The sequence below is a fragment of the Euprymna scolopes genome, chromosome 2 (assembly GCF_053919585.1).
Source record: "Euprymna scolopes isolate OS-2025 chromosome 2, ASM5391958v1, whole genome shotgun sequence".
NCBI classification, from domain to species: Eukaryota; Metazoa; Mollusca; class Cephalopoda; order Sepiida; family Sepiolidae; genus Euprymna; species Euprymna scolopes.
In genome coordinates, this window is record NC_136483.1 from 35,078,695 (window position 1) to 35,150,783 (window position 72,089).

At 34.2% G+C, this 72,089-nt stretch overlaps 1 protein-coding gene across 1 annotated transcript; it reads right to left on the bottom strand.

Moving 5' to 3' along the window:
• Positions 1–38,055: 38,055 nt before the first annotated feature.
• Positions 38,056–47,103, bottom strand: LOC145303500 (general transcription factor II-I repeat domain-containing protein 2B-like). Its single transcript, XM_080144934.1, has 2 exons — positions 46,320–47,103; positions 38,056–38,111 (listed from the first exon to the last, which is right to left on the bottom strand). Exons 1-2 carry the CDS (start codon positions 47,101–47,103, stop codon positions 38,056–38,058), a joined length of 840 nt encoding a protein of 279 aa, XP_080001060.1.
• Between the last annotated feature and the right edge of the window lie 24,986 nt (positions 47,104–72,089).

Consider the following 72,089-nt stretch of genomic DNA (forward strand, 5'->3'; position numbering starts at 1 on the left):
ATGCTTTGTAGTTGAACTCTTGCTACCACAACATTCTCTTGTCGTATAGCGAGAGTTTTTATTTTTTGTAGAACGGTTGTCTCGTCAGAATGTGCAAGAGATCCAAACGCCCTTGTGAGGTCTTTTCTCAAGGGGTCGTCACAGCACTCGAGGAGTTGAAACACTAGATCCGTTCCCTGTAAGTGGCAGGCGGTTTTGTAGTCGTCCCATCTCTGCTCAAAGTAGGCGAAGTCAGCACTTGAACCTGTAGCCGATACCGTGGGTCACTTGACTTTCTCTGCCTTGGCTGGTGCTGCTGTAGCTGCGGCAGGTGTGGGCGAGGGATGGGCCGTGTTGGCATGGATATCAATCAAACGGATGAGGATTTCCGGTGCCAGGTTAGCGTCAAAGGTGACTTCACAATCCGGGGCTGTGCAGCTGATTTGTGGCATCTTCTGGTTGCTGGTTTCCAGAAACTCTTGGTCATAGATAAGTACAATTTACTTTTTAGAGTGTCGCAATGACCAAGGGTTTATTGGATATCTGAAGGAAATACAAAAGAGTGTTATTTACACGGCACAGACGTGCATATCAAGCAAAATGAATAGTAGTCCTCGAGAGAATATATTGTTTCAAACCAAAATGCTGTGGCAAAAATGCATACTTACCAACGAAGTTTTGTCTGCTTAAAATATGAAAGAAATCAAACGTTTACAGCAATATCATTAGTGTCTTGTAATCAAAATCTGAACCAGTGATGTAATAGTTGAAATCACTCATAACTTTGAATTTCTGTTTATTGTACACAATATAAACTGAAGTAAACCAACTTTGCAAAACAAAACTTAATCGAGGGTTAGTGTTAGTGTAAAAAGCAACAAAAAGGTTCAGTCTGAATCGTGTAGATTGTTCAGTGAACTTACCATATGCCAGAATTGAGATTGAAAATTAAATTTATAATATTAGTACCAGTTCTCGGATAGTACAAAAGTACAATTTCTGGTTTTGAAGTAAACACTTTCCAGTTCCCCTGCACTACCATAACAGGAAACCCCCTAAAACATACCTTACTCTGGACAAATCGAATAAACTTGGTTATTATAGAAACTGAGCCATTTGCTTGGAATGATCAGTGATTTGTTATTTTAAGAAAACATATTACAAAGTAAAAAAAATAATCATGAATATAATAAAAACTAATTAAACATGAAATAAAACACAAGAAAATTTTATAAAAATAGATAACACCATATAAGTGAGGCAAGGAGTCTATCAATTATGACAGAAATAACTAAAGTGTTGACCCATGCAAAAAATATCGAAGATTGCAGTTTTTAATTCATTGTAATTCTGGTTAAATAGGACTTTCTATTAATCAAATAGAAGATGAAAATTTAAAAAAGATTGTTAAAATATCCTATATTAAAAAAAGAATCAAACAGTTATGATAAAAGCACATATCTTATAAACAATGAAAAGTCAAAGACACCATTAATATAAAAAAGAAACATTAAAAATATAATTGTTTTTGTGAAAAAGATAATACTCTGTAGTCCATGTGAGAATGCTGCAAAAATCTGTTCTTGTATAATGAATTAAAGATCTGAAGGATGTCTTACTTCCTGTAATATAATTTTATATTGGATGAAGAAAAAAAAATTGAAATAATTGAGTAAAATATATAACGAAATATTGAGAAATATAAAGAAATCCGATACTCATGTTATAACACATCCCAGATAAGGTATTTTTCTATTCGGCTCAAAACTTCTAATATGGCACTTATGTCTGCAAATCAAACTGTAATTAAAAAAAACAAAAAAACTATGAATTTTCTGTAAAACCAAACTATAAAACAAAGTTAAAGCTCCAATAAAGAAAAGTTAAAATAATTGCTGGCAGAAAATAACTAAGAAATCAAATATTTCCTGGCACAAAAAAAATTAAGAAATCAATGTAATTTCCAAGCATAAATTTTGTAAATAGAAAAAAAAAGGATACTAATATAATAGAAATTAAAATTACCACGAAAATTTCCTATCGTAGCCTTAAAACGTTGAACTGATAGGAATAAAGGTGGAGACTGCTGGTTGACGGTAAGCTGCTAAGAATTAAGGTGGAGACTGTTGGTTTTTGATGCTGTTGCTTGCTTTCTTTTAAAACTGAAAAAGCAAACATTAAAATAATTCCTGGAACAAAATAACTAAGGAATCAATGTAATTTCAAAGCATAAATTTTGTAAATAGAAAAAAAATCATACTAATATAATAGAAATTAAAATTACCACATAAATAATTTTATTAGAAAAATAGTTATGACAAAATTAATCATTTAAAATTAGTTAAAATTTGAAAATATCAAATTTGGAAGGTATTAATTTTGTAATACAAAAAAATGATTTGTAAATACCATAGGATGAGCTTTTGGACTTAATTGAATTGTCCTTGAGCTTTATTTATAGTCATAGCAAAGCTGAGTTTTACAGAAAATTGTAGACGTTCAAAATCAAATGGTAAGTCTGTTGGTCTCATTGGTACTCTTGGGATGAAGCAGTTAACTCCTGCGTATTTTCTGGACATGATTGTTGCTTTCAAGACATGGGGCATCATACTTTTTATGATGAGCCTTGTGCCATTGCAGAGTTTGGGTGGATCAAGATTACGAAGTAGCATGATTGGTGCACCAAGCTTCAGCAACAGGGCATGTGGAGGAGTCCCTGCTGGCTGTAAACTATTCCGAAACTCTGTCGGATAGTTTACAATCTCTTCCTGTGAACAGATGGTATCAACTGAAGTATATAATTTGATTTCTCCAGGTAATCTGTATAAAAGTTTGATATTCATTTCATACACAGATTCATTTTTTAATGCTAAAAGAGCTCGTTCACAGAGCCATTGGATATCCGTATGCCGATTATCAAGGTCTGCAAATACTCTTGCTATCAATTCTTCTTTGGTTTTAAGTGTTTCAAAAGGCAACTGAATTTGGTCAGAAGAATCCTTTTCTAGGAGGGCATCACCTACTTGTAATAGTTTAGTGGCAAATTCACCAACAGCAGAATCAGCATATAAATGTACTCGCATATTAAGGGTTAAGTTCATTGTTTCAACGTGATGCCATAAATAGGACTTTTTAAGACCTGCATTAATCTGATCGGCTCGAGTACCTCTGGGAACAATTGGAAGGGTTTGTCTGAAATCACCAGCCAAACCAAAGTTACTCCTCCCATGATTTTTGTATTACCTTTTAAGTCCTGTAGTGTAGAGTCTAATGCTTCTATTGCTTTTTTGTGGCTCATTGTTGCTTCATCCCAGATTATCAACTTACAACTTTGTAGTAATCTGGCCTTTGAAGATTCTTTTTTTATGTTACAAAACGTTTTTTTCTGTCGTGTAAGATCTAGTGGTAGAGAAAACGTATAGTGTGCTGTTCTACCACCATCTAAAAGTGTTGCTGCAATCCCACTTGATGCGACTACAAGTGCAATATTGTTTGTGAGGCGAACTTTTGCTAGAAGCAAGTTCAATAAGAATGTCTTGCCAGTTCCACCAGGAGCATCAATAAAGAATGTTATACCTTGGTCATTATTAATACTTTCGAAAATGTTCTCGTAAATATTTCTTTGTTCGTCCACAAGTCTCGGTTCATTTCGGTTGATGAAGTGATTACATGCTTCATGATTGAAAGAGGTCTCCTGTTGTATTCAGTAATTTATGTTCATTATTTCATCAGGCTCTGGCATTCCACAAGTAGTTAATGTACGGTTAAGTGCTTGGACTCGACAGGATAGGTCACTGAGAGATAGATTAAAAATTTCAGGTGAAAATGCAATTGCCATATTTTCATTTTGCAGTCGGGTTTGATGAAGATAATCTTTAGACATATCAGTTTTGAATTCCTCCCACAGCAAATATGGTTGCTCAATCTCACAGGCATAATTGCGAATAACTGTCTAATTTGACTGGCTACTTGTGAAACTGATGCTTCTTGTAAGGTTTTTTGCCAATGTTCATCATCTTTCAAAAGTCGACGTAATGCACATTCTTCTTGGTGTGTTGTACACAGTACACCTTGAAATGTTCGGAGATACTCAAAGGATGTTGGTCCACGAACAGTGTGGAGGAGAAGCAGTCGTAAATAAAAACACTCTCTATTATTGGGGTGTACAGTATAAGTACGACCAATAGCATCGCTTTGATGTCATGTCCAGGAATAATACGTCCTTGCTTATGATGGACCTATTTTTTTTTGCTTACTCCACATATAAGTAGGGATTTCTATATATAAAAGTGATCGGGCAAAATCATCTTGGCAAAGGCAAAAAAACGCAGTAAATGTAGTTTGTGGTGATGTCTGAGCTAAAGCATGTATTGTATCCTCATTGAAATAAACTCTCTGTCCATTTTCAAGATATACTGCTAAATTAACCACGGTCGTTAATGATTGGTGTATTTCAAATCCAAAGATCCTCTATATACGAGCTTCGTTACTGGAGATGTATCGGCCTGTCTGACAGGGTTGGATCAAATACTGACTTTTAACAATTGAAATACAAATACAAATACTTTCGTTAAGGTTACCAGAAATACAAATACAAATACTTTTATTCCTAACTCTAAAAATACAAATACAAATACTAACGCTAAAAATACAAATACTTTTATTCCTCAATCTCAAAATACAAATAAAAATACAATAACTGATTTAAACAATCTGAAAATATGCGAAGAAAAGAAGAAAAAAGAAGAAATATTTCCTTCCAAATTTGACATCTACATTACACTCTATATCATGTCCTCATTGCATTTTATCATCATTAGAGCTCTGAAAGTTTCCGGGCCAAGTTTGGCTCGCTCTGGGGTATAAAAATTACCAGCCTTGCTGAAAACTCTTTCAGATGGTGCCGATGTTGCACAGCACCCTAGAATATTTCTGGCGAAAGGCTTCAAAATCTTGAAGCTCTTGTTTTCTCGCCAGTACCTCAGTGGGTTGACGTCAAAAGCCAGAACACATTCTTCTAAGTAGGAATCGAGTTCTGCCTTTACCGCTGTAGTGTCGCTTATTGATGGACTTACATTTAGCTTCCCAGCTGGTGGCATGTAGGCAAAAAGACGAGGGCGTTTTGCATTCATGTCAGCCTCGTCTTGATTTGTGTTCACGGTCATGAAAAACTTCCTCTCTTGAACTGTGTTCTTCAAAGACAACTGAGTTGACTGCGAAATAATTAGGTCCACAATCTTCGAAATATTTTTATTTTTCATTTTTTCACATGACAGCCATGACAGCTTAAACCTGGGGTCCATGACAGCTGCAGTAATGACATCAGTCCTATCAAGAAACGGATGCAATCTCATTTTGATAGAAGACTGTAGTGCATTAGCCAAGTTTAAGCAGTAGGTTGGTTTACTTTCCATGAATAGTTTGAGGCTGTGTTCAAGGCCAAATACAACTGGTGCAACGCAAGAAAGTGTCACCATGTTTTCTCCTTCCACTTGCGACATTGCCTCTTGGAATGGGTCCAAAATTTGCACCACTTCTTTTAGCATTGCTATTTCCACTACGTTCAATTCTCGTATGTTCTTACACGATCCTAGGAGACAAATAGCTGAGTTGACGCCATTGACATCTTTGAGAACTGACTTAAGCATAGTCAGTTGAGAGTTCCATCTAGTAGCATTAGCAGCCTGCAGTGAAGTCCCAATATTTTCCAAGAACGGTGCTGCCACAGTAGATCGCCGTATTGCAGCTACAATACTACAGCACTTGTGTATCACAGTTGCAATTGCGCTGCATCTGACACTGGGATCATTGAAGGCATCTCGTATGCAGATTTGTTGTGTGTGTGCAAAGCAACTGGACCGATCCGGTGGAAGAAGGGCAAGGACTTCATTCAGATCAAGTTCTTCTTCCAAAATATCAAGTTCTTCTTCCAAAATATCAATGTTATCTATATCACATGTATGTGAACAGGGTTGGATCAAATACTGACTTTTAACAATTGAAATGCAAATACTTTCGTTTAGGTTACCAGAAATACAAATACAAATACTTTTACTCCTAAGTCTACAAATACATTTATTCCTAAATCTAAAAATACAAATACAAATACAATTACATTAAAATTGTATTTAAATACAATTGAAATACAAATACAATTGTATTTGATCCAACCCTACTGTGATAAATTTTGATTTCATCTCTTTCAGCTTCATCACCAATTCTAAAAGTAGCCATATCACTACCCTTATTGATATATTTTGTTATGTATTTAATTGCTTTGTAAGTAAGGCAAACTCCTTCTGACAACAGTTGAGCTCGAGCAGTATCAGTAGATGGAATCACAAAGTTCAAAGGGTCCTCGTCTGTTTCTTCCTCTCTTATCAAGAAGAGAGGACGTAGAAACCTGCAGTTGTTAGGAGCGAGGTTCTGCCAAAGAATTTTGGTAGTGTTATCATTGAATCGTCGTTGGAGTTTCAGGGGTGTAATGCCATACTGGAACATGTTTTCTTCAGCATCAAGCATATTTGTAAAGTTCCACACAACCTGCTGACCTGCACCATCGCAACCATCTTTAAAGATCATTTCCAGGATACCATCCTTCTTCTCTATCTCTTCAGGTGGAACCAAACCAAGAATCGATGAAATTGTAATCTTAACCACATCTATGTACTGGACCTGGACTCCTCTGTCGTTGAGAACAGGAGAAATAACTGGACGGAGTTTCTTTCTTCCCTCTAACAACTCATTACTAGTAGGAAAGTAAATTCCTTTGGCAGCCAATAAGTTTCTCATCTTCCTCATCTGGTCCCTGCTAAGTGTCAGCGAGTGCATAATAGCGATAGCCTCGTCCACTTCAAAGGAGCGTGCGTTCGTGATGCTGGAGGTAAAGATCTCATGACCGACTTTGGCAATCTTCTTCTCGGACTGAATGTTAATTCTATGAATCAGATATCCAAGTAGCTGGGTGACACTCAATTCAGGGCATTCTTGTTGGACATAGTCACTGATGTGTTGAAGAAGAGATTCAGTTCTTTCCTTCTGCATCCGGGAGCCCAAATCAACAAATTTTCCTGCGTTTCTTTTGTGGTTCTACTGAAAGTGGACACTTTCTTTCGAAGTCGGTTGTTAATTTTGAAGCCTGCTCGAGGATTTTAGCGGTTCCCACTTTAGCATTTTTTAAACGCCCGAAACGCTTCCAACCTGTCATAAAGAATGTTGTCACTTCTTCACACTCCTTAATACCATGCGTGTCCATGAAATGTTGCAGACATTTTTTTATACTCAGGAGATTTGTTTCTGCTGATCTGAGAAGCCACATCAATGATTGACTGGAAAATGTGGTACTCAGAAACAGCTGTGCGATCATCATCTACAATGGATGCCATCTTTGATCTGTTGATAGAGATATACAGATAATCAATTACAAGATGATATTGATAAAGCATGAAACAACATTATACTAACACTAGATAATGCCACGTTACCTCCCCTTGCTAATGATCTATGATCCTAATTCTAAATGCAGGCAAGTTGATTAAACTAAATTATCACAATCAACACAAAGAACACATCAACACAAAGATTGAATGTTAGCTATTTCCTATGGAATTCACTGGAAAGAGCTCAATGGAGGAAAGATACCATTTTTTACAGAACTCAAAAACCTTGTTTTGTTCTTAAACAATGTGAATTTCAAAATTGTCGAAAAACCTTGTTTCGCCAATTTGGCTCCAAATATAGATAAATTGAATTTCAAGGTAATTTTTCAACAATAAATCGTATTCAAACCGCTAATAGTGACAAGTCAAACTGAACATTTTTTAAACCTCATCCTAAATTTTTCAAAACATATATGGTTTAGTATGTCACTATTAGCGGTTTTCTTGCTAATTGCAGGGTTATTCATAAATTATCGTGCATTTTTTGCAAAAAATATGGCTATTTTCGGTCATTTTTTGCTAATTTTGGATAATTTTTTGGCCAAAATTTGGATTTTTATCATATTAAATATAGTTTGAATGGCCTAAATCACATATCTAAAGGTATATTAGTCAATTGATGATACAATCATAAGTATTTTGCCTCTTCTACCATAGGAAATTCGTAATCTGAACCGATCAGCAATTTTTACCAATTTTTAGCTTTGCCGTAATCATATCGTTCCGCGATGCGACGCGTGACCGAATTTGGCATGATTTCAAATTGCGATAGAATCTCTCCACGATGTGCTAGAGACCTAATTTTTTTTTTTGTTGATTCAGAAATTGGATGGAGATGACGTTTATAGCTTGTAAAAATCTTTGTTGAGACTTTTATTTTGGCTATTTCCACCTCTGGGCCCACTGTGCCACATGGGCCATGGATTAGTTGTGTTTTGATGATATCAAAAATAATTGGATCAGCAGTTTCATCTGGCAGCTCAGCTGAAATAATTTTGTCTATGTCATCTAATGTTCTCTTTACACCAAATCAGGGTGTGAGAGTGAGGAAGTCCTCTCTTTTACCACTCACTTGTTGTCATGCAAGCATTTAATTCACCAAAAATGTTTCCTTCCTTGATTAGCCAGAGAAATTTTTTAGCTTTTCATGAAATACCCGAGCAATTAAGTCATGGCGATCCTTGGTTGTTTGGTATTGAAAAAGTTCATCTTTGATTTCAGTCGACTTGGGATTACAAGTAAATGTAATAAAAAGATCAGCACGACCAAATTTTCTGATATAAGCTATTGCATCCTGAATTCTTTGATGCATATATCGCGGTCCTCCTGTGTAGGTTGAAGGCAAGATAATTGGCTGTCCAATATTTGTATGATCACCATCAGAATTTATAGCATCTCTTAGGTGTATATAATCATCCACTCTTAATTTTTTTTGATTTCTGTATGAAACCTAATCTTTCGGTTTCTATTTTCGCACACATGTCCACCATGAATTGACTGGTCACTTATTTTAAAGATAAAATATGATTACAGTCATCTCTAGCCATGAAAAGAAATGAATAAAAACATTTTGCTGTAACTAATCGATTATTATCAAGACCTGTTACTGGGTTTTTTTTGACAGAGCTGAAAATGATACCCATCTTGACCATTCCAGAAAATAAGTGGGTATTGAAGTGCATCATAGGCTCTGTGAGTCTCAGCAATACGTCGCAATTGTCCACTTCTTAATTGCAAAATAATGTCTACATGTTCATGTTCCTCATCCATCATTAAGATTGCAATTTCATCTGTCACAGGTGCATTGTATCTCCGTTCATGTTCTCCAGATGGACGCTTGTCTGCTCTTATGATGATTTTTTGATTTTCCATATGCTGCATTAGACCTCTTCAAAATTGACCTTTTTCTTCAAACATATGGAAACTGCTTTTATTCCCATTCTCCAAGGTCTAAATTAGCTAAATATACCAGTTATTGTGATCTTGGACCTTGGCTATGCCTGCCTCAAGAGCCATGTAATTTTATTGTTGACGTTTTTCAAAAATGCTGCAAAATATGGGATATTATGTCCTTATTTTCATTGTAGCTTTCCAGAGGTTGATGCTATAGCATTGAAAGTGGTACCAAATGAAAGCTAATAAAATTTTCTTGCATATGGTAGTAAGCACTATAAAACACATGAACACCTGTGTAAATTTTAACTAATTTTAATGCACAAACAGCTGGGACACTACAAAAAATCAGTTTGGTAGTATGATAGCACTGCACTGACACATATATTGCATAAGAAACTGTCAGATAGGATGTTACTAATACATGTATTATCACTTGTTCAATGTGGCTTTTTTGAAACTGTCAAATTTTTTCCTGTGGTACTCCACAACTTGTAGTAAGCAGCTTCTTTGCTCTGGATCACTCGTGATCTGAGTTGCAAAGTCACTCATTAGTTTCACACCTCTCTCAGCCACATCATTGGTCACTTTCACTGACCTCACAAACTTCTGTGCATTCCTGTAGCTGTCATTGTCTTCCCAGGTGTCAGCAGGAGTAGTACGCCAGTCACATTTCACTCGAAGAGCATCAAACAGAAAGTGAGACTCTGGCCCTACCAGGTCTGTGAGAACTGTAGCCGCATTGATGACAGGAAACACTGGCTTGCCTTTCCTGTAACTCTCAGGTTTCTCTGTTTCTGACAGCTTGACTGCGAGCTTCTCTTTTGCAGACTTGGTCATGCTGGCATGTGAACTGAACAAGGTGAATGGCACTAGTTCCTGGGTCAGATACCAGCGGTGGTTGTTCATTTTCTTGAGAACAGAGGTTGCCAGTTCATAGTCATACTGCTTGTATTGCAGCATGTTCTTCATAAGCTGGAGGTCATGGATAGGTGCATCAGCTGCAGATGTGGTGGTCACCCAGTGGCTGGTGTAGAATAAGGCCAGGAACTTGTTCATCCTCTCCAGCTCGAAGATAGTGTCTGTGTTGTATTTTAGTTCCTTGGAAAACATGAGCATCTTCATACAGTAAATGTTCCTGGCCATCCAGCGGGCTTGGTGAATGGCACCTGGCTTGGCCCAGTGGATACCTCGAGGAGGTTCCTCACCAAGCAGGATCAGGCACAGCTCTGCCACCTCTCTGTAATCTGCCCTCGGACTTGCTTCCTCAAGGAAATTGCTTAAGACTGCAATTGTGCTTGTCTTCTTCTGTTTCAAGACTTGTTCAACTAGATCCAGAACTCTTGGGCAGTCCTTAACCAACTTGTCCCACTTCTCTTTCACATTGCTGAACATTGGGTTGTCAGGACTCTTGACCTTGCTGAACACAGCCTCCCATACACTTCCAATTATTACCTCTGATATGTGATGGCGACAAGCGAAGTAGAATACCTTTTTGCCTAGTTTTTCTTCAATAAGCTTCGCTGCACCCTTGTTGATGCCACTGTTGCTTGCTGTGGTATCAAATACCAAGCCTACAATGTTGTCTGTGAGATCCCATGCTTCTATCAGTTCCAATGTAGCATTACACTGTTGGATTCCTGTGGAACTTTCTATGAAGGGCACACCAAGCAGCTTCCCTTCTTCATACTGTGGAGTACCAGAGACGAGCACTGCAAGACTTTCCACTGGGTATCTTTCATCAAGAACATCCTGTAGAAGTTTTCCATCCCAGTGTAGTGTGCAGTAATCTAGCGGACTTTCCTTGAAGTTATTCATGTAACTTTGGCACAAGTTATGACGAGTGTTTATCCTATTTCATCTTGTAGTAGAGAATTTCTGATTACCGAGTGTGAGGTTTGATCAACCATTGTCACATGTTGCTCTCTTTCTGGCGTTAGTGTAACAATATCAGTATGGATATTAATGGAACAATCCTACTGTTCATCTAAACTTTCATTTAATTGTAGATATCCGGATCCTGTTAGCCATTAATCGATTTTGTCTTTCATGTTCATCTTCATTTTCTCTTGATGTAGCCATCGTACTGCTGCAAGCAATCAAACGTGATGTTGTATCAGTTGAAGGTTCAGTCTCTCTTCGTCTAGCAATGCGAATTCTATTAGCAAGCAAATGTTCTTCTCGTGCTTCATCACTTTCTTCTGATCTTTGTTTTTTTTTGTTTTTTGTGTGCTGCTGCTGCATTCCTATATGATGATGACGATGATTTCTTTGGCATTTTTAGTATACAGTGTTATAAAAAAACAGTAAAACTCAATGTTTCAAAATTGTACAACAGAAGAAACTGTAGGAAAATGTAAAATCAAAGGAATACAAAATACAAAGTATTAGTTGATAAAAGATGCTAAAGAACAGCAAATCTTTGAACAAAAAAAAAACGAACCGAGTAAATAAACTGTAAAAACCGTAACACAAAATTAGCAAACAAATGAAAGCTTATATTAACATTAAAAATTCCAAATGTAATCCGAATACGTATGTTTGTGTATGCTTTGTTTTGATTTAACTCGGCAAATATTGTTAATGCTGCAATGATAAAAAAATAATGTAACAGCATAAATTTGTTGAGAGTAATTACTTAAAGGTAATGGCAACTATATACTTTTTTCATAATCTGAGATTATCGATGGTGTCCAAAGGATTGTTTTCTAACAAGGGCAAGTCTATATAAAAATTAGGTGTTTGAAATGGATAGAACTAATAAAAAATAGTTGTAAACTTGTACATTTAATCGATTACAAACTATCTAAAACTAATTGAAATTCACTTATTTCTAATATTTGAAACTATGGTCTCAAGTGCGCATTTTTTTAATAAGCAAGTGAGATTTTCTTTGAATATTTTTCAGGTGAATATTATCGATTACAGACTTGACTTTCAGAGTAATGTTTCAAGTTTTTGTTAATAGAAAAAAGTGAAGAAGTTATTTTTTAGTTTTGTTGTAGAAAATAAGTAGTTATTGAAGTGCATCATAGGCTCTGTGAGTTTCAGCAATACATTGCAATTGTCCATTTCCTAATTGCAAAATAATGTCTCTCTGTTCTTGTTCCTCATTCACAATAAGGATTGAAATTCCATCTGGCACAGGTGCATTGTATCTCTGTTCATGTTCTTGTCTGCTATTGTGATGATGTTCCAATATGCTGCATACATTCTAGGGCATATTTAAACATCTATCACAGTTGTGATTTGATGTGAATCTTGAAAATGCATTCATCAGGAAATTAATACATCTAGAAATTTTTATTACTGAGTGAGAGTTTTGAACAACTATTGTCACATTTTGCCCTGTTTCTGCAATGTCGTGTAATCTTAAAGTACCAGTATGGACATTAATCGATTGATACTGATGTTACATAGACTTTCATTAAATCTTATTTTATGCTTCAGAGACAGCAGAGTGCTTTATAATGACTGGAAATGCTATTGAGACTGGTTAAAAGAAAATGTAATTAATAACATTTGTTGTATTTACACATCCCTAAAAGGATTTTTCCTGGATTTAAAGAAGCACACATAACATATACAGTATAATCACATATGTAAATAAAATGTAATGAGAACATATTTTCTTAAAAGTGGAAATTAGCATGTAGAATATAATATGTAAAGTATAAGATATTTTATGAAAAACATGGCATAAATTGTTTAAAGGAAACAGGTTAATATGCAATCTGTTTTAAATAGAAACATTATATTGAAAAATGTTAGTAATATGTTCAAATACATCAAATTGATTATGCTTTCACAGATTAGGTTTTAAATTAGAAAAGTCAAAAATATCCATGAAATTTATAAAATATGTGGTTACTCACTGCACGCAAAGGGGTGGGGTGGGGGTGGGGTAAAAAATTACATTGAAATGTATATAATCACTAAGAACATAGTATTACAGTATAATCACATTAAACATTCATCCGATATTATTCAGGGAGAAAGATTTAAATATGTAAATAAAATGTAATGAGAACATATTTTCTTAAATTTCATGAGTATTTTAATCAAACATTTTGCATAAATTGATATGCTTTTAAAGATTGGTTGTTTTTTGTTTTACATCATATCGATCATTTTCAGGTCGTTTAATGCCGAGTCTTTTAAATTTGTGTAAAACGTCAGCGAATTGATCTGCAAGAAAAGTACCAGTTGTACCAATATCAGAAAGAACCCTGTGTATCAAATATTCACTCTCCTTTGATGTCTCCTTTGTAATTATCAAATGGCATTCATGTCCTTTGACTTTTTTTTCAGAATTTTATTTCCATTTTCCTTCACTGATTCCTTGGAAAGTAGTGTGTCTTTGTCTGTTCTCCTATCAACTCTTTTACAAAGAAGATTCTTCGCATTTTCATTTTGTTTTTCATAGACATTTCTTTTTATTTTGGCCTTGACTCTATCAATTTTGCATTTATCTATATAGATATATTTTATATCTATATTAAGTATAGGAAGGTCCATAGCACTCAAATCCAAGAGCAAGGCTTGGCTGACTCCAAGATTAGATGATATACCATCCCTGAGTAACTCCAGAGAATACCTTGGAATATTTGTTAAGTTATAAGGCCTTTAAGAAAACTGATTGTTTATAATTATTCTCCCTCCACCTTTCACCCCACTTGAGTTGGCTCTACATCCACAGTTAATAATTTTGGTATTGGCAGTTTGCTGCAGATCAATGCACAGTGTGATTCCTTTAGCCTCCTAACATGCGTGAGAGAACTGACAACTGCTTTGATTATGTTTAGAATAACTTTATTCTTGCACATATGCAGCTGTGAAAACTGCAATACAAATAAATAAAAACAATTAACATAAATGCTATACAAAATGTACAAAATGATGTATTTTACAAAAATAAAATGAAAACAAATAAAATACAAAGAAAAGGATATGAGATGGACATGAAAGCGACATCAGACACATGCGATACAAAGGGTTTCAAGACTTTCACGTGGAATGAGAAATGTAACTGCCGAACATATAATATATAAAAATACTGATTATATTCTTATCAACAACAAGGCTACATACTACCTAATATGTGAATCATGACCAATAAAATAAAGATTTTGGATTCTTACCTCGTTGGCACTTTTAGGGGCTAAAGAAAAAAGAAATAACTGCTACTACATTTAAACTGACCGAACAATGGATGGACGACGAAGCGAAGCAACCTGTTCTCTCAACAGTCCAATTTCAGAAAGGGCTTGGCATCCTTTCTGTGATATCACTGGGGCCGAATCACTACCCGGAAGTACGATCACCTATCTTATTTTGCCTTTTAAGCTATATATAACACAAATGAGTATAAATATATTTTATTTAAATATATTTATACCACTTTTACGATATTCTAACTAGAACGATATTTTTCCTATCTTTTTTGACCTCATCTTAAGGGCCTATTTTACGGTGATGGATTTAGCCAAGGTCTATTAGGCTTTGATATTTGGCATTAAATGGCCAGAATACCAAACCCATCTATCCTAAGAAAAGCTGAATCTGGCGGCAGCCACACTCAGTCATGCATATTTCTGCCGTATTCCTTTATTATCCTCTGTCCTTCTGCAGGTTTTTCTCTGATTAAGGTCTTCCACTTGTTATTTCCTCTTGTCATCACTTACCTCTTCTGCTGCTTTTGTGATCTTCAACCCATCACATTCTTTTTAAACATGGAACACAGATCAATGTACCAAAGCTATCCCAGTCAACCATAGTGTCAATATACTGTACAATAGAGAGATATGTTGGAGGACTTGTTGCATTTTGTTTTTATCTTAACTGAGACAATCGAGTGGTTAGAAAATCCCAGAGGGGACAGAACGGAAGATGAACATAGCTCAGCACAAATTGTGAGAAAAAGGTCTAGGAAACTTGCATACTGACCATCTGTATCGGGCACATGAGTGGGTTCATAGGTCGAAAGCAATAGAGAAATCGTTACAGAACCTCCTCTCATCATGTCTTGTTTGAGTGATGTTAGCCGAAGGATGATCAGACAGGATGTAGTCAATTTTCTCAGATATGCTCTTAAAGATAGTAACTCTGCTGTTATGGGGGCGATGGAAGGCAAATATAAACGCAGTGGTGTGAGCAAGTGCAATCTGATAGCACATATAGAGCAATTTAGGGTCTTCTCCGGAGGTCCCTACCACATGGAAAGCCATCTCTAATGTAGATACTGTCGGTTCAATGCCAGTTTCGCTTAGAAAGACTGTCTGATTTAGTCTCTTGTAATTGGATGTTAGAATATATGATTAAACCCAGAATGCTTTCTGGAGACTTTTCATGAAGTTTTAGGATTTGTGGAATAGGTCGGCAGACATGGTTAGAGTATGGCAAAGAGAGAAAAAGAAGTGAAGAAATATATATATATATACACAGGGTGTAATAAATAAATTTGACGGTTTCGTAAGGAAAAAGATAAAGTACTATGTAACTACAAAATTTAATGAATTGAAAAAAAAAAAATTAACAGACACAGAAATTACTACTGTCAATAAGTTTTATTCAAAATAACCACCATTAGCATCGATCACAGCCTCAATCCTGCTTCGGAACCTGGAACAAGCTGATGCTACAGTCTCCCTTTGAAGAGCTTCAAAAACTAGCTTAATTTTATCCATTAACTAGGCTTTTGTATTACTGGCACAGTGATTGGTGTCTTTCTCAACTGCGCCCCATACAAAATAATCCATGGGGTTAAGATCTGAGGAATTTGGAGGCCAAACATTTGGACTGGTGAAGTCATAAAAATTTTCAGACAACCATTTTTGACTTTTCCCAGAGGTGTGGCAAGGGCCGAATCCTGCTGCCATACATACGGCCGACCATTGGCTATTCTTATTATCCAGGGCTTGACTATAGTGTTTAGCAATTCCATGTAGCCGTCTGAATTCAATCGGAGGCCCTCTCTGAAAAAATGAGGAGGCATCACATCCGAAAACCATCATGGTTTGGGGAAATTTAGTTTGCATTACAGAAGGAATTTTCTTTCTATTGTATGCAAGCTATCTGTTATTCTGTGTGTTGTATTTTTGATTCTGGCAAAAGTTTTTTTCATCGGAAAAGAACCAGATTGTTTGTGGTTCAGCAGGATGTTTCACATTACTCAAAAGTTTATTCGCCTTTGTCAAACGATTTTCACGGGCTTTTTCTGTGAGCAGCTGACCTTTGCGTCGCTTGTATGAGTAGTAGCGAAGGTCTTCATTGAGTGCAAGCTTCATGGTAGAGGTTGAAACATTCATCTCACGGGCCAAAGCCCGAATTCCAATGCCAGGGTTTCTCAACACTTTTTCCTGCAGATCTTTGAGAAATTCTGTTGTGCGAACGCAATCTGATCGCCTGTTATGGATCTTTCTTTTTGCTACAGCCTAGTAGTCTCCATTGCAAGTCTCGAGTTAATGCCTGATTGTTTTTACAGTGTTCAGGGGGCATTGGGCAGCAATCATGATATCCTTATTTTGCTGACTGGCACGAATCATCCTGATGCAAGTTATTCTCTTCCATGATTCAGGTGGGTTCCAGTTATCTATCCTCTCTGACATCTTGTATATGGATGAAGAAGGGTTCAAGTTGTAAAATGATGAGAAATGTGGGTTAATATATGTAAACTGCAGAAAAACGTAACCAAATATAAATGTCAAATTTCTCCCGAACACCTGTATATATATTTTGTAGTCCATAAGGTAAAGCTGTAACAATTACCTACTAATATGGCATTGAGAAGCCCCACTAGAAGGTACTGCATGGTCCAGAATCCATTGACCAAATGACAATACAGCAGCCCCAGTACTTTGCACTTGCCGATAGGTGGGCTCCTTAGTGGTTAGTCCAAGGTATGGTTCCCTATTAGGTGGATAACATCAACTCTGTAAAACGTTTACTTCCAGCACCCTTATTCGTGGCATGGTTACGAGGATAGAAATAACAAAAAATTTCCTACATCTCGGGTGACTGCTCACACAAAAATACTGCCAACCTAGAATACAGCCTTTTCTTCTCCTTTTGTCAGAAAAATCACTCATTCTAAATGAGGACTGAGAGACAAATTAGGAGAAGCGAGAGTTATGGGAGCTGCCGACAACGCATCCACAATGCATTATCTACTCTCCATGCATTGTGTAGTGAAGAATTCTTACAGTATTTTGAGTTTCTTATTTCTAAAATAGCAATCTTGAAATTTGTTATGTGTTCATTGACTTTATAAAAACTAATTTTTCGAGATTGCATTTGATTGTAAATAATTTCAACATGAAGGATAATCTGATGGAATAAGTTCTAACCAAAATATGAAATTATCATTATTCAAGTATTTTAAAATTCCTGTTGCTTCTGCAATGGTTTCACTTAGATTTGATATTTACTGAATTTTGATAAGGCAGTTTTTTAAAAGTTGAACATTTTCATGAACTCTATTTATGGTCCGTATGTTAAAGTTCCACCTTGTAGTGGATGACCGTGGAATGCTTAGATCCATGTTTTCTGAGAATGGACACACGTGGTGATCTGGAGAAGAAAGTTAAAAAAGCCAAAATATTAGAGAAAAAATATTCTTGCATTTTGTGTAATACTTGCTGCATTCCTTATTAAATTAAGTTTATGTGCATAACAGTGAATGAAATGTGCATTACTATAAACTGCTTTTATTTTTGCCTGAACTTCAGCTTTTTTGCCTTTCATGACATTTGCACGATCAAATGTCTGAGCTATCAGTTTTTTGTCCATTTCCTTGAAAGATTATGTCTAATTGTTCTAGAATACATTTTGATATGCCATCAGCAGCTTGATTTTCTGGAATAAAGAATCCCCAAAAGCATTCAAATATTTCCCCATTCAAGATGTACCGTACAACAATGATCATTTGTGTGTATTCAGACATCTGTTTTATCACCAGCCATGACAGCTACAAAGAAAACTGTGCTAATTTCTGCCAATATCTCCTCATGGTATATTTGTAGAATGATCTTAGACACAACTTTGAAGACTGTACTGATTTCTAAGTGATTCCTTAAATCTGAATCTAATTTAGACGCAAAATTTAATAATCCTCTAAATACACCTGGCTTTACTGAATCCTCTTGTTCATCATGTCTTTTTAAAGGAATTTCAAAGTTTCCACAAAAGGAAACAATCTTTTATTTCGAATAAAATTTCACGGTTCTTAATCTTTATGATGATTTATTGAAAGTCTGTAGGCTTCACTAAGTTTCTCCTTAATATTTACAATTCCTAAAATTGACAGTGAAACCACATTGTCAACATGCTTTTTTGATTTCTCGTGCTTTTCAGTTCGTTCATTTTGCTTATTGTTCTAAAACCATCTTTTGTCCGCGTTACATCACTTTCAAACAACAAACACAGGAAACAGAGCAGTACATTTTTTAGTTCACAACTGCAAAGCTAACTTATCTGTTAGTACCATTCAGAATTAAAGCTACGAATACATATTATTTTTGAGAGCTGTAATAAGACGCGCTTCACAGACAGTGTTTGTACTGATATTGTCCACCAAAATTGCTTTAACAATATCTACACCGCTATATTCTATTAAAACTGCAGTAACATCTTCAGTTGAAAGAACACCAATTGCCGCCAGGTTAGGTATCACTCTATGGGTAAGATATTTGCTATCTGTTCTTGTGTCTGGTGAAAGTTAAGTGGCCTTCTTCTGGTTTGTTTTTCACTATTTTTTATCCACCATTTTCATCTGCAACTTTTTTGTAAAGTGTCCTTATCAATTCTACAATCATTTCCCACACAAAGTAGATTCTCATTTTGATGGACATGCTGTACATTGCTGGATAGTTTTATTCTAGCTTTTTCTCTGTCAATTTTGGATTTATCTAAAATTATGTCCTTTAAATTTAATTTTCGGTAAAAAAGCCCCTATGTTTTAAGTCTTGCAGAAAGGCATTAGCTAGACAAGCACTAAGATTGCAAGATACGTAACCTCTGAGTTCCATAGAATATTTTCAGATTTTTAAAAGGCTGTCTTCCTCGATCAAAATTTCATCTGTTATTTCTTCAGTAGAAGATGACTGTTTTGAAATATTTGGGAAACTTGTTCCTCTCTTTCACTCTGCTTCTCAAGTCTACCCACTTTAGCAGACTTTCTTTTGTATTTGCAGAATACTGATCGCACTGAGTGCTCGATACATAAGTAGAACTAGGTAGTAAGTTATGACATATACATATATTCCTTACTACCTAGCTCTGCTTATGTATCGAGCACTGTTGAGTAAATACTGACAATTTTACGCATAAATTCATATTCTATATTAATTTATGCGACTAAATTGTACTATATAATTGACTAAATATATATATATATATATATATACACATTCAATAAATTATAAGTTTCAAATTATTTTAATTATCGAATAATAATTTGTTGTAAACTCTATTTTACAGTTTAGATTAAAAAAAATATCCAAATTTTTAATTAGCTCCCAGAATGCTTGTCAAATTTTACTTTTTTTGCAGCAGTGACAGGATAAATTTATTAATTATGGAAATATGTGCAGATATGAATTTGTCTGTTTTAATTTTTCATTTTGCGACTATTAACGTGTCTGATTTTTGCAAGTAAATATTAATTTTTTACAAATATTAATGTGTTGCCATTTGGACTTAGGGTTAGTGAGATGTTTTTGTAAGAAACAAATCATGCAATCACAATTTTTTTAAAATCACAATATTGCCAAAGAAATTGTTTGCAAAATACAATTCAAATAAATATTTACAAAATAAAATAACCAAGAAAAAAATCAACGATGCGTGTGCATTATACTTGAATATCTAAAACTCAAAAATACATTTTAAATAAAAAGAGTACCTCATTACATGTCATGGAGAAATTAGTAAAAATTCAAAAATGACAAAAAATATGATTAAATAGAAAATCTTGATCTAAAACTTTTTACACAAAACAATTATTGATGCATAATTTTCTATTTTTAAATAGCGAAAGTTAAGTGAAAATAAGGGAAATAAATCAGTCGGTATTGACGGCAATAAAAGAAATAAAACTGCATTTTTAATTTTTTCTTGTAATTATTGTTCTATTCTAATCATTTTTAATAATTGTTGAACTTTTTTCATTAATTTCGTTTTTTACTTAAAATGCAGTTTTTGTATCCAATTATGCACAAGGATCAAATCCACAAAGCCTCAGAAAACAAATTAACATTTGAGAAATAAACATTTTTAAAAAATTGCAAAAATCAGACACCAGATTAATAAGTCGATTAATTTACCGTGTTCTGGCTGAAAAAAAAAAGACAATATTAGTTGGTAAGATTGGGGAGTGAAAGGCTCTAATATACCTACCCTTAGTTAATGTTTTTATATTTAATAATGCAAATGTGAAAAAACAAACAAGCAACATAATTCATAAACGATTTATTGTAATCATTTGTTTTCTTTTTTCAAATGATTAGCACAAGTTAGTTACAGCATTAATAAATTACTTTTTCCCATTAAAATTTAAGATATTCTGATAAGTCGTCAGAATCATTTTCAGTCTCAAACCAATCTTCAAGTGTTTGGGATGTGCAGCTAGTAGATTCTTGTTGGTCTTTTCCAGAAGTGTCTGCGTTTTCGCTATAAGCTTCCATTGTTCCAATCTTTTGTAAAACATCATCTGGTAATTCATAGTTATGACAACATTTGTTATTTCGTCTGAGACCTGCAAGGATTCCCAAAATGGCATTTGCCATTTTTGTTTCCATTCGATTCCTTAATTTATTTTTTACAAGGTTCATTTGCCTAAAAATTCTTTCCACTTCAGCATTCGAATGTGGCAAAACGAGAATTGATAATGCAAAATCTGCAAGTTTTTTAAATGGGTTTACATCAAAGGCATCGTTGTATTTATAAACTTCATTCCAAAAACTGACTGTTTACAGTTTCTTTCCACTTGATAAGGGTTATATTCTGCCACTGGTTTTCTATAACACTAATTTGATCAGAGGATGTATGTAATAATTCTAGTAATGGAAGGAGAGGTTCTTTAACTACATGCAAGGCATTGTTGATCGATAAAAGAGACATCTTTTCCAAAATATGTAAATTATTGGGTAGCCTTTGACGAATTTCTTTAATTAATTTTATGATAAATTTATGGCATCTTTCTCTTAATTGTCCCTCTTCAGAAGAAAGTCCTTTATTTAAGAGATCTTCTATCTCCCTTTCAAATTCAAATAAGCATGTGGATCACTGGCTTCTTCTGTTTCCCACTAATGGATCTACTGTAGAAGATGGGAACACAATTTTCTTAATGATTTCAGTAAGATGACAAGGTCATTCAAAAGTCTTGTTGGGTCTGCGTCTTGGGATTGAAAAGAATTATTCACTCTTTGAATGTCTTTTAAGATTGGCAACAGGAATTTAATATACGCCAGGTTTCTATTGTCATTAAACATGGAGAACAACATTTCAGCTGTGTAGCATCGTTCGTTTTTCCGTACTATATCAAAATGAGTTTTAAGTTCTAACCACTGACTATAAATTCTTTCAACTGCAGTTGCAATTGACAACCACCTCGTTTGACAGGACTGAACAATTTTCAAGGGATTATGATTATCATTTATCAAATTGCAGAGATTTCTATAAGCAGCTTGTCGAGAGAATGATCTTGAGAAGCAGTTGTAGGTTTCGGCGACTAAATATTCTAAACTCCGTGGTAAAACTTCTGCTGTCGCTGCTGTAATACATAACTGAAGAGAATGGCAGACACATCGAATCAAAGTTAAGTTTGGTATTTCAGGTTTCAACTTTTGGTAGACTCCATTGTTGGTTCCTACCATGACGCTAGCATTATCAGTTCCGATTTATCTTATTTTTTTTTTTTTTAGACTCAAACCAGAATTATTTAAAGTTGCCTTCAGACTTGTAGCAATAGCTCTTGCAGTACATTCTTCTAATGGCGACAGACTCAGAAATGTGGATACAATTTTTCCTTTTAAATTATCATAGTAAATTATAGCTATACCTAGATATTTGTTAATACTAATATCTGTTGATTTGTCTATTAATAAACTGTAATAATTGTTTCCTACAGCATTGGTTATATCTTTCATAAAATGTGGATACAAAATGTTCTTGATGAGACAACTACATTTTGATCGTTTCATCTGTACCATAGACGCAATCTTACTATCTGTAAAACAACTTTTACATAAATCGTTCAAGTGATTACAAATTATAATTGATGTGTGAGCGGCTGTAAACATAGCCATTTGTGCTTCACTTACTTGCGACTCAGTGTATTTTCTTACGGGTTGAAATGACACTGTAAGTTGTCTGCTTTTTGAGAATGCTTCAATATTTCCTTTGTGTTTTTTTGTGCTCGCATAGGACTTCAAATCGCATAATTTAGAATTTTCTTTTTGCTTATTGTTAATTTAGGAATCTGAAAAAAAAAGAGAAATCTGAAAAAGATATTTGTTTGATTTATTTCGCAATGTATTGGCCTGTCGACAAATGTATGGTCAAATAAAGCCATTTTTTTTTATTTGCGGCCAAATAGATTTGGAGAAATATATTTAAAAAAAAAAGTGTTTTGTTATTTATTTTTAATTGAAGAATCTGAAAAAAAAGTCTGAAAAAAAAAATATTGGCTTGATTGATTTCTCTATTTATCTGTCGAGAAGACCTTTTTTTTTTGCATATGGTTCAGCAATTTTCCTTGCTTACAAATAGTTGTAGGAATATTTTCCTTTTCTTTTGCTTATTTTCAATTGAGGAATCTGAAAATCTTTTCTTTGCTTCAAAATAGATTTGGAGCAATTTTTTTTTATTTGTTATATTTTTCTTTTTTTCTTTTTTCTTTTTTTTTTGCTTATTGGTAATTGAGCTGTACGGTCAATTAAGGCCAATTTAGCTTTCTATGTGGTTCTGTAGTTTTCTTTTTGTCCAAATAGATTTGGAGAAATGAATTTAGTTTTAAAATTGTTTTATGTTTTAATGCCTGTTTGTAATTGAGGAATCTGAAGAAAGAGAAGTCTAAAAAAATATTTGCTTGAATGATTTCTCAATTTATTTGCCTGTATGGCCAAGTAATGCCAATTTTTTTATGGTAATTCTGTAATTTATTTTGCGTCCAAGTAGGTTTGATTCTTTGTTTCTGCAAGTTTTTAATTAAGCAATCTGAAAAAAGAGGAGACTGAAGAAAAACATACGCTTGATAGATATCGCAATATAATCAATTGTTTGGCCAGTCAACAGCTGTATCGTTATGTAAGGCCAAGTGTTTTTTTAGTAAACAGATGGCTCGTACGCTATATGCACGTGAGTAAGAAAATAGTATTGATTTTCATAACACAAAAAGCAAAAATCATTTGTAAGAAGATGTAATCTTTATTATAATGTTATAAGATTTTAAGAATAATTAATAAATCGTTTAAAAAAAATCTGTAGAAAAAGCAGGAAGCAAAAAATTGAAATAATTGCAATAGCAATATAGTAATGCCCCCACAAAACACCGGAAAACGGTAAGGAATAAATATTGTTGGACAATGTTGAAAGAAGGATTTATGTATAAAAACTATTTGAATTGTTAAAGTATAATCGTACAATTTCTAAATGCACGTGAAAGTTGCGAAAAGAAAATTTATGGGGGTAAAAAAATGTAGAAATAAGATTGACTGCCAAAAAAAAAAAAAATAGAAACAGCAAATGAATTAGTAAGAAAAACAAAATTAATTTTTAATTCCTGTAATTCGAGATAAGTTCAAATATGAAGTTATTTAGAAAGAGTTACCGAAAGAAACTTACCAAGAATCACCTGTAACACGTGGGGAAGAATAAAAATGGGAGGGGGGGGGGGGCAGAAAATGCAGTAAGTTTTTACAGCAAATGAAATCGATCAAAGCAAATGGATGCTATTAATATTTTTAAGAAGTAAACAAATTTATTTTAGGTAGGCTTGGTTTTAATCAAAACACTTGGAATTTAAATTTAAAAAAAAAATGTAATCTTGGAATTTAAATAAAAAAAATGGAATTTTGGAATGCGAGATGCCATAAAAAAAAATGTAGAAATAAGATTGAATGTAAAAAAAAAACAAAAAAAAACAGCAAATGAATTTTTATGGAAAAAAAAGAAACTTACCAAGGAATTTGTTGAATATCAGAATAAAAATAAAAAAAATAAATAAAAAATAAACGGAAAGAAACACGTGAGGAAGAAAAAATTGCAGTAAGTTTTTACAGCAAATGAATTCGATTGAAACAATTTTTAAGAATTAAATATATTTTAGGTAGGCTTGGCTTTAATCAAAACACTTGTAATTTAAATTAAACAAAAATAGAATTTTGGAATGCGAGATGCCATAAAAAAAAAATGTAGAAATAAGATTGACTGCATAAAAAAAAAAAAAGAAACAGCAAATGAATTAGCACAAATTGCCGAAAAGTGGTTAAATCCTGTAATTCGAGATAAGTTCAAATATGAAGTTATATATGAAAAAAAGTACAGCAAATGAAATCGATCGAAGCAAATGGATAATATTTTTTATTCATTAATATTTTTAAGAATTAAACAAATTTATTTTAGGTGGGCTTGGATTTAATCTAAACACTTTAAATTTAAATTTAAAAAAAAAATGGAATTTTGGAATGCGAGATGCCGTAAAAAAGAAACAAACAAATAAAACTTATTTTTTGATGGATGAAATAAACAAATGAATTATAAATGTAAATTTTGGATAAACAAATGAAATAAAAAATGTAAAAATAAGAGATGCTTATTATACTTAGCGATGTAACACTGAAAATGTTGTTATGCGAAATCGTCAAATCGTAGTGAAATCATTCCAACGTGCATTCTACCGGAAATAAAATTTGATCACAGGTTCGCATTTAAGAAAAATATTTTTATTTTATTTTATATATTTTTATAATTTGGGATGTTAATTTATTTTAATAACATATAGACTGTCTGAAGCTTTCAAATAAATTGGTAATGTACAAATATGGTTTTATTGATAACGAACGAACCAAGAATTACATTTCTAATTCGAAATTCGAAATTGTCAAATCGTTGTGAATTTACTGCAAACCGGAAATAAAATGGAACATAGTTCTGCATTTACGAAAAATATTTTTATTTTATTTAATATATTTTTATAATTTGCGATGTTAATTTATTTTAACAACATGCAAATATTCCTTGACTTTACAGATAAATATTCTGAAAATTTCAATTAAATTAGTAACGTAGAAATATGGATTTATTCACTTATAACGAACCAAAAATTACATTTTTATATATATAGATATATATATATGTAATATATATAATCTATCCGGGGGGGGGGGCTCCTAGCCACCATTGGCAAACCAAACCAAAGTGTGAAAATAATGTGAAAAATTCTAACAATTTCAAGTATATATATATATATATACACAGATTTTTAATTTATAAATCCTTCCTTTCTTATTTTTTTCACAGTTAAAAAAATTAAATGAATGTTATCAAATGGTTTCAAAATTACAAACGTTTTCAATAAAAATCGGCAAAAACATTTTAAAATTATTTATAATATTTAAAAAAAAAATTTAATTAAAAATTACAAAATATAATAAATAAATTCAATTTCCGACTATTTTCGCACATTTCCCTGACTAAAAAAAATTGTTGGGGGAAATTTTGTCACCCCTCTATGGCTGTCACCTGGGGATCAGTTTAGCATATAAATTTAACAAACATTTATTCCCCCATATATAGACCTTTATTTTTAAGGCAACTAACCATTTTTCATTTTTTTGATGGAGGATAAATCTGTGCATTATTTGGGGGGAAGGGATTCTCCTTTTTAAAGCATGTGTAGTTTCATAATTTTGCTGCTAAGATTACTGTCAATAATTTAGTTAATTGCTCTAAAATGTTAAAATACTTCAGAAATTCTGGAGGGGCATTTAAAATTAAATTTATCGGTGCTTCTGACATTAAAAAAATGAAAATATTTTTTAAAAAATTATAATGTACGTACTCGTCATGGAATAAAGTTTAATACAGAAAAAAAACATTTAATTAGATCAAGTAATTTTTTTACAGATGAAAACCAAATTTTAATGAGGTCGAAGGGGTAGCATCCATCTTGTTTTTTTTTTGCTCACGAATCGCTCACCAGGGGCAGATAATTCAATCACCACTTCAAGTTTGACGAGATTATTTTTTAAACATGGGCAGAAAAATATGCCTAGATAAATATTTCAGTTTTTTCACTTATTTTACAGAGTTTCTATGTGCTTTTTTTTTTTTAAATCTATTTTTCGTTTTGTTATTTGTTAATCCCTTTTTCGTTTAAAAGGCACTTCCTCTGCGTGTTCGTAATAGCCAAATGTCAATGATGCAGTTGCTTGCATTAAACTTTTTTTTCCTCTGAAAAAAAAAAAAACTACTTGATTAAATTAAGTGATTGGGTTTGTTTTACTATACACATAGATTCGAAAAAGTTGTCAAAAACAAATATATAACAAATAAATGTTATCAAAGGCAAGATAAGTTACTCTTCTACCTATCTGAATAAAGGGTTTGTTTTACTATACACACAGATTCGATAAAGTTGTCAGAAACAAATATATAACAAATAAATGTTATCAAAGGCAAAATAAGTTACTCTTCTACCTATCTGAATAAAGGGTTTGTTTTACTATACACATAGATTCGAAAAAGTTGTCAAAAACAAATATATAACAAATAAATGTTATCAAAGGCAAGATAAGTTACTCTTCTACCTATCTGAATAAAGGGTTTGTTTTACTATACACACAGATTCGATAAAGTTGTCAAAAACAAATATATAACAAATAAATGTTATCAAAGGCAAGATAAGTTACTCTTCTACCTATCTGAATAAAGGGTTTGTTTTACTATACACACAGATTCGATAAAGTTGTCAAAAACAAATATATAACAAATAAATGTTATCAAAGGCAAGATAAGTTACTCTTCTACCTATCTGAATAAAGGGTTTGTTTTACTATACACACAGATTCGATAAAGTTGTCAAAAACAAATATATAACAAATAAATGTTATCAAAGGCAAGATAAGTTACTCTATCTGCACAAGTTTTTTAAAAATATTTTACTCGCTTTAAAACGTTTAATCGGCTCGAAAAATAGTGTTTATCGGTATATGTGAAAAAGAAAAATGGCGGCTATCCTCACATCAGGTTTGAAAAAATGCGTCCAAACTATACAAAATACTCTTCACTCAATATATGTTGCTGTAACATAGGTTGGCATATATTCGGTGTTTTTCAAGCCGATTAAACATTTTAAATCGAGTAAAAATATTAAGAACTTGTCGAACTAGGTAGAAGAGTAACTTATCTTGCCTTTGATAACATTTATTTGTTATATTTGTTTGACAACTTTTTAGAATCTATGTGTATAATAAACCAAAGGCAAATGATTTTTCTGCATGAAAACTTTATTCCATGTCGAATACGTACAATATAATTTTTAAAATATTTTCATTTTTTAATGTCTATGGTAAACTGCAGAAGTACCCAATTTTGTTTAGTTAAACAGTTGTTCAGTTTAATGACCATACGATACCGTAAAAAACGAAATCATCTCCAGATTTTAGAGAAAAACCCGCTAGCCGCTAGATCCAAAATTTAATTTCCAGATTCCAAACGAACTCTCCAGATCTAGCGGATTTCCCGCTAAATTGGCAACCCTGCCTACCAGGCCAAAAACCATATTAGTCAGGAGTTAGATGGAACTCAATGATTGGGGCAATTTCATTTAACAGACAATGATGCAATTTCTTTTATCTTCTGTGGGGTTTTTAAATGCTTTATTAGTTATTAGGATGCTTAGTTGACCACATGATTGATAGGCAGTGTTCAGCCATAATTGTACAACCATCTGAAAATATGCATAACTTTTAATCGCTTATTCATAAAGTTGCATATTTTACTAAAGAAAAATGCCAACTTAGCATGAAACTTTAATATTCTATGAGCAGTTATTTTCAGGCGAAGATCATCAAGTGGGCAGAAGCGAGAGAAAGGACATCTTTCTTCATTGATTGGTTCTCTCAAGCTGATTAGTCAGACATTTATCTGCAAGGAAAAATATTTGTGAATAGGTAAAAAGCCGACAGAAGAAACTATGGGAGACAAAGAACAATTGTAACACTTTTTTTCCGAATTTGACATATCACCTTTATTACGTGTAAATTTTTGCTTAAAACTGTATAAAATGAAGATGCATGTCGACTTGATAGATGAATAGGTTTGCATTGTAATCTTTTCAAAACAAGTGGTCAAGTGTTACAATTGCCCCACTACATGAGGCAAGTGTAACATGTTAAATTGTGCTAACAAATCGTCTTTTTTTTTTTTTTTAATTCAAGATGATACAACTAGATCATATAGCTCTATGTATGTCATTATTAATATAGTTAGAAAGAATACATTCTTAAGGTCTCGGTCGATATGCTGCCAGCTGGATAAATCTCTATATCATTGAAGTTTTTGTTTTCTAGGAGTTTCTAAATTCGCTTCAGTTTATTACTTTCACATAGACTTGTTATTGTAATGGTTTGAAACGTTTTTCATTAATTGAAAATATTTTGAGTTAACACTTCCCTGTGAAAACTTGCTTTTGGAAATGATGAAAGCGGGGAAAGAAAGAGTGTAAGTTATTAGAGCCATTTGCTTTTTAGCATTTGTTGGAATCGCTAAGTAATTCAGTCACCACAGGATAAACTTTGTAGTGATTCAACTGATGTTGGTGAAGTGATTGATTGAAGGCCTTGTAGAACTTTCACCTTTCAGGTAAGGGAGATATACCTTTAGCACTGATAATGTGGCATAAAAAAACTAGTGACAAAGCACCAAAAACACATTTACCAGTGTTAATCCTCACCTGGTATTGCTGAAACTGCTTAAACAGTAAGCAGAGATGAGTGACTTTCTACTCAGGTGAGTCGCTTGCCACGAAAATATAGTTTGAGAGTAAAAATCTTGCACGACTTTGTCCATTAAGCCATTGGAAGGTACTAATTGTTTTGCAAACCGAAGGGCATAGTTAGAAATTCAAATAATCCGAATAGTTGTTACTGGCGGCTTCTCAGTGAGGTGTTTCATACTACAAGCTGTTCTTGTATCGACCAAACAATCTGCTTAGGATAGGGGTTCGTAATGCAATAGGCACGGTTTTTATGCCATACTCAGATCTTCAGACCTTAGTTTCCCTGGGTCAAAAATAAACAGGGCTTTTTGGATCTGTATACCTCCATGCCAAAGCAACTGTACAAAATCATATGAAAATAAGATCATTGAATTTGTTACGTTCAAAAGTGTAACAATTAAAAATATAGACAATGTGGTTTTCGGAAAATGATATTTTCCTTTATTTTCAACAATAGCAAAATAAAAAAATAAGGTTGTTCACAAATATTTACAACCAACAAAAAAGTCGGTTAACAAAGATACAGTTATTTTGGATTACTACTATCAAATACCAAGGAAAAGACGGCTTGTTGAAACTCGAGGTCGAAAACTAGGACAAGGAAGTGGAGGGTTACGAGGGTAAGGGAGGTAGTCAAAATTAAGAACTGCTAACAGGCCAGTCTTCGAGTGGCTATTCACTCTATTAACAACGAAATTCAATGACAATAAAATTTCTTTTTGTTTTTTTCTTTTAAAAGTTTGGTCAATGAGAATATTTCAAAATTGTATTTACCACTAGTCCAGAGGGCATTTTCTGCAACTTTCCGTGGGTTGAAGGGATGTATTTTTCTTTTTGTGTTTTGGATTCTTTTGACGGGACTTATTCGTGAATCATAGACCAAAGTTATCTTAATGGGTCCAAGCTGATAACTGATCTGTTTCCCTCTCCACTTTTATTTATATGGCATCTTAACCCATTCTAGATTATCTTGGGGTTTTCTAGATACTTCTAAAACCTTCTAATCCTTCTATTACTATACTCTGGCCTTTAAACGATCTCGTGAATTAAAAACTTTTGAGATTTGATCATTAGGGCTGCCTAGAATACGTTAGCATACATTTTAAACTGTGTTATTGACTCATTATTATTTTATAGAAATGCTCCCTCGTAACAAATTGCTTATTTTGTTCTTTTTCTATCCATTTAATTGTTTTAAAAATTGGTCCATAAATACGTTATCACACATTAGGTGTGAAATTTTGCTGATATTCAACAAAAATATGCTATTAACTTTTACTGCTACATATAACATGCTTCTGTGTAGCCATTGTAAATAGATTCAGGACTGCTCACTGAAAAATGACTAAGTCCTAGCCAGAAAGATATGTCAAACAGATTGTTAATAATGAATGAAAGATTTTGCAAGAAGCATTAGAAAACATAAAAATTGCATTTAGAAAGAGAAAAATAAGGAAAAGGATTTATACAGAAACTTATTCAATATTAAAAAAAAGAAAAGGAAGAATTCAAAGTGAAAATTTGTGTTATAAGTAAATAAATTTTTCGTTGTTTCATTGATTTTAAAGACTAAAATTTACTTTAAAAAAATTGCATATGAAAAAGGAACACAATTTGAGACATACTAAAACCGAGCTTTATTCAATATAGAGTAAAAAAAAAAAAAAAATACATAAGATAATATACAGTAACGTCCAAAAGTTAAGGAACAGTCGATCATTTTTTTTTTTTTTTTTTTGAATGGCTTCTAACTTTTATCTATGAAAATACAAATAAATTTTTTTGTAAATTTTCCAATGTTTAATAATGTTAGTTCAATAAAAAAAATATTTTTTTTTAATTTTGGATTTTGAATATATATTAGTTTTTTTACATAAATCTAATTAAATTACAGGCTTCCAAAAGTTAAGGAACGGGGGAAATTATTAATGAAGAAATAATGAATCCTTTCAGTATTTAGTGAAAAACCCCTTGTTTTCAATCACACTATGGCATCTTTTGCTACAAGACAGAAACAATCGTTCACATGTTATTAGGTGAGATATTATTCCAGGATTTTTTTTATACATTCCCATAAATTATCAAGATTGGTGCAGGGTGGGGGGAATTTGTGATCTTATCACCAATAATTTTCCAAATATTTTCAATTGGATTAGGGTCTGGACTCCGAGCTGACCAATCCATAATGTAAATATTGTAGGTATGTGAAAGAAAAATTCAAAGTTAACATATCTCAAAATGGAACAGCTCAGCAGAAAGAGTATGCAGAGACCATTCTAATGATACTTGAACCATCTCTGTAGGACAAATAATAAGAAAGTTACAACAATTCTAAAGCTGAAATTTGAGGCTAATTTTGGACAATAGAATCAATGGATTTCCTTAACAAAGTTGTGACCGATATCAAGATTTTTCCCACTTATTTTGTCATGACTTGCTTATTTCTTGTCCGATTTCAAAAAAACAAATATCACTGGAGAGCTTATTGAATGGAGAACAAGAAAAATGTATTAAGTTTATTAATCAATTATTTACAAGATTAAGAGATGAAGGGGGATGCTGGGGCAGAAGATACATTCAATTTCTAAGGCAATATTACATCCCTGCATATGAAGTCTGCTGCTGATGCTGATTTTTTTTATGTCAAAATCCTCGGCATCTTCCTCCCTCATCCCAGTATCCAATTACATAAACTCCCCCACTCCTCTTTAGGAATTTCTCCACTTTCCCGTTATAGACGGTCTTCTCCAAAGTTTCCGCATCAAACCAGATATGACATATTTTGAGTCCAAAAATTCTCCCACTTAGGATGTCCTTCGTCCTCTCCCTAGCTTCCTCGTCCATCTCAGGAAAGGACTGGTTTCCTTAGTTTTGTCTCGATTTTGCTTCTTTGAAATGTCACTTTCTTCTGCCGCTTTGTGACCAACCGTTTACATATTTCTCTCTTCATCTCCTCAGACTTCTTTCTTTTTGCCAGGCGGGTTTTCCGACCCATTGATATAGCAAGAGAAATCAGCCTGTCCCTCTTTTCTAGTTGAAGACTGTCAAGGTAGTCCATAACACCGTTTTTCTGTGCTCGGATTCTACAGGAGATCTAACAGTGTTGCATTGGGGGGGCGTGGTCTTTCAAAGCACTGAACATTCCCATCACCTGTTCTGCATCAATATTGTTTAGCCTGGCTGATTCTGTCTCTTTCGTCAGGGTCTCGGTGGTTATGTCCAGACTGAAATACCTGCTGTACTGCTTCTCCAGCACCGTCACAGCCGCAATGAGGCAAACTGTCATCATCTTCTTGAAGATCGGAAGATCTACAGGCGTCTGCTGAAGTTTGTAAAGCATATTGTCCAACTTCAGATCCCTGCCAAACAAATCCTTTGTCGCAGTCAGAGTTTCTTCAGGCTTCAGAACTAGAGCTTTCACTTCGGCCAAGACATTCCTGACCTCTTCAATGGCATCTACATGGCTGATATCAGACATGGCGGCAGTGTAGAAGCGGCTCATCCATGATCCTGAGAGGAGTATTCCAAGCAGGCCGAGGACCTGGAGTTCAACTTTGGTGACTGGTTCTTTAAAATCATGTGCGATGGCAGTCTGGAGGCCGCTACAAGAAACCAAACCTTCTTCAAAGAATTTTATGAAGAACTTATGTTCCACAAGCCTGCCACATATCAAGAACATGATATGCATCCTGTTACCGCGATATCGCGGAATCAATCCCTTAGGGAGACCAGCATCCTTAAGTGCTACAGTGAACCCTTTGGGGTCTCCCCGACTATCCTTATAACGGAATTTATTGATTGCTAACATAAGCTGACTGACTATGCAATCGGTTCCGAACAGCTGCTTACTCAAGTCCTTGGGTTCAACTGCCTTGAGGCTTGATCTCATTGAACTTGCTATTGTATCCAGAGGATGTAGATGACAGTTCAGCTTGTTGAGTTTTGTCCCCCAGGCATTCTCCAGTTGCTGGATGGTAGCATGGTTCACAGCAGCACGGTCTGTCATGATGTTGGTTATGCGCTTGATAATTTCTTCACACGTTTCACTAAAGTCCATGCCAAAAACCTGTAGTAGACATCACTGATGTTGTTGAATGTCTCTGTAATGTGCAGCTCATGATCTTCAGCAGTTCCTCCCGCCAACTGGTCTAGGGCCAGAACACGACTTGCCTCTTTGTTGGTCACATGCACACTGTTCACGTGTATGCCCTCCTGTGTTGTAACGTCAAAACCAATTGTCAAGTGCTTCCCTTCCAGGACCATTTCAGCAGCCTGAAAGTCTGAAACAATGCCGAGTTCTCTGGCCATCATCTCAACCGTGTTCCTGTGTGGAATCCTTTCTACAAAAACTCCAGATCTCTTCGCATATTGCTTAATGAGAATGGGGATGTCATTCATAGGGACATGATTCACTATAGAGTCATATACAAACATCCTCATGTCCATGGAGTATGATCGCCCTTCTTTCAACAAACTAGTGTTTATTATTATTTGTATGCAAAGAATGTGTGTTTATTATTATTTGTATGCAAAGTATGTGTTGTTTATTATTATTTGCATGCAAAGTATGTGTTGTTTATTATTATTTGCATGCAAAGTATGTGTTGTTTATTATTATTTGCATGCAAAGTATGTGTTGTTTATTATTATTTGTATGCAAAGTATGTGTTGTTTATTATTATTTGTATGCAAAGTATGTGTTGTTTATTATTTGTAGAAGCTCATGTATGTCAGTAGCAGTGAGGTCAAAGGAAGAAATGTAGTCAGTAATTCTGTCAATTGCCGGGTATGCAGAGACAGACTACGTCAAGGTTGAAGGCATATCTGTTGTGTTTGAATTGTTCTGATGATAGTGAACATAACCTGCGGATGACTTCACCTGAGCTGCTGACGTGTCCAGGGAAGATTGAAAGTAGTGGTTTTAAAAGATGGGAAAGGAGCCAAGAAATTTTGTAGAGTGGTCCTTCTTTGCTGGATACTATAGGCCTGATTTGGGTTGTTGTGAAATATGGACTCTACCTGTTTTCAGTCTCCGTTTACTTCAATATGGGCGTAGACCAGCTGGAGTTGTTTTGCTTGTGTCTAATACTGTAGTGATTTGTCCAAGCCTGATTCTCAACCATCTAAAATGCAGATATATTTTCTATCAAGTTATTGGACAATCGACCCAAATCTATTAAAGGCATTTCGGTATGGGCCGCTATTACTGGGTGGTTGGTTGGTTGGTTTATTGGTGTTTTACGGCATATCAACCACTGTGGGTCATTTAATGCCAAACAATTGATTGATTTTAGATAGTTTTTTCTTTTTTTTTTTTTTAAATTTTGGTTTATACAAATTTTTAATTATATTGTTTTGTGTTTTTAAACTTTTGGTTGCTTTCAGAGTTTTATCAGCATTATTTATAATAATTTGAAAAGTTGTATGTTTTTTAAATACTTGATAATCTGGTGTGGTGTTACCTTATGAAACAGTTCTTTGATTTCATTTGCTGTATAATATTTGTCTCTAGTAGTGTTAGAATTTTTTTTTATTTCTAACGCGCCTCTCTTTCCTTGGTTCCTTGTTATCCGAACAACTTGGTTAATTTTGAGAAAGAATAACACAATAGAATTCTTGTATTTAAAATAACGTATATTTACAAGTAAAGGTTAAAGTTTCCAAAACAGTTGTTCTAGAGGAGTTTCTGTTTGTTGCAGAAAAAGAGAGTAATTTCTGAGAAGTGCTCGCTGTTAATCTTTTTTTTTCTTTTTTATTGTTGCAAGCAACTCCAAGTAATAGTGGGTAATTTGCATAAGTGGCTTTATGCAAATTACCTTACAAAGTTTGAGTACAAATAATTCTAACACACTCCCTCCAAGAAGATTGCAATACGTTTATTGCAATAAAAACAGAAGGAGAGATGTCTCTAAAATATATATAAAGAATTTATAAAAAAATAATTTGCCGTTTTATTTTTCTATATCTTTTTCATTTTTTTTTTTTTTAATTGTTGGATGGTTGATTTTTTTTTTTTTTAATTGTTGGATGGTTGATTTTTTTTTTTTTTTTGGTATCAACCTTTTTAGGTCATTCAATGCCAAGAACAATTTTTTTTTTTTTTAATAGGAAAGTTGAATTTGTTTAATTATTACAGATAATCAATATTATCTTTCATCATTTGATAGAATTTGGCAGAGGCTTTGCGTTTGGGTCTAGTCCTGAGTTGATTGGACACCTCTTCATTACTATTACTGTTGCCTAATTGCAGTGTTTTATCATTAAGTCCTTCACTAGAATCATTTTGGAAAGGCTTACTGATAGGTTCTTCGATTCGAGTATTACCTTGGGGACATGATATTTCCATAGGGTATAGGTTAGAAATGGAGTGATACTCTATTGCCCCATTACCTTGCTTCAGTTTAACAGCTCGTATTTTATTGTCAAACCCTATTACATTTTCTAAAACCTTGCCCAGCATCCAGAAGGGTCTCGATTTAGTCGTGGATTCGATCAATATGACATCCCCTACTTTTATTCTATTTTCCCATTTATCTTGGTAAATATTCCTGCCATGTTCTCTTAAACTTAGCAAATAGCTTTCATACCATAATAATTTAAATTTTAATATTATTTCTTCTTGAAAATTTAAAGTTTTATTTAATGAGTTTGCGTCAGGTTCTTCCTGCCAAACCTCTTCCTCTTCAGATTTTAGAACTAAAGAGGAATTCCCATATATTCTCAAAAAGGAATTAGGAGTTATAATTTCAAGATTAGGAGAGCTTAATCTATAAGTTAAAGGTCTAGAATTTATAGCCAACTTAATATTTGACAATGTTGTTAAAAGTTCAAAATAGCTAAGTCTAGATCTTCCTATGACCTTGAATAGACAACCCTTAAGAACTCTTATCAATCTCTCCCAAGCCGAACCAACCCATGCAGAATATAAAGGGATTTTGATATGTCGGATATCTAATTTCTCTAGTTCTTCCTGAAACGTCTTTGACTGTAGAGAACTTTCAAGAATACAACCTGCCTTTTTAAAGGTTTTAGCGTTATCACTGTATAAAAATTGAGGTACAGAATACATGTTGCAAAATCTCTGAAAGGCCAGCATAAAATTTCAGGTGGACATATCGGTTAATAGTTCAAAATGGACTGCCCTTATGTTAAGGCAAGTAACTATTAAAACAAACATTTTTACTGTACTTCCACCCACTTCATTCTTTACCCACAAATTCCCACATGATTGAAAGGTTTCACTAAATTGACATGATGCCTAGGCATATCCACAACTTTAGGATATTTATAAGCCAAAGCATTATACTTGTTGCAGGTTGAACAATTATTTATTTCTGCCTTTACAACAGTCAAACCTTGGGGAATCCACACACCTTGCTCTCGCAAATAATTTAATGTGGTACCTATTCCCATGTGTTGCACCTTAGCATGGCAATAGTTAATGAATAAGGACGTAAATTTATTTCTTTTAGGCAATAACACAGGGTTATATACTTCATAGTTGAAATATAGGCATTTGCTTATCCTCCCTTGAGATCTCAAAATTCCATCAGAGTCTATGAATAAATTTAAATTTGAAATCAAAGTGGGGACATTTTTATTACTTTAGTCCTGTGATTTCAAAAAGTCAATCTCCTTGAAGAAATGCTCATTCTGTATTAACCTTATCCAGTACATTTTTGCTTTCTTCAATGGATTAACACCATTTTTTTTTCTTACAAAACGGTTTGAACAATAAACTTGTTATTCTCAATAATTTATTGTAATCAGAATATTTTTCAATGTCCAAAATGGCAGTTTTTGTTTTAATTATTTGATTACAATTAACATTTACTGTTCCCTTATGGTCAGGTGAAATACTCATTAAAGGGTATTTAGGCCAATTTTTAAATTCGTTGGTAAGCCAACTTGGTCCTTCCAACCATAATTTTCTATTTCTTAAATATTTATCGTAAGATATTCCCCTAGTTAACATATCAGCCGGATTTTGATCTGTATGAACATAGTGAAACATTATTGGTAGTTTAAATTCATCCTCAAGAGCTTTTATTAATCCATTTACTTCGGATATTCTATTTTTAACAAATTTAGATTTTACTTTACTTTCTTTTGTGATTAACCAATTTAAAACTACTTGAGCATCCACGCATATATTAATAAATTGAAACTGAATATTTTCATAAGTTTCAATTAATGTTGGAAGACATTTTAATGCCAGTATTACTCCCATTAGTTCCAAAGTAGGGACACTAAGTTCATTACCTTTCCTTGACGGGGACAATTTAGATTTAGCAAATAAAAACGAACTTGTTTTTTCGTTTGAGCAGGCATATATTACGAACCCATAAGCTTCTGTTGAACTATCACAGAATATATGTAAGCCATAAGGTTCATTATCATTAATTGCAGCTCTTGGAAAAGACAACTCTGGCAACATTTCGAAATCTCTAGTTATTATTTTCATTTCATCACTTATTTCTTTAGGCACCTTTTCATCCCAATTTATATTTAATTTCCAAATTTTTCTCATTAATACCCTGCCTCTTATGCTTACAGGCAAGGTAAAATTTAGGGGGTCATACACTTTAGAAATCTGTGAAAGTACTAGATGCTTTGTGTAAGCTTCCTTTAACGTAAAAGGTGCTAAGCTTAAACTATCCTTCTCAGTGTTGTATCTATATCCCAACACTTTTTCATCCTGACAGCCATGTTCTACCAATCTACCTTCAGCCGTCATTAGGTTTCTTAATTCATCAGAATTGGAATTCCAAGATCGTAAGGTGAAGCCTCCTTCTTGCATTCTAACAAAATATTTTTTATACAAATATAAAGAGCAAGATATTTACTTTAATAAAAACTTAGTATGGAATGGAATTGCCCTTAGATCTTTTTAAAAGATCAATTCTTTTTATCATGCTCTCAACCAACTTGGAGCCCTGTGAAGAGGAGATGTTATTCCATTCTCTTTGTACTGCTTCCCATAATTTTTCTTTGTTGGAAAAAGTTTTTATAACTAATGCATGAGATATTATAGCCCAAATATTTTCCATTGGGTTTAAATCTGGGCTTTGGCCAGGCCAAAACATCACATCAATTGAATTATCAGTAAGCCACTTCTTTGTGACTTTTGCTGTGTGTGCAGGGGCATTATCATGTTGAAAAATAATGTCATTGTTCATTTCTAACTTCTGGATGCTTGGTAATAGACCTCTTTCTAATATTTGAATGTATTCTTTGGCATTAATTGACGCATCACATCTGATAATTTCCCCAACTCGTGCAGCAGAAAAGGTCCCCCATACCATTATTCCTCCGTTTCCATGTTTTACTGTGGTTTTTATGCAATTCGGTGAAAATCTTTCTCCGGATCTTCGGATGCAACGTTCAGGGGCATCACTGGCAAGGCAAAATCTTGATTCGTCCGACCAGAAAACATTTCTAAATCAATCTGCATCTTTCGTACCATAACATGATGCAAATGTCTTTCTGTCGCTGATGTTCTTCTTAGTTAACAAAGGTTTTTTTGCACATCTTTTTGATGAAAATCCTATTTCCTTCATCCTTCTGGATATTGTCACTCTAGAAAGAGAATTTCCTTTTGCTGTTTCAAATTGTTTGCTATGGTCAACATAAGTTTTTTGGCGATCCTTCAAAACGGTCATTTTAAGCCTGTGATCGTCCTTCATTGTGGATGCTCTGGGGCGACCAGAACCAACTTTCCTGCTCACTGTGCCTTCAATTTCGAACCTTTGCCCAATTCTCTTCACAGCTGAAAGAGATGTTGCCACCTTTTCTTCTTTCAAAATGTCGAAAATCTGCTTGTAAGTCAAATTTGCCTGTCGTAATCCTGCAATTCGGTTTTTAATGTTTTCGTCAAGATGTCGTCTTACTTTTCTTGGACTCATCTGTGATACTAATAATCTGAAAAATACTAAATAATAGCTAATTATTAGCAAACAAGCGATAAAAATTTTAAAAATTGTTTTCTTTCCAATTTCAATCATGGCCCATTTTTTTTGTTCCAATTTTAATCATGGCCCATTTTTTTTGTTCACGAGTGTATGTTGGATTGTTTGGATTACTTTTATTGCATATTGTAGTGTTAATTTCTGCCATCTTAAATGTAGAGGAGGTATAGGCTTTCCATGGGTGATGTTCGGTATGCTCCCAGACTAAGTCTTAATCCTTGGTTTTGTATGGTTTTTAATTTTTTGGAGATAAGATTTACAGGTAGAGCTGTATATGATGCATCCATAATCTAATTTTGATCGAATATGTGCATGATATATTTTTAGCATTGTGTCTTGATCTGCTCCCCAGTTTGTTTTAGATATTATTTTTAAGATTTTTAATGCTTTTAGGCATCTTTGCTTTAGATCGTTGATATGTGCATTAAAATTTAGTTTATTGTCTAGTATGACACCTAAAAATTTTGTGTTGTACCACTGGGATTGGATTTCCCTGTATTTGTAGTTGTGAGTCTGGATGATATTTTTTCTTTCTATAGAAATGGACACAAACAGTTTTCTTTTTGGCTAGTTTGAATCCATTTTTGTCAATCCATTTTTCTATTTTGTTCGGACAATGTTGTATTTTTTTTTCTATTGTAGGCATATTTTGAGCAGAATAGGCAATTGAAAAGTCATCTACAAATAGTGACTACTGGGGCAATTTTCTGTGGAAGTGCGCGTATGAACTTATGGCACTCTATTTTGTCGCTCCCTCTTATTCTGTTTGCAACTGCTACCATCTCCTGGACGACCAGCTAACGCCGTGGTCCTCATCAATTTCTCCAGGAGTTCAGGTCTGGTTTTTTTATAAGTGAGTGAAACTGACTCCTTTAATTTTGTGTAATCTAACGACTGTAAAACTGCTGGTGGTATATTTGTTATGTCAGTTGGCAGCACACTAAAAACTGTATGAAAAATTGTATCATCCGTTGTAATGTGTCTGAGATGGAATTGTGCTTCTAGTATCGCAAACCATTCCTCAACACTAGTTTCCATAATTGTGGAAGCTTTACGCTCACCTGCTGTGCATTCATTATTACTGTTTTTATATTTTTTTGTTTTAAAAATTTTTTTTTTTTTTTTTTTTTTTTGTAATTTTATCGTAGCCACGATCAAGAAAATGGTGGAGTTGGGGGCAAAGTATGACAGAAAGAGGGTGAAAAATACTCTGATGATTATTCAGGCGACTTGGATTTCGAAATGTTAATGATTAAAAAAAAATTTTTTCTTTTTATATATATAAAATTTACAGTTTTTTATATTTAAATTTCATTCAGAAAAATATAATTTTTCAAAATAATTTATTATTTGAACAAAGAATACAATTCAAAGTAATTTCCTTAATCCATGGATTTTCAATGTAGGCTCATTCCTTCAGAGGAAAGTAATTATGAAAATATTAAATCTGGTTTGAAATAAGTTTACTGTTTAGCACATACAAAGAAAATACATAAAAGATTAAATCTTTTTAAGGTACATGGAGAAAGAAAACAAGGGTTGAAACAAAAAAAGATATGAGATTTTGGTATTTGAATGTAATAATAATCCTTGAATACAATGGGATGATGTTATTAGATTCCAAATTGGTTATTTGGTTAATGTCTTTAACAAAACGCTGAGTCCATTGTTCATGTATTAATTTCCCAGCATCTTTCCTACACATACTCAAAATGGTGCCAATTCGACGTAATATTTTCTTTATTTATTGTGCACGCTCATGTAGTGAAAGTTTTTTTTATGTGTCTCCATGCGAAGAATTTAAATTTTGTATGATTGTGTTCTGTCATTAGTTTGGCTTTTTTTTTTATTTTATTTTTATAGACATTTGTTTCACCGTTTTATTTCTTAGGCCAAATCCTATTTGAGTCACTTAATTTATTCAATGAGAATTATGTACAAGGTATTTTGATAATGTCCTAACTTAACGTTGCTAAGAATTTTTCAATTTTACGAAGGGCAGATAACTGACTGACCTAAATTAGCGTCGGTTCAAATTCAAGCAGCTTGTAATTTTAAACCAAGTACAGTAATATATTATTTGTTTTCCTTTTCTTTTTTGTTCAAAATCTAAGCTAGACTTCATTATAAAAAAATACTAGACTTTTCAGTAATTACTGACAAATTATTCAAAAGGAAATATCGTTCGGAAATTATAAACAATTTTGGGTAACTTAGGCAACTTGTTTTTCCTACCCATTTGTGACCTATTTGTGTTCAGAAATGTTTTATATCTAATATTTAAAAGAAGTTTTAAGCATTGAATACAAATTTTTATTTCTATATAAATCAATCAAAAAACGTAAGTTTGAACAAGATTGTAAAAAAATTCAACAAAAAAATTAAATACAAAAACATTAATTTCTATTAAAAAAAAAAGTTAGGATAGAATTGTTTAATAAAACAAATAAGACGTCAAAGAATGTCATTTTTATACATATTTCGCCATAACTCAATTATGTAAGATTGGAACAGATCATCTGAGGTTCCATATTGTCTTTTCATTTGCTGCTTTCCACGTGCCCATGTGTTCTCTGTTTTGTGTGTGGATGGAAGGATCCATCGATCCACAAAATTTTGCTGGTGTATCACACTATCGTGTGTATATGCGTCAGAATATCAATTTATCATACGAACGCCATGCGTTGCTGATTAATTATATCAGGTGCCCAAAAAAGTCTTTGCCGATTTTTATGAAGGAAATTAAATATTCACAGTTTAAGTATTAGGTGTATTTATTCATCAAAATATGAACCCTCGCATTCTATGACCTCCCAACGGTTCAGCAGCTTAGTAATTCCATTTTTGGAAAAAATCTTTTGTTCTACTCTGGAAAAAATTATGCACCTCCATTTTCAAGCCATCTTCAATATTGAATGCCCTGTTCTTCATATGATTATCTAAGCTCAAAAACAAGTGGAAATCTGTTGGAGAGAGGTCTGGTGAATATGGTGGATGGAGCATAATCTCCCAGTTTAGTTCTGCTATCTTGGCATGGGTAATTTTTGCAACATGTGGTTGAGCATTATCGTGGAGAAACAAAACTTGTCTTCTGTTTACTAATGCAAGCTGTTTTTTTTTCTTGAACTCTTACAAGTTGTTCACAATATTTGTTAGCATTAATGGTTTCTCCCGATTTTAAGAACTCATATTGAATTATTCCTTGACACGTTCACCAAACACAGAGCAAAAGTTTGTTTTTTTTAAATAGTGGTCCTTTAAAGTTTGCGGCAAAGGATCCCCCAGCGATAACCAATGATGTTTCCTCTTAAAGTTTGTATACATTACCCACTTTTCATCACATGTCATAATTCGATCAAAAATGGGTTCGTTTTTTTTTGTCTACTGAGATGAGAAGAACATATGGAAAGTCTTTGCAGTTTGTTTGCTGGCGTTAATTCATATGCTACTCATCTGCTTATCTTCCATTTCTTTCCCAGCTGATGCAAATGAAGTCATATGGTTTCATCACTTACATGAAACCTCGAAACTAGTTCGTGACAGGTTAGACATGAATCTGATTCTATAGCTGCCTTTAAATCGTCATTGTTTAGAGATATTTGTCGTCCAGCTCGAGGCTCATCTTCAAGGGTTTCATTGCCAGAACAAAACTTTTGAAACCAGTTTCATGCAGTTCTTTCACTTACTGCACCTTCACCAAACGCTGTACATAGCTTGCAAGAAGCAGATGAAGCACTTGTGCCAAATTTAAACTCATGCAGTAGACAAGTACGAATTATCAATTTTTTATCAGTCATATTTAAGGTCTGAAATAAATAAAATAACATTAGTCATGAAAAATTATAAAAACTGAGACCATTCAAAAATTTACTTGTCAATACAAGTTGGTTTCTGCATAACTATACTTGTTAGTAATGAAAAAGAGGGGCCTAATTTAAGTCAACAAAAATCGAAAAAGACTTTGGGGCACCTGATACATGTATAACCCTACCCCCTTCGCCGGGGTCCACATCTGTCGCTATCCTCGTTCACGGGAACATACTTGTGATGATGATGTACCCCTGGCCGTGTTCGGCGCTCCTGGCTCACAGGACTATAGATGCAACCCAGCAGGGCTACATTCTTACTTGTCTAGTGGTGAACCCCTCAGGGTGACCAGACTCTGACTGGAGAATATCTCTCTGCTGTTCAGAGCATGCAAAATGTGCATGATCCTAAGTTCGTGTGGCAACATTGTCGACTTCAGCCATCACTCTGGCTTTGTGCTGGATCCAGTCTATCTCTTTCATCATCTGGCATCAGGGCATATCTGAAATAAACTGCATCTTCATTTAGGCCGGCAATCGAGAAACAAAGAAAAACTCTGGGTCGTTTTCATATAAACCAAACAAAATAATTATTTATAAATCATTTTACACTTGTTTAAAGTCAAGTTCTTTGATCCGAGCCTCGTGATGCAGGTTGTACAACTTAAGTTCATTTGGTTAATTCTCCAGCTAAGAACAAGAGCTTTTAAAATTAGTTCTTATGCAAACGCAATTAATGTCAGTGATGAGGTTCAGTCATCTGTTTCATTTGAGATGTCACTACTCTGTTCTGATGAACTGCAGTAGTTAGTCATTGTTACTGGTTCTGTAACACATCAGGGTCTTAAGGGCATTGTATGGTGGATGAACAGTGGACTAGCTGGCTCGACTAGGTGTGTTTATTGAGGAGTTCCTGGGTAACATTGAAGCTCTTCCCTATCCAGTCAAGGATGTTGTCGACCCACTTCTTCTGTCTGCTCTGTCTTTTCCTCTGAACTGTTTCTTATATATGTCTTCCCTCACATGTTTTTATGTACTTTTTTATGCAGTTAATTTCAATGTCAATAACTAATGAGATCCATGAAATCGTAATAATACAAAAAATGGGGTGATTTTGTAATCAGTGTCCCCTTTGAAAGAAATGTTTCTAAATGGCAATCCAAAGATGCATTTAAAGAAAAATAAAGAAAAATTTTATCTTCAAAATAAAGATTCAATAAATATACAGTTGTTAAACAATTAAGACAAAAAGAATAAATTTAGAATTTTTAAGTTATTATCTAAACAAATATCAAGTCTTTGCTTAAAAAGCCAGCTTCAAATTTGTATTTGTTTAAATAATAGTATTCAGTGTAAGAATAATGAATATGATATTTTTCATGATAAAAACGAAATATGTGGCCTGTAAAAAGATGATTTTCATTGTCAATTTTCCATCAATGTTAAATTGTACGTCCGACAATGACTTCTTGCAGTATAGCATTGACGTTAGGCAAAAAAGCATCTAACTCTTCCACAAAATTCAATTTTAAACAAGAATTTGATATATCTACTAAGGATTTCAATTTCCTTTGGGTTTTTCGGATATGTTTTCCTCTACCTTAGTTGTTTTGCCTACCCATCTATTACAAATTTCATCTTTTTAAATCTTCTTTTCAATAACTATTTTGTTACAATGTTTGCTGGATGGACGACTAAGTTTAATCAAAATGGACAACTCGTTGTTATTTAAACTATGTATGCATTTTTGTATGTCATTTCTTTTAGATTTTATGAGGCTATTTATATTTTTTCTATTAGAATTGGGTGCCTGTTTGAATTTTTTTGCAGAATTCTCCAATGACACTTTCCACATACATAGTAGGATTTTGTTGATAATACAAGAGTCATTTGTACCTTCGACACCAAAAAAGCTTGTTTATATTGTCTATTTAGACCAGGGTTGTCCAAACTTTATGGGATGCGGGCCGCATTCGGCAAGGAAATTAGATCGCGGGCCGCGGTTGACATTTTTCCTCTTATGCACTGTCTCACCATACCAGATGTAAAGTAAAACACGTACATGTAAATGAATCTTTATATTTATCATAAAAACATATTCCCGGAGAATAGATTAAAGAAGCTAAGATGTGAATACTACGAATAAGAGAGTTTTGGAAATTTTAAGCAAGATCAGTAGACCAGGAAACCTTAAAAATAACTGACAAGTATGAATAAGAATAAACCATAAATTTATTTGTAAAAAATATTTAAGGAAGCACGTAAAACAGTACAGTTTACTTAAAATTCAGTGAGATGGGTGTGCCTGCATTTTGGAAGCCAACTCCTTTGTGTCAATGTCAACTGAGGTTAAGGTTAAACGAAGGCAGGCTTCGAGAGATGTTTGATTAAGTAGATTCCTCTCTTTGGATTTAATCGACTTCATTGCGGAAAATGCTGCTTTACAAAGGTAGGTACTGCCAAACATTGACAGCAAGTGCAATCCAAAACGGCGTAAATTAGGATAATGCTCTTCAGAAAGAAGAGGCCAAAATTGAGTGATTGGCAGTGTAGCTTTGCTTAATAAAAACTGGTCACTTTGCAAGTCACACAATTCAAGCTGCAAATCTTCATCGGCTTCTGATATAGTTTTTTTTTTTTTTTTTTTTTTTTTTTTTTTTTTTTATTCAATTTTCACCCCAAACAAGGCACAGTGCCACTTTGAAGCAGGGGGCTACTATTAGGGAATTAATTAGCGGGGTCATTATGAAGGGAGAAGAGTAGAAAGATGTTTGTTAACATTACACTTGAACTTCTGCATATCATTGCAGTTGGGAAAGCAGAATCCCGGAAGGGAGTTCCAAAGACCCGCAGTTCTGGGGAAGAAACTATTGGAGTAAAAGGCTTTCTTGCACCTAGGGATCTCCACTGTAAAGGGATGAGACTTAGTAGCTTGTCGGGTTTGTCGGGGGTAGTTACGTTGGGGAGGTACAAGTGTTTGTAGTTCGTCAGAGCATTCACCATTAAAGTATTTGTAGAACAGGCAGAGGGATGCAACATCTCGTCGATGGGACGTCAGTTATAGTCAGCGGAGCATTGAATACATTGAAGTTTTTCTCAAGGTGCTGGAAATCTTGAAATCGCTTGTTGAAGTCTTCAATCAGGGTATCAAGAGTTTCAACAAAGCAGCAGAAGTTATTGTCCTCTATTTCTTTAGAAATAACATCACAACTTGGAAAGTGAATCAGAATGTTACTTTGCAGATTACTTTTGAAGAGACTTAATTTTTTGCGGAAGCCATCTATGAAACCATACAGAGAAACAATTGTTTGATTCCTACCCTGTAAACTTAAATTGAGCTTATTCAGATGCTGAGTAATATCCGTGAGGAATGCTAGACCTTTCAGAAAGTTGACGTCTTGCAATAAACCTTTAAATCCATCAGTGTCTGCATTCAGTTCTTCTAAAAAGTTTAGAATCTCATTACGCAAACTGAAGAACTGCTGCAGACATTTCCCAGCACTAAGCCAATGAACAGTAGAATGGAGTGAAACGTCAGAAAATTCTGTATCCAAATCTTTCAAGAAATCAACAAATAGACGATGCCTCAGTGCTTTATTACCGCCTCTAATGAAATTAATAATTCTCATTACATGCTGCATTACATCAGATAAACGTATACAGCGACTAGATAACAATTCTTGATGAATAATGCAATGAAACATTGGGCAGTCGACTCCAGCATCTCTCAAGTGCGCTATAACCCCTCTTTTAGCTCCAGTCATTGATTTGGCACCATCTGTAACGATGCAAGAGCATTTCTGAAATCCACCATACTTGCTCACTAAAGAATTCAGTGCTTCATAAATATCAGATCCTTTTGTAGTGGTAAAAAGTGGGAGTAAGCCAAGTAACTCCTTACTGACATTAAACTGTGAGTCAATTCTTCTAACAAAGACAAGCAACTGGCTGACATCCCTTATATCTGTGCTTTCATCAAGAGCGAGAGAAAAATAAACACACTGCTGAATTTGATTCATGACCTTCTCCTGAACGAAATTGCTAAGCTCTTCAACACGTCTAGCAACAGTTTGATGCGAGAGTGGAATTTTTTCAAACCCAAGAGCTGCATCGTTAAAAGCCCATGGCCTTTCCCATAGCTATTGCACATCGCTTAATGAGATCACCGTCAGAGAATGCCTTTTTGGATTTAGCCATCAAAAGTGATACATCATAAGAGGCTATGGTTGTAGAAGACGAAGGCTTCACTAATTGAAACATCTTTTCTTGACACTTACGCAGGTCTGATTTGAGATCATTGAGTAGGGCTCGCCGCGCCTCACCAGTGTATTTATCATAGCCAGTGACATGAAGAGTGCTGTAGTGTCTTTGTACATTGTACTCTTTCATAACAGATATCATTTCATTACAAATTAAACATAAAACTCGACCACTTTGTTCTTTCACCAGAAACCTCAATTTCCAACTATCCTTGAATTGACGCTTTTCATCAGAGATTTTTCTTTTCTGAGCCATCGTAAAAAATGTGGCACTAAGTCTGAAAAGAAAAAATAGAACAGAATGTAATGGAGGATTAAGTAAAACTGAAATTATAAAGAATAATAATAATAATAATAAATGTTTATTATTTCATCAAAATGAAAATCACAATTTAAAACAATTGTATGCTTATGATGGTGTACTACAACTATTAAAATTCTGTATACAGTACGGAATAAAGGTGTTTGAGCTAAATTATTCCAATTCAAACTCAAATAAAGTTTAGTAAAAAACAACTTTTTTCAAAATAACTCAATAGATGTCTAAATAATACTAATTTTTAAAAAAGTTTTCTAGAAGAGGCTGCGGGCTGCATGCGGCCCGCGGGCTAGGCTTTGGACAACCTTGATTTAGACATATTTAAGTTTTTTGAAGAAATTATAACTTGGCAAATATTTCACTTTTTTTTTTTTTTTTGATGAGGAGGGAAGGATCATCAATTTTTATAGGTTTTCAGTTGGTAACAACAAATTACCAAAAAAGGTATTTTTTTTTTTTTTTTTTTTTTTTTTCACAAAAAATATCAATCTGTTTTCTTAATTTTGATTCAAATTTTTTATCATCATAGGAGACTAAGGCCCAATCACTACTATTCAGTTTTTCGCTTCTATCTACATTCTCGTCTTCATATACAATAGTTGATGATGGATCCTTACTTAAATTTGTCTTAAACATTTCTAGAGTCGAACGATCACAACAACTAATAACATGCATCTTACTGGTGCCTGAGGCATCTTTAACATTTTCCCAGGGATTTTTTTCTTTTATCATCTCTGAAATTTTTTCTTCACTTATATGAAGAACAGTTACTTCCTTCATATCATCTTTTGCTACTTTGTAAAAATCAGCAGAATTTTGTGCAATTGTAGCATTTTTACCTTGACTCATGACTCTTTTTCTCACTAGAGATTTGTCTGAGCCACCAATTCCATCAACAACACCTTTTCCATGTGATGTAGCAAAATATTTCCAGAAAACTTTGCATTTGAATTTTTTTGATAACATACATACTAGTTTGCCAATGTATCTATTTTTGAATTCTGATGATGGCCCATCTGAGTAAATTATGAGCATGTCCCCTTTTTCAAATTGAATGTAGTCTGTCAAAGCATTAATAAAGTTAAAGACAGAATTTTTTCCTTTGTCTGGGCTATCTGTGATTATTAGGAATGGTTGGCAAATTTGGTTCTTGCTATACAAAGCAGCAGTAAATAAATAAATGGATTTCCGAGACCACAAAGCACTTTGGACCTCATTTTGATATTCACAGCTGTAAGCCATTGCAAAGTCACACTGTAAAACATGGCAATCCCTCTTTTTGTCTTCCGCAAATGCTGTAAACTGAATCCGTTTTATTCTCACATGTTCTTTGAAAAAAGGAAAGTTGCTGAAAAGATCTTCTTTTAATTCACCTACACTTGTTTTTGGTCTATTCGTAGATGTCCGGTTTCAGTTTTTATCCATTCTTTCCAAAAAACTGTCAGCATCGCTTTTCTCTACTGTGAACTTGTCCTCAAATTGACAATTAACACAAATACCTCTCCAACAAGGAGAAGTCAAATCAAACTGTCATCACAAAGAATGCTAGACCAAAAGTGTTCGTCATAGGTAATTCCAAGACTTAATTTTTAGAATAAAATTTTCATGAATTTCACATTTGCACATGTCTGGATGCTGATCTTTTAGCAACAACACATTCGCTGGCCTCAGAGATGCAAATTTACTGAATCCTACATTAATGTCAGGGTAGGACTGTTTAAACGGCTCGTAAGCCTCCTTTAAATACATGACTAAATATTTTCTGCATTTTGATTTGATCCCATTTTCTCAGACTGTCATTTCATCATGCATTCCAGGCATGGTATACACAATATCCCTGTTTACATAAAAGTCTGCTATCAAGTTTTTATTTTCTTCTGTAAAGCTTTGGTCTATCCTTTGTCCACGGTTATATGTTACTTCTGGACTCATTTTCAGTCCTACCCACTTGGCTAAACCAGTAACAACGGCTCTTTGTTTTATAGGTGACTTAGGCAAGTTTTTATCTACTTTTCTGATTGCTTTTCCTAATGATTGAGGCGTCTTGAACCCATTGCCTGATTTGATAGGGAGTGACTCAATGCTTTCTTGCTGTCTTAGCTTTTTACGTAATCGTGAGAGACGGACACGTTCAGCAACTTTTTTACGATGTTCTTTTATTTGATCTGCATTCATTGCTTCTTGCTGACTTTTTCGAAGGGCTGAAATACAGGCATTTTCTTGTTCTTGAAAAGATGTACCCATTTCTTTCCTTCGTTTTCTTAGAGCTTTCATTCTTTCAGCAGAGGTTTTTTTCACGCTTGAGGTTTCCATCTGAAAACTGAAGTTTTTGGATATGAAAAAAGTAGTTATAAAACCCAAGACTTTTTTTTTTTTAACTTAAAAAGCTACAGTCACTGGGTATTTAGCAGAGAAACTGATGTGTTTGTGATTATTTGGTAAAACCGATACTTGAAAGGGTATGAATTATAATCAACACTGAATGCATTTGTAATACATTATTTATTTAACTATAACATAAACTTAAATGTTCGTAATGAACGATTGAGGAACGATAGTCTATAGCGGCCATGTTGAATGTTCCCAGTCTGTTCTCCTCGTCTCGCCTAGCTGCCAGGCTCAACTAATCTCTTGATAGAAGGGAGATAATTCTGCATTTATCGATTTATGGATTATCTCTCTTTGACCATCTAACACCTCCCCTTTGAAGATGATGTCTGTAAGATGTTTGCTGTGGGTCCACTTGTAAGACTGAGGTTGGTTTGCGCCTTCGTTGTGATCTTCGTGTTGGACCGTCCTTCTTAGCCTTGTTTTGTTTCCTGCATGCTGCGGGAACACTCTGAGGTAATTCAAATGTGTCCAGTAAAATATTCAATGGAATGTCATTTGATTGTCTCTTTGGAAGGTATGAATGACGCAGTTGATTTGCGTGTCTGAACCAAATAGATGATTGTACATCCACATCGTACATGACTTTCCCAGAGCGACGTACTATCTGACCCTGTGTCCATTTTTCTTTACCATTTCGGTAATCTTTTGCCTATACGGCTTGTCCTGGTAGGAATGTACGTGATCTTGCTCCATGATGACGATTGAATTGATTTTCCATCGTCCTGTTTCTCTTGGGGTGATTCTTTGGTGATGGACGAATTGCATCCATTGGTAAGCGCATCTTCCTGTTCATCAATGCTTCGGCGGGAGACTTACCCTCCGGGCAATTTGGGTTTGGTGTAGCTCTGTAGCTACTTAGAAATGTTTCTATGATCTCTCGAGTAGTTCCTTCCCCCTTCAACTTCAAGAGTGCTCTCTTAAAAGTGTCTACGAAGCGTTCGGCTTGGCCATTAGATTGTGGGTGGAAAGGTGGAGATCGTAGGTGCTGGATACCGTTTTGTTTACAGAAATTTGTAAATTCTGTTGATGTAAATGCAGTACCGTTGTCAGAAACTAAAATTTCAGGAACACCCAATCTGCTGAAAATTTCTTGAAGTCTCTTCACCGTTTCATTGGAAGTAGTATGATTCATTTGGGAGATTTCTGGCCACTTGCTGTATGCGTCAACCAATATTAAATAGTTTTGTCCATTTATTGGTCCTGCGAAGTCTATGTGTAGTCGTGACCACGGAATTTCTGGAGTGGGCCATGCCTGCAGTGTTGTTTTCCGAGAAGATTTTGCAACCATTTGGCATTTTTCACAAGTTCTTACTAGTTCTTCTAGTTGCTTGTCCATGTTTGGCCAGTACACATAGCCACGTGCCAGAGCTTTCATCCGATTTATTCCCTGGTGTCCATAGTGGAATTGTCTGAGAACTTTGTTCTGGAGTTTATATGGGACAATCACACGTTCTCCAAAAAGAAGTGTTCCATTAATTTCGGATAAAGATGATCTTCTCTGAAAAAACGGTTGAAGTTGCTGGTTGGTGCATGTTTTTGGCCAGCTTGAAAGATGAAATTTTCTGACTTTTTGTAGTAATGGGTCTGCAGCTGTAGCCTCCTGAATCATCTCTGTAGTGACCGGTAAAGATCTTATCGTGGAAACAAGTCCAGACATAACTTCCGGTTCCACCGATATTGCAGCGATGACTGTGTCTTCTATTACTTTCTGATGGGAAGAGATGAGTCTTGATAGCGCATCTGCCTGGCCGATTTTGCTCCCTGGTTGGTGCTTTATAGAAAAGTCATAGTCTAGCAGCATAGTTGCCCACCTTTGTTTTGAGTCCGGATTGAACAAAAATTCCGTTATCGTGCTTGATATGGAGTCCAGAGAATTTGATTTTGGTAAGTTTATAATTTGCTTGTTAAACTGGGTTGTCAGATTTTCAATAAGACTGTTCTGAGCTTTTAAAAATTCCGTTTGTTGGGATTGAAGGATTCTTTCGAGCATATTTAGATCCATGGCAGGTGGAGTGTTTTTTTTTTTTTTTTCAGCAAGAAAAAATATTTTAAGGAAAAATTCCTTTTTTTTTTTTTTTTAAAAAAATTATTGAAATTTCTTTTTTTTTTTTTTTTTTTTTTTTTTTTTTTTTTGTGTTCAAAAAAAAGAATTATTGAAATTTCTTCTTTTTTTTTTTTCTTTTTTTTAATTTTCTCAAACGACTCTTTGCAGGCGTTGGACCAGTTCCATTTGGTATCTTTTTGTAAAAGATCATTTAGTGGTCCCCGTAACCTATGTAGTTCGGGTAAAAATGAACCATAGTGGCTTACAAGTCCAAGAAAAGAGCGTAATGTTGCAACGTCCTTTGGAGCTGGCATATGCTTTATGCCTGGATATTGTCCGGATCTGGTTTTCGACCATTTTTTCCAAATATAAATCCAAGGTATTTCACAGAAGTTTGGAAAAATTTGCATTTATCTGGTCTTAAGTGAAATCCATATTGTTGGATTCGCTCCAGCACGGAAGTGAGGTGATATAAGAGTTCTTCTTGAGATGTACCTGTCACAATAATGTCATCAATATAGGCAGAAACTCCTGGCAATCCTGTGAGCATGGTGTCCATGGTTTGTTGAAATATTGCTGGAGCTGACTTGACCCTAAATGGAAGGCGGTTAAATTGAAACAGTCCCTTGTGGGTGTTAATAGTGAGAAGATTTTTGGAATCTTCGTCAACTTCCATTTGCAAATATGCGTCTGCAAGGTCCAGTTTTGCAAAACAAGTCCCACCATTAAGTTTTGAAAACAGATCTTCTGGTACTGGTAGTGGGTACTGGTGTGTCTCAAGTTGGTCATTTAGCCCTGTGCTGAAGTCTGCGCATAAACGTACTTTGCCATTTGCCTTCTTTACAATGACAATAGGTGCTGCCCAGGATGAATAATTTGTGGGTTGGATAACCCCTTCTTGTTGAAGACGATCCAATTCTTTCTCCACAGTAGCTAAAGCTGCGTATGGCACTGGCCGTTTTGGTCTGAAGACTGGTTTTGCGTCTGCCTTCAGTTTTAGAGTTGCTTTAGCTTTCGAGCAGAGCCCAAGACCCTCCTGAAAAACTTTGCTGAATTTTGCTTTGAGCAAGTTTTTAAAATGTTTTTCAGCATCTGTGGCAGCATTAATGTTGAAGGAACTGAAAACTGTGTTGAGGGGAACATTAAAAAGGTCCAATTCTTCAATGAAATCTAGTCCAAGAAGATTCAATGTTGACACTTCCGAAACATAGCACACACCTGAAAATTGCTTTTCTTGAAAAGCGACATTACATGTTAACTCACCAGTTAATTGTATTTTTTTTCCTGATGCCCCACAAGCAACATGATTTGTCTTCTTAAGTGTTGGTTTTCCCAACAACTTCCACGTTTGGCGTGAAATTAGAGTGATGTCTGAAGCAGTATCAAACTGAAAATTCACCGGTTTGTTGTTTATTTCAACAATTAGGTACTTTCTCCGAGCTTCAAAATTCACATTGAAAGTAGCAAAAATTGAATTTGATGAGGAACCGTCCTGGAGTTTTTCTGTGATTTTTGCCTCTTGGCTGTGCCGTAATGTGTTTAGAAGGGTTGTGTTTATTACCACAAAATCCATCCTTGTGCCCACGACGCGAGCATTGTTGGCATATGTGTCTTTTGAATGGGCAAAAGCGAGCATAGTGCATTTCCCCACATGACCAACAGGGCGTTGGGGGTTCTTTGGTTTTTCCAGTAGAGTTTTTCTCAACTGATTTTATTTTTGAAACAGATGGGGTTTCCCCGCGTGAGTTCGTATCTCATCCTCGTCGCCATTGATGTGTTTGTGATTAATTGGTAAAACCGATACTTGAAAGGGTATGAATTATAATCAACACTGAATGCATTTGTAATACATTATTTATTTAACTATAACATAAACTTAAATGTTTGTAATGAACGATTGAGGAATGATAGTCTATAGCGGCCATGTTGAATGTTCCCAGTCTGTTCTCCTTGTCTCGCCTAGCTGCCAGGCTCAACTAATCTCTTGATGGAAGGGAGATAATTCTGCATTTATCGATTTATGGATTATATCTCTTTGACCATCTAACAGAAACCAACAAACTAATATATGGGAAAAAATTAATATACAAGAAATAAATGTTACTGTAGCCAATAAAAGTTAATTTTATACCTACATGGCTAATTTGTTTGTGTTTTCAAGTAGTTTTTATTGCTCTTTATTTAATCTTAAAAATTCAGTTTTTCCGAGCGGATTTGAAAAAAAAAAAATAATCATGGCATCGCCCTCTTTGGAAGAACCAGGTCTTGTTTTCACTTCAACGTTTACAAGTTCTTGAAGTTTAATTTTTTTTTTTTTTTTTTTTTTTTTTTTTTTTTACCTGTACACAGCTCAGAAAAAAGGGGGGGGATTCCTAGGGGTGGGGGCGTAACTTTCCAAAAAAGGTGCTTATGCACGTAATCATATTTTCATGTTAAATTCGAGTTTGGGATACGTTTTATTCAATTGTTAAGTGAAAGTACAGAATAGTTACAAAATTCCCTCCACATGACTGGAAGGGGGTGTAACTATTCATTTTTCTTTTTTTTAAATCTGCTCGGAAAAACTGAATTTTTAAGATTAAATAAAGAGCAATAAAAACTACTTGAAAACACAAACAAATGAGCCAGATAGGTATGAAATTAACTTTTATTGGCTACAATAACATTTATTTCTTGTATATATGAACACATGATTAATAAAACATGTTAAAAGACATCTTGAAAAAGAGTTAAAAACATATTTAATTTTAAAAAGGAAACACAAGATAAGTGGATAGTCCTTAATCCGCAGAGTTTCAAAGAAATACGCTCCTTCTCATCAGAGGGCAGGAATTAGCAAAATGCGGGATCGAATTTTGCATGTAAAAATATTTAATGAAACTACAAGTAAGTCACAGATCTTGGTTAAAAAAAAGGATGAGGTAAGGGGAGTAGGAGGTAAAAGAAAAATGATAAAAAGATTTCACATGAATGGATAGTCCGGTGAAGGGTAAAAAATCCAAGAATGGTAAAATCCAAACACGGTCAAATTAAAAAATATTAAAATATATATATATATATATATATATATATATATATATATATATATATCCCCCCCCTGTATATTAGTTTCTTGGTTTCTCTGATAAATACCCAAAATTTTGATAGAAATCTAATGATTCATAAAAATGATAAACAATTTATTTTATTAGTAAATATTTTTATAATCTTTAATCATAACGAATGCTATTATTGTAAATATGCAAATTAATTTCGGTAAAATTTTACTTTAACTCACGTTCGTATCGAAAATCCCATTTAAATTTTGCAGAGATAAGTAGTTTTCGAGATATTAATACCTGTATTATGCATGTAATTCAAATTCACAGGCGGCCAATAAATACGTTATTTCCGACATAATTAATTTGAACTTTAAAGGAAATAGCGTTGGAAAATTAGTGAAAAACAGTTTTACCTACTCATTTGTGACCTATTTGCGTTCAGAAATTAATATTTAATAAAAATAAGCCTTTAAATTACAGTAGATATCGGATCTAGGTGAAAGTCATTTTTGTTCCGTTAGACTGGTGCTCTGCACTTATTTTATCGTTTCTCCGCGCATGAAAAAATGAACTAAATTTATTTAAGTTAAAGAAAAATTAAAGACACTAAATGTTGTTTTATTTACACATTGTTTAATTATTTTTTTTACTTACATAATTTTTCTTGAACTTAAATAAATTTAATTAATTTTCTTTCATTTTCTTTGTGTGCGTGTTTATTATCGAAATAAACAAAATTACCATTAAAATAAACACGCACATGAAAAAAGTTGTGTATCACTTATCCTTGAAAATAAATGAGATATTTATTTTATTAAAAAATAAAATAAGCATGCACACGAAAAAATGAAAGAAAATGAAAAAATGTATTTAAATTAAAGAAATATTATTTAAGTAAAATAAAATGAAATAATGAGTAAATAAAAAAGCCGGCGGCGTCATTAAAGCGTCTGTTCTGCTCCTCGGCATTTATTCTTAGAAATTTTGCTTCAGTATCAGCGTCGATACATCGGCCGTCAGACTGAAGAAATCGTGCGTCAGGCAGGCAGTTTCAACTCAAATTAAATCGACATAACAACGTATTACGCTGAATATGCTTTATTAACTAGGTAAAAAAAATCTGAAACAAAACAAAAAAAATAAGGAATTAAAATTTAGATAAACAAAAATAAAGTAATAAATAAACATATATACATATAAGGCACTATGCGCCATTGAACTGTGCCGAGATAACGACAGCATTATTTTGGAAGTTATTTACAACGTGGAGAAAAGAGAATATCGTAACTATTCCGTGCTTTCACCTAACAACACAGTGAAAGATTTTGTATTTAAAAAATAGCTTGGTTAAACAACGCTTAACCACGTGAAACAAATCTGTGCAAGCAAAGGAACAACTTTAAATAGACTAAAGAAATTACAACTTTGTTCAGCATGGACCAAAAAAAAGAAATGGAAATAAAGAAAAACAAGTAAAATAAAATAAATAAATAAAATGAGTGACTAAAAATATTTTCCGGCAAATAGAGCAAAAGTGTAATGTTCTTTAAAAGGAATGACGGAGTCCAACGTACCTCATGCTGTATGGGGGGGCGATTGATCGGAGCGAGGAAAAAACACGTGCGATGCGTCTGAAGTCACATTAAAAAAGGGCTCGCTTAGCCCTTCAAACCGGAAATCCCAACGAGATCTCGCAAATCACGAAAAGTGGGGAGGGAAGTGTCCGTATGAAAATAAATCTATATAAATATTTATTTGTCACTTAAAGCACAATGTTTACCCGAAATAGACGGGCTGACAAGGGGATAAATAAAAAAAAAATATTCAAGAAAAAGGCTTGCACAGAAAAGTTATTCACACGATACTCAGGCCTCTCTCCGGTGATGACCGGCTGTGTCCCTCTCGCAAAAAACGCCCGGCCTGAAGACACAACAGCGTCTTTAAACAAAACATGCGTTTGTGCCAGGTCCAGTCATGGTGTCCTACTCTTTTTTTTTTTAGCTTAGACAATTAAAATGAAAATATTGAAAAGTTGAGAAAATAATTTTCTTTATCAACCGTGGAAAACAAAGCTGGACATGTTCGATTTACACTAAGTCACCAAACTGGGTTCAGACAGTAAAAAAAACAAAATAAACTACCTGATATATTTTTATGATTTTATATATATATATATATATATATATATATATATATGGAAAAAAAAAAAGAAGTTTTATACTAACCTGCACAGGTTTGAAATAGTTTCAATGAAAATTTTCTAGGAACGGTGCTATCCAAAACAAATGACCAATTCTCTCAGAACAAAATTTGACTGCTTTTTGACTTCACGGGGCTTTGGAAATGAGTGAAATTTCGCATAGGTAACACACGTGATGCTACAGTGTAACACACGTGACAACAAATTCCTTAATTTTCAGGGTATCAATGAATAAAAATTTATCGAACAACTATTGTAATAATTAGAATACTCCCTAAAAATGTAGAAAAACCTGTTTTTATAAAAATATAAAGGCAACAATTCGCAGAGTTTATACATTGTTTACAAATTTTTCAAATATCCTTCCCGTCTGAATGTAATGCACGTGATGCTAGAAACAAGACTATTCTAAAAACATGGTCATAAGTATGGGGATTTTTTATGTACTACATAAAAGAGTAACGGTTTAAGAATACATAAGCCGAAAAGAAAAGAGTAAAATATCATGAGGGAGATTTTAAATAAATTTTATCGCTGAAAGCCTGTCTGAACTGTAACACACATGACATGGAATGGCCCTTAGGAAGGTAGGTCCCAGAAGATAGATGGTCATATATACCATCATTTCAGACCAGTGAAAAGCTTGTAGGTAGTTGTAAGGCAGCATATTGGCCTGTATTTATTTGGCCGTTGTGTCTCCTTGGTCTTGGGTATGAGGCTGGTGTCCCCCTCTGTCAGCCAGGGTGGTGCTCCTTCTTCATCTCTTAGCATCCTGCTGAAGCAATCACTGTAGTGGTGGTGGAGTGCAGTCAATTGCTCCAGCCAAAAGTTTTGGACATTGACAATGCCAGGTGCTTTGTGGTTGGATAATTGTGCCAGTTTTCTTGTTATCATACCACGAGTTATGACTGGTTCTGGCATCTGAGGCTTGGTTTCATTGAGCCTAATAATATCTTCAATCCACTTGTCCTCTTGATTATATTTGCCTTCTGTTTTAAATAGAGGCCTCCAGTAGTTTTCCAGGGCTTCCTCTGCAGGTGGACTATCTACAGTAATTGCGTCCCTTATCAGCTGCCTGTAAAAAGTCCTTTGGTTTGTTTTAAACTGCCTATTTTGAATCTGGGAGTTGATCTTGTTCTCCTGGTTTTTAATTCTCTGGGAAAGTGCTGGTATTTTTCCTTCCAACTCCCTAGCTGTATTATGTAATCCCTCCATTTTCTCATGGTGGTATTTGGTACAGTTTTTTGATGGTGGTCTTAAGTCGACCCTGTACCGAGGGATTTGCAAGGAACTGTTTTATTTGCAAGCTTAGTTCTTTCCTGGAGAGGTTCAGTTGTTTTTGCAGCTTGATCTTCCAGTGAGGTGTTTGTCTAGAGACTCTGGGCCCTATTCGATGATTGTGATTGAATGTTCGAAGGTTAATTTTTCTGTCAATATAGAGGCCAGCTGCATATGTAATATGGTTGAGTTCTGTGAGCGTTACTGTTGTTGGAATTAGCCTCTTGAGAGCGATGTTAACTTTGGCTATAACAGTCTTTGCTCTTCCAGCTGCTTGGATCTTGGACAAACGTGGTCTGTCCTTCATTCTCATACACCTCACCTCCTCAATTGTGTTGCTGAGCTCCTCCTCCAAAGCTAACTGTTCATCATCTGCTTCTGGGAGTACAAATGATGGTGGTGGGTGTCTATGTGATTGTGGCGGTGATGCAGGGGATGGTATCCTGGTAGGTGATGTAGATTCCTGTGTTGGTGTTTGTGGGGTTTCCAGCAGAGAGTGAAGAGAGCTCTGCTCTTCATGGATGATCTTAAGCTGTATGCTAGCTCTGACACCGATTTGCACCACCTTCTGCAGGTAGTACACACATTCTCCAGTGACATCGGAATGAAGTTTGGCCTGGATAAATGTGCCAAATGTACACTCAGAGCTGAGAAGAAGACCCACACAGAAAATATGCAGCTTAATGAAAACATCGACATCAGGGATCTAGAAGAGCATGAGCCTTATAAGTACCTTGGCATTGAGGAAAACGAGAACATACAACATGCCAAGATGAGGGAGAAGATCAGTAAAGAATATGTACGCCGGGTGAGGAAAATATGCAAAACCCAGCTCACCAATAAAAATAAAATTACTGCCATAAACCAGCTTGCTATGCCAGTAATAACATACAGCTTTGGTACCATTGACTGGCCACAAAAATACATCAACCGGCTAGATGTAAAGACATGGAAGCTACTAACGCTTCATAAAATAATATACAGAAATCAGTGTCTACCAAGGCTGTATTTGCCCAGGGGAGAAGGAGGTCTGGGACTCTCAGAGATTAATCATCAACATAGGGCAACTATTGTGAGCACCGGTCAGTATCTGAGAAGCTCCCAAAATGACACCCTCTCAATAGTATATGAACATCAAGAGACAAGAGCCAGCAGAACAACATCAGTCACCCAGTTGGCCAAGCATATTGGTCAGGGCTGTCTCTCAGATGAGAACGAAACACCAAACAAGTGTGCCACAGAAATAGCAAGAAAGAGCTGGCAGAAATATACAGAGACCTTTCAACAGATGAACCTTAAAGAATGGGAACAACATCAGCATGCAAAGTATTTTCTGGGGGAACTCTCTCAGGAATACATAGATAAAGAAGGTTCTTTCGACTGGCTCAAAAGGGGATCCCTCCATCACGATCAGGAAAGAGTCATAATGGCTGCCCAAGACCAGGGATTGATGACCAATGCATTCAAGAAGATGGCAGGGATCAGTAATGACAATAAATGCAGGTTCTGCCATACAGAATTGGAAAGTGTTGGTCATCTGATATCAAGTTGCAAAGTTCTTCTAGGGGACGGCTACTATACAGCGAGACATGACGGAGTATGCAAATACCTCCACTGGACCATCTGTAAAAAATTAAACATCCTGTGTAGCAGCAAGTCCTGGGAACATTAACCTGAAAGAACAGTTGGAAATGACTTATATACGATACATTACGACCATATAATCCCTACAGCCACCTACCTTGAAAATGCTGCTGTGAAACCTGACATAGTTATATGGAATAAGTCAGAGAGAGTTGCAACCTTGATTGAAGTGAGTGTTCCTAATGATGGCGGTCTTAACAGAGCTGAAAGAGAGAAACAGACCAAATACCAAGGTCTCATGTATGGTATGAAAAGAAACTGGAATCTTAAGGGGATATCAATCATACCAGTTATCATAGGTGCCACAGAAGAAGAACCTGAAGTCCTACCTTACTAATATTCCTGGTGAACAAAGTGCAAAAAAGATGCAGACAGTTGCATTTAAGGGAACAGCGAGGATACTAAAAAGAGTTCTCGGTTGGTTTTAATAAAAAACAGGGCAATGTTGGCAGCTGGTTTGGCTGCCTCATACCCAGCATTACAATCTTCAAAGGAAGAAAATTAAAAAAAAAAAAAAAAAAAACTTCATCCATGTAGAGCAGATGGTTGACGTTTTTTGTTTGGGTTTTGCAGATTGTAGGTACGCCAGTTTTTATTGAGTAGTTTGCTAAATGTACACATCACTAGATAGAAGAGTAAAGGAGAAATAGGCTATCCCTTTAATAGATTCCTTTTCTGATAATGTCCCTAGAGATTTTTACGGTTCTGTTAATGTCTTAATGCCATGATTGTTTGCCACATTTTTATATGTACACTCATTGTTTTCTTTGATTACTAGATGGATCTAATATAAATCAAGGAACCACAGTAGGCACATGTGAGGCACAATATCATATACTTTTTAGTTATTGATCCAAGCCATGCTTAGGTTCCTCTGCCTCTTCCTACAATGTTCAAGGATGGTCTTATTAATCAACAACTGGTCCTTGGTGTCTAAGCACTTCCTCTTGCATCCTGCTTGTTCTTTTTCCAGGTATGCTCTCAGTGATAAGCTTGTAGGTTGTAGTGAAAGAGCAGATGGATCTGTGCTTACTAGGGTGTTGTTTCATTCATTTTGAGAATGAAGGTTGTATCACCTTTTAACAGCCATGCTTACGTAACCTCTTCCAGCTGGTGAATTATGGAAGGCAGTAATTGCTAAATATACAGTTGAAGATTCAGTATTCCTATCCCATCACAGTTAATAACCTGATGAAGGCCAGAGGAATAGTTGGCCGAAACGTCATGAAATAACAACTATAACAAGATGAGGATAATAGTTCGCAAATAAATAATAAAAATATACAAATTACTCATCTCAAAAGAATTCCAATAATTAAATAATGTATACGTTTATTTTTAATTTTCATCCTTTCTAATTCTTTTGGCATTCTTTTTTAACCTAGTCCTAATCGCCAGAGCTTAATGCTCCTTTTCAGCCAAGGAGGCAAGCTGTGCTTTAATTATATTAAAGATAACTGCTTTATTTTCATTGTTACAAGCACATTTTCAAACGGTATACCTTTTGCGTGTTTCCCCTCTTGAATTCAGTCAGCTAATTATCAACAAACATCTGTTGCAATGGCAGATATTTAGTGCAATCAATTTTTGGTGACTATTGCAAAATGAATGTTGGTTGAGCAAAGACGAGACGAAAATAGGATATATATAAAAGATATAAAAGCCAATTGATGTTGACAAAAATAAAATTAAAAGAGATTAATGTTCAAAAAGAAAGATTTAAGATTTTGATGTAAAAATTGAAATGTGATTTCTGTTGAAATCAATAGGAAGAAGAGGTGTTTGAATTTGTGACGGAAATAAGCAGACAAATGAAGTTATTGAATGAGAATGTTTTTTAATGTGTTGATGAAATTAGATTTTGTCATGGACGAAAAGTAAATATGCAAGTTTGTTTTTTTTTATATTAGAATTAATATAGTTTATGTATTATTATTCATCGGACTACTGTTCTCATCTTGAGTGTGATTTTCACAACGTTTCGGTTGATATAACCTCCGACCTTCTTCAGGTGTATCTTGTCGAACTCAGGAATTTGGAATAATAATACATATAACCAAACCTCATCTCAAAAATTCAGAAACGTAATATAGTTTAGTTCAGTGAGAAAGGGAAAGATAGCAGCAGGACGTCTTTTGTTAATTATAGTCAGCGATGATGATGTTGATTGCTGATTGCTTTGTGTTTGCTGTTTGAGCGAAAAAGTAGTCAAAATGAATTGTTTTCAACACTGTTTTGCTACTGTTTTTGAGGTATTTTCAATATTTTTGATACTGTTAAATATTTCGATTTCAAATGACGTTGAAAGATTCAGCTGAAATTCTTTTTGTTTGATTTAAAGACAAAATCAATAAGTTTTTAGGGGAAAAATTTTGTATTTAGTTTTTTTTTCATTTTTGTGTATATGAGTGCTTTATCGACACAGTTTGCAAATGTGAATGCGTCTTGAGCTCTGCATCTCATGCCACCGTAGTTCAGAATTCCTTCTCATATTGAACTTATTATGTAGGTTTTGCCTGCGTTCACTGGACCTTGGAGATGAAATGCGTTTATCTTTAGTAGTACTTTGTGGTACACGTCGAACAGTTGCTTTGATCTGTTGCGGTTGCACCATGCTTCATATATACTGTTACTGTTATACGTTTGGGGGTATGATAAGAAATTTCTGAGAAGAATGAAAATTGTTTATCTTTGTAACATGTTGCCCAAAAAGAGGTGGGGGTACAAGGGAATTTACGGGAAAGCAAAAACCCAAGTATTTTCTCTTTATCACATATGTGACACAGCAAAAATAAAATAATAAAGCAAGTGGATGGAAACATAAGGACGACCACCATAAAAAATGCAAGAAAATAACAAAATAACACACACTTTTCCAAACGATACAAAAATAGATTTATTTAAGAAAACAAAAGAAGAGTTTAACAAAAGAAATATATTCAAAGTTATGGAATCTGGAGTATATCTATGCGTATGGAAATGATTGTATTCACATTATCACTATCCTGCTCCACCGCTTGATCTTAACTAGACAGTAGTGTTACTTTAGCTGTCCCAGATTCTAGGTTGAGTCATCTGCTAGTCAGTAGAAAAGAGCCTAATGGAATCCTTATGTTTGGCCCAGTACTTATTTCCAATTACAGTAGTGTTAGTAGTAACCCATCACGGTAGCCCTGCATGTGAAACAACAACATATTGAACTTCCAGTAACTGGCCAACCTAGGCTTAGGACTAAGTTTAGCCGAATGCAAATAAGTTGTTGGTCTGAGTAAACTGTTATGCAAACTTCAGCACTCAGAAGACGTCTACATTTCATAATTTTCACTTTTTTTAAAAAACTTTTTCTGGTTAATCTCATTGATAAGACTTAACTTTCAGATTTAAAAAAAAAAAAAAAAAATTGAAAAAAATATTTTTTATGATTTTTATCATCGGGATCAGTTTTTGAATTATAACGTTTTACTAAATCGAACACACTTTCTGGCCATCACTCTCTCCGGTGAATATTCCTGTCTAAAAAAAAAAAAAAAAAAAAAAAAGAGGTTACAAAGGAAACATTCTTAATCCTCTCCTCTCTCTCCATTTACCTGTCTTTATCTATCTGTTTAGAGGAATTTCTTTTACTTTCTTTCCAACTCAAGACTCACCTATAAAATGACGATTTTTACGTCTTTGGGTATGTCCTATTTTAGCGTCAGAAAAAAAAAATTCAAAAACTATTAAATTCAAACAAAAAATTGAATACAAAGTTTATTTGTATAAAAATAAATTTTAAAAAAAACTGTTTTTAAGTAAAAACGTCTAACAATTGAACGGATCTAACCTTTGCATTTTCAGAATTTCAGTCAAGCAGTTTTTGAACTTGATATAAATATTTGTTTAGTTTAAATTAAATTGATTTAAATACGTTATTTTAGATCGTTATAGTCGCATATTTTTCCAATGCTAAAATAGGACATTACCAATATTTTATGCAGACAAGAAATTTTTTTGATTTGTTTAAAAATTCACAACAAATAATTGTTACCAAAGACAAGAAATAATTTATTAAAGAAAACCAAATAATTTAAATAATTCAACAAAAGAAAAAAAATGTTTACATGGGATATTTCTCCTGTATATGGGATAAAAATATATTCAAATTTTGCAGAGTGTTTTCTACTGTCATGTGCCATCAACAGGAGACCATTTCATGTCACCTACTGATCCCGAGACATATTTTACTCTTGTTTTGATTCAGGATCAGTAGGCCTCTATGCTGTACGTGCAAACAGCAGTCAATGGGCCCACAAAATGTGGTTCACAGTCCCATGCTGAGAGCCCAATTGTGCAAGCTTTCTGTAGCTCCTCCACTAGTCTGTGTATATTGTGGTGCCAAGAGTTACGTATTTCAATAAGGTTCTGGCTGACTGATCAGGTATTCATTGCAAATACTTGACTTTCTTGGGTTTGGTTATAAAACTCTATGACCCAATCATGTTTAACTATTCTCCCTACATTGTTTTTTTTTTTCTTTTAAAGAGTAGACTTTCGTCCACCTGAACTTTGTGCCTGAGCCCACCCAGTAATTTTCTTTTATCATTTTGAAACTGCATATGTCATATCATTGAATAGCAAAAGTCCTTGTAATGCCATTCCAACATGCTAAAGTGGTCACAGGCAGTTGGCACATAAAATCAAACACTACTTGTAAATTGATTGAGATTGTCGAACTGACTTCTTGGTTGTTATTGTCACAACGTTTCGGCCGTTTTGCCCTCCGGACTTCATCAGGTGTTTTTTTGTATTGAACTGGGGAATCGTTTGTTAGGAGTCTCGAACCCAACCCTTTATTATTATTATAGGTTTAACATTAACAAAAACCAACTAAGAATTGTCCTAGTGACATATGGCCGAGTGGTCCTAGACATTGTATCAACGTTTACAGTTACCCAAAGGTGCGGAGTTCAATCCTGAACGAAGGCAGTGAAAAGTAACATTCAAAACAGAGAATCAGCAACTATGTCCCAGAGCCTAGCTGGAGTCCGAACACGGTACTCCCGTAATAATAATAAATGGTTGGGTTCGAGACTCCTAATAAGCGGTTCCCCAGTTCAATACAAAAAAACACCTGATGAAGGCCGGAGGGCAAAACGGCCGAAACGTTGTGACAATAACAACCAAGATGAGGAAGTCAGTCCGACAATCTCAATCAATGAAAACACCTCATCTCAAAAATACAGACAATTACTACTTGTAAAGTTGCTGCCAGTGTTAATTTGAGTTTTCAAAAAATGTCCTGTGTCTTATCGATACTCTGCTTTTGCATTTACTACATATCCAACAAAGATCGTCCACTAAAAAGGATGTTCCTGAGTTTTATCTACCACATACAATAGGCGGCCAGAGCGAGATGCACCAACAGTTGATGCCGCAGTGTTCTGTTGGTTTAGGCATTTCCCAGACTCTTATAACTACAAGGTGAGATACATGAATTTGCTTTGTCCCCAAACTTTGTGCTTCCAGCACATTGTTCTATCCTGCCTCCTTTCTCTGGAGTGGCTGCGAGCCCCACCATGCTTTTGCTTCTCTTTTAAGGTAAGCCTTGCAATGTTCTCTGCCATTTTATTCATGCGAGCTTCCAATCTCTTCTGCCTCTCCATTAATTTTGATAGCAGCTCGTCCTTCTTTGACGTCTTAACACTAGCCACCATTGATGACTGTATAGACATTATGTCAGCTATGTGGTCGACTATCTCAGCCAACCATTCGACTGGTGTGGACTCATCCTGTGCAGCAATTGCCACATTATATTCTGGTGGTATGCGCTGAAGGAAGATGTGCTTGACGAAATTTTTATCCATCGCTCCTTCAGCCAACTTCTACACGTGTTTTAAAAACTGATGGCGTGCTATCCCCCAGAGTCTCCTGCTCCAACAACTGTGAAATCCGCCTGTGCATGGAAATTGTCACAGCTGTTGTAACTCTTTCCCGAAGGATATCATATGGTTTGTCTGTGGGAGGGGATATTATTAATTCTCTCACCCAACGTCTTGAGGTAAGATAGCTGCTACCTGACAAAACTTATCTGCTTGCCTGGATATCACTTTCTGTCTAAAATATAAATCTAACTGCGAAAAACAAAGCCGGGTCATTTCGTACATCTGTCAGATTTAGACTGAATGTAAATGACACCATTTTACAATTGTTTATGATTATTTTTTTTTATTTATTTATTATTATTTTATTTATTTTTTTATAACGAGCAGTGGTCGGTTGATATAGCACACTATAGTAGTAGTCATTGTTGATACATGACAAAAGAAGCAGGCAGCGAGTGACGTAGCTGTTCTTCAGCCAATCACAAGGCAGGCGCCAAACGTTATTTTGGGAAAAAACGAGCGGCCATATTGAAAAGACATTTTGTCAAGAAAAAATATAGAACGGTAAACGATAAATAATACATTTCTAAAAATAAATCTGCCATAAACACATAACCAGCTTCTACAGAATTCAGAATATTTTTAAGGGAAGGGATAAATTTTAAATTTTCTTGAAAAAGGATTTCGGCCTCAACAGAAAGATGTTCAACAAAATGTTTAACCATAAAATTTACCAAAAACTATTAATATTAAACTATAAAAATAAAGATACTAGAATTTTATTTTTTTATGAGAATATTTATAAATATTTAAAATCTTAAAAAGTTCAACAAAATGCCAATTGCATTTTTATTAGTGCATAAGGCACATCTGATTGAGTTGAAATAAAATATTTTTTGCTTAAATTCTAGTATCTTTCTTTTTATAGTTTAATATTAATAGTTTTTGGTAAATTTTATGGTTAAACATTTTGTTGAACATCTTTCTGTTGAGGTCGAAATCCTTTTTCAAGAAAATACCTAACTTTTTAAAATTCTATTTATCAACAACATAAGCAACAACAAAAATAATAGAATTATATTTATTAATTAATCGAACATGCTAATGATCACATGAAAAGTATTACATAATGAAATATTTACAGAAAAAAATTTTTAATTCTGAATTTAAGTGATTCATAAAAGTGCTATCGTTCGCCTGCAGGGATGCAGTTATAGCCCCATACCATGCTGATTGGGAGATTAGCACTCATGTTTTTGCTATTTCGATTGGATATATGGTCTGATTTTTCTCAATTATTTGTTTCTTTTATATTTTTCAAAAGTAATGCCGATATTGACGGACGACATTTTGGAATGAAAATTAAAATTATATGAAATATTGGTGTCACTGATAATATTCCACTTGTTATTATTCAAAATAATGCAAGTAAAATGCCCAAATCGACTTTCATAAAAGTGAAGAATATCTGGTTTTACATTGAAATTTCTGCAAAAAAAATTTATTGAAATTAATATAATTTCGGAATTAACTCATTGAGGATCGTAATTTTAAAATAAAGATCTATTTGTTTGAACACACACATATTTCATTGCAGTAGAAAACATTCTAGTGGCTTTTTCCAAGTGCTCAGTATTTTGTTGACAATATTTGCGAATTGAAGAATCAGTTTTGAGATAACTTTTGAATTGCTTGAGTGTAAATAAAATTGTTGTTTTTTTTAACTCTAGTATCTTCCTTTTTAGAGTGTAATATTGATCAATAGTTTTCAGTAAAATAATTTTCCGGTTAAACATTTTATAGTACATTTATCTCTTGAAGCAGAAATCTTTTCTCCAGTTTAGTTATGATTCATAACAGTGCTATTGTTCGCCTGCAGAGTTACAGTTACAACCCCATGCCATGCCTAGGTGATGGTTGAATTTTAAAAGCGAAAACCACCACTATTTATTTCTATTGAATGTATGACCTTGTTTTTATCAAATGTTTGCTTCCTTTATATTTTTTCCAAAAAAATGCCAACAATATTGTCTATTTTTGAAGGAAAATTGACATTATTAGAAAAGTTAGTGTCACTGACAATATTCCACTTATTATTATTTCTAACAATGCAAGTATAATGCCCAAAATCAACTCTATTCAAAGTGTGCAGAATAGCTGTTTTTACTTTGAAATTTGTTCCAAAAATATTTTTTTTTGTACTGAAATTCATAATTTCAGCATTAATTTGCCGAGGATTATAATTTTCAAACATAAATCTATTTATTTGAACACACAAATATTTCATTGCAGTAGGAAACGTTCTAGTGACATTTTCCAAGTGCTCAGTATTTTGCTGACATTTGATACAATGTTTGAGCACTGAAGCATCAGTTTTGAGCAAACTTTTAAATTGCTGTTGACCAACAGTAGGATGAAGTTGAATAACTAATCTCTGTGGTATTCCATCAATCTGCAAGGTTTGGAACCCACAGCCAACTTTAAAGGTGCAATTACATTCACTATCTTGTAGTCTTTGGCAGTTGATTTTGTGTATTCTAAGACATTTCATCACTTTACTTTCTTCAAAAGTGAATAATTGTTTGGCACTGTCAGGGCACTTGTTTATCAAAGATTCCCAAAATGCAATAGCACATTCTTGTTGGCCACTATTAAAAACGCCTTCAATTGATTCTCTAAGATCAGCAACACTGAGTGTCAGGGACAAGCAATCTTTTTAATTGCTGAATTGGCAAATCAATGTTTGGAATGCTTTTAATGATGTTAGACAACAAAGGAAGGTGGTAAATTATCTGAACAATACTGTTAGCAAAACAAGCATTTCTTTCATTGATCAATTTCAGGTCCAAATTATTTTGAGAAATTGAATCGTCTATTTTTGGCCATTTTCTATTTGGACTATTATGCTTTTGCTTCAAATCATGATCTATAACGATTGTTTTTTTTTTCGTTTATTAGTCTGTTTGTACAATGACAAACTTTGAGGCTTAACAGAACAAGGAGGAAGTGGTGGCAAATCAATCCTGTCTCTTTTGGCCCTCAATCTATTATATTCAGTCCATGCACTTTTGTTACACATGGTCAATTTATGAGGGTCAAGGTCAATCAAATAGACATTGCACAGCTTTCTAGCACGTGACAAAGCTACATAGGCCATTCTATCTGAAAAGACATCAGATCCCAAGTCAACAATGATACCATCGACTGAAATACCTTGGGTTTTGTGGACAGTTAAAGCATAGCTGAGTGACAAAGGTATTTGAGATCTAGTCACAAAGAGTCCACGAGAAAGTTCATAGTCAGCTTGCACAAATTCAACATTGACTGCATGATCCATATGATCAAATTTTACAGTCACAGCAACAACTTTGCCATCTTTCATTTGTATTTCAGTGACTGTACCCATTGTACCACTGCAAAGTCCTTTTTCAATATCAATATTTCGACGCAACATGCATCTAGCACCAATTCCAATTTCAAGCACAGTTTTAAGTCCAGCTGTGTCAGAAATCTTTTTAAGTTTAGAAGTTTTTGGTGTCTGTTTTGATTTTTTTTTTTTTTGTTACGGTTTTTTGTCTTAAGTTGGAATCAGTTGCTGAAATTTCAATGATATGAATATTATTTTTTTTCAACATTTTATAATTCACTTCCTCAGCAGATTCATTTGTGGGTACAATGCAAATAATATGCATTTTCTTTTGCAAATTTTGCAAAATATCAGTAACTTGATCAATATTTGCTTTTTGTTTAGGATTGATTCGATGCCTTTTCAAGATCTCAATATCCTGATCAGTTGGTGACCCAAGTCTAATTCTGTTAAGAATATTAACAAAGTTTTCATTGTCATCTTTTTGTCGCATATTTATGGTCAATTCATCATAATCGAAATATGACCACAAATTTATACCAGCAATTCCCAAATTTGATTTTCTAGCATCTTGAATAGATATTTTGGAAAATATAGGTTTTTCATTAACAGGTGGAAGCTGGAATAAATCACCAAATGCAACAATTGACATGTTTGCAAATGGATACACTTGTTTCCTAATATCACCAAAAACATCTTGCGTACGTTGGTGAATAAAGGCTAATTGCAAGTGACTAACCATGCTTATTTCATCAATAATGAATAATCTCACATATCCAAGCAGGGTTCTCAAATTTTTTATTTTATCCTTTAATGGTTCATATTTAGGTGTAGAACCATGCTGCACATTTAGTTGAAAGACTCTATGGCATGTAGATCCTTTCAAAATGTAAGCACTGACACCAGTAGGAGCACAAATAACTACACTGGGTCCATTGATGGCAGGATATGTGAGAGTAATTTTATCTGCCAGTGCATTGATCAGAAAAGATTTGCCCACACCCCCAAAACCAATAATAAATTTGAGAATTTGTGGACAATCGTCACAATTGCACCTGTGAATAGGGTTTTCCTCATTCCAATGAAGATTTTGTTGCTTAAGTTTGGAAATAATTTCATTATAAATTTCTTTTTGAATGAAATTCAATTTTTGCTCATTTTCTAAAACTTGAGCTTCAGTGACATGTCTGATTTGAGGCATATTTAAATAAGCTTCATTTTTATCTGCCTCTTTAGCCATATTAGGATCGCAATCAATTTGATCATCAGCATTATTTTCATTTTCATAATTTTTAGATTTTTGCTCTATTTTTTTGCTTATTTCAATAGCATCTTTAATTTTTTTCTTAATACTTTCATAATTTGTCATTTGGAGCATTTTGATGAAATGATTGCTCATATGATTTACAGCCATCAAGTAAATCAATTTCTTCTTGGCGCCAAGGTTTGAACAGCATCAACAAATTGTGATAATATCGTTCTTTTGTTTCAGAAGTCAATCTCACATTTGGCGTCTTTATAGCTTTTTCTTTCACTTTTTTCAAAAAGCCATGATTATTTCGCAGTTTCAATGAAACTCTCTCATCATCATTTGTGGAAGCATTCATTGTTCTTTCATAGTTTCTCGCAACATAGTACAAACTTTTATTTTCCATAGAATCAGGTCTATTCGGGTACCATGTTTCAACCATATTGCCATAATACAAATCTGTAGAATCAGGCTGCATTTGATCCAATTCTTCTTGTGGCAAAAATCTGCGGGTTCTATATTCAGGTATATCAGCACCGACCCACATTACAGTTGCAGAAGCTCCAAACAAGTGATGTCCCAACAGCTTATCAGCAACTTCATAAGTTCCTGAATCTCTTTTGGACAATGTATAAAGATCAGCGCTTTTGCATTTACCATAAAAGGATTTTGATTGGTCCAATGACCATACACCTTCAGTCTCAGATGTTTCATATTTAGTCTGAAAGCTGGTGATGTAATGGTTCAGAATCATTGAATTGTCAGAAATGTACTTCAAGTCAATATTAGACTCCCACATCATCAAAATAGCTGGGTTGTAAGCATTAATGTACTGCTCTTGTGAGCTTCTATTCAAATTATACAATTTTTTAATTTTTTGGCCACATTTATGTGACCTAACACTTTCTTCAATTGTGTTAAATTTGAAATTTCCAGCAGATTTAGGAAATCCATAGCGACAAATTGTGTAAAATTTATTTCTGACAAATTTTTTATGGTAACATGATCCACCACAAGTGTGTCTCTGCACTTTATTCACCAAATAGGCTAATTTAGGTGATTTAAAATGGTTGGGAAGTTGACAAGTAATAATAGATTCAATGAAAGTTTGGACTATTTTGTGTGAATCTTTGTTAGTCTCATCAAAAACAGGAGCATCTTTGCAGTATACTTTCATGTGTACATGAGGAGTGCCTCTGTTTTGATACTCTAATCGCCAAAAATAATGGGCAACTTCAGTCAGAGGGCCGTTTTTGTCAAGTATGAAAATTTTCAAAAATGGTGTGAATCTATGATAAAAATGTTCAGACTGCCGCAATATCATCATTATTTATTTGTCCAAATTTTTTAGT

Excerpts from the sequence above, each read along its gene's own strand:
- LOC145303500 (XM_080144934.1), bottom strand. The coding sequence starts at position 47,103 with ATGAATCAAATTCAGCAGTGTGTTTATTTTTCTCTCGCTCTTGATGAA. Across the intron at positions 38,112-46,319 it reads CTTCAAAAGTAATCTGCAAA|AATGCAAGAAGGAGGCTTCA; the intron begins GTAACATTCTGA and ends ATATTTTGTTAG.